The sequence below is a fragment of the Musca autumnalis genome, unplaced genomic scaffold, assembly GCF_047663935.1.
Source record: "Musca autumnalis isolate F117 unplaced genomic scaffold, ASM4766393v1 scaffold_5, whole genome shotgun sequence".
Taxonomy (NCBI): Eukaryota; Metazoa; Arthropoda; class Insecta; order Diptera; family Muscidae; genus Musca; species Musca autumnalis.
This window is the reverse complement of record NW_027412088.1, coordinates 86,135,933-86,208,021: the sequence shown is the minus strand read 5'-3', so window position 1 is coordinate 86,208,021 and position 72,089 is coordinate 86,135,933. Positions and strand designations below refer to the sequence as shown.

The following is a 72,089-nucleotide window of genomic DNA, read 5'->3' as shown; positions in this document are numbered from 1 at the left end:
GTTAGACTTTTTCCTATGAGAATATGTAAAGTCAAAATTGTATGCGGATAAATCCGCTTCGAACCCGGTCTTGGGAGAAAACATTCGCCAGTTACCAGTCGAAAAGCTTGAAGGAGTCATTGAAAATTGGACTCAACGGATGGACCGTCTGAGACATAGCCTCGGCCAATATTTGTTACACATAATATGCAAAAAATTAATTTCATCAAATGTTCTTTCAAATGATAATAAACATTCAATTTGACTTGTCTGTGTTTTTTTCCTTTAAAGAAAGTAGGAACCTCTAAATGGATCACCCTTTATATTTAGTTATCCTAATACGAGAAATTTTCTGTATAGCGCCACCTAAGAAGAAAAAGAACTTTGGGCCCGTAGGTTATCGTAATGTACATCAATATAAAACCTGAAATTCTAATTGTCGTACGAACGATGACGGCGCTAGGGTTGGGGAACTTACTCTTGAAATCAACAGGCTAGTAGGCGAACATGATTGAAAAAAATGGATATACCATCTGAAGCAATGTCATGTTAGTACAGAAGTAAGTAGATTGTGGGCAACGGCTAAATCGCTCTCGAATCCGGGGATAAAGGACAATAGAACGGCTGTTACTTTCAACTGGGCGACAATGACAAATCCACGGGTAGCTCCGCGTCTCATCACTGCTACAACAGCTCGCTACATACCAGATGGTCGAAAATCCGAAATCAGACCAAAATTCCCAGCGGAGGCGACGGGACTAGCAAATGAGCGTGATGAGCGTCGGCGTACGAAATCTGAAGACCCAAGAGTGGGCGAAGTTACTCTTGAAAGCAATGCCAGATTGGTACAGTATTAAGTACATAGTGTAAATTACATCGCTCTCGAATCTGGGAAAGAAGGATGATAGAACGGCTCTTACTTTCAACTGCGTGACACTGACAGATCCGAAGAGGTGCTAGTGTTATTTTAGCAGGCGGTTTATAGAGTACACCGAGAATGATAGGGCGAGGAAGAGTGTGCTACGTCGTATAAGAAAAGCCCTCCCAGCCGAGGAGTTGCAGACGTCAGCCGACACTCGATATCATTCAAAGCGTTGGGCCACATGGAATCTCAATGGTAATGCTGAAGCAACTGGAGGAACTCGGGACTGAACATTTAGCAAGAGTTCTCCATCTGCCGTTTGCCACCCATATTTTACCAGAAGCCTGAAAAATTGGCTTCTGAAGCCTGACAAGGATGCCAGCAAAGGTGAATCATACAGGCCGTCTTCACTCCTGTCGCCAGAAGAAAAAACCGTAGAGGCACTACTAATCCCCATTATGAGAAGTAGTTTCCCAGTTGCCCAACAACAGCATGGATTCCGGAAAATGCACAACACCACAACATCATTACACGCCATATCATGTTGGCTCTTGACCTATCGAAGGTCTCCGAAACCGTCAACCATGCCAATACTAGAGCAAATAGAGAAGAATACTCTCCAGCCGTTTTTATAACCTACACCAGCGTCAGGCGAGAGAGCGCCCACGTGCGCTAATTTAACGTTGCTCTCTCCACACACACAATTCAACCCATTGAAAAAGCATGCACTCACACAATGAAACACCGTAAAGTATGCAATAGAAAAGTATGGTGGCTGACGCTGCCCTACACCACTCTGTAATAAGGGTATTTTGTCTTTGTGCATTTGTATGTAACATGCAGGAATCTATACAGACCCATAGTTCCTTTTAGGGATATACATAAAATCACTTTCTAAGTTGATTTATGCATATCCGTCCGTTCGTCTGTCCATGTATTTTTATTTGCAACGTACAGGTCGCATTTATTTCCAGATTCAGCTGAAAATTGGGGAATATAATTTTTTTAGCCATAGGAAGAACGCTATTGGTTTTGGTAAAAATCGGTTAAGATTTCGATATACCTCCCATATATATTTTTAGCCGATTTCACGTATTTGGTGCACCAAACACCCTACATACGTACGATTTTGATGAAATTTCGAGTGTGGGACTCGATCTAGAAATAAATGTGCCAAATTATATCGAAATCGGTTCAGATTTGGATATAGCTCCTATATATATTTTCGGCCGATTTCACGTATTTGCTGCACCAAACACGCTATATTTGTTTGATTTCAATGATATATGGTATGTGTGCCTGACTTCGGTCTAGAGATAAATGTGCCAAATTATATTAAAATCGGTTCAGATTTGGATATGTAGCTCCCATATATATTTTCGGCCTATTTCACGCATTTGCTGCACCAAACACGCTATATATGTCCGATTTTTTATGAAATTCGGAATGTGTGAATTCGGTCTAGAGATAAATGTGCCAAATTTTATCAAAATCGGTTAAATTTTTTATATAGCTCGTATCTTGTATTTGATTTACCAAACAAGCTATATGTGTATGATTTCGATGAAATTTGGAATGAGTTACGAAATTTGGTCTAGTAATAAGTGTACCATAATAATAATAATTGTTCCACAAACATCCCAGATGGGACAAGGGAGACTTCTCTCACATCAATGAGTGCACGCCGATTCATATTGGCTCAATGATATGGGACCTACTTTTTATTGGCGAGTCCGAACGGCGTGTCTTTCGACACCACTTGTACACGCAGAAAAATTTATGTTAGAAATATGTTTGGATCCAAACAAATATATGTTTGGGACCGGTTGCAAACAAATATATGTTTGGATCCAAACATAATATGTTTGGGTCAAAACAAATATATGTTTGGGTCCAAACAAATATAGGTTTGTAACATTTTGTAACATATCTCAATTTGATATGTTTGGGTAAAATATATTTTTTATGTTAGAACATTTTTTTTCATGGGTGGAGAGAGGATAAACATCAACGAGAGTAATAACAGTGCTCTCGCGGCTGTGGAATGCTGTTTTATAATAAAGAGTTCTGTGTATTGTATAATAGAAGACGTACAAGCGAAGAAGGGGGCTTTGGTGGCATGTATGCGTCAAACTCGCGTGTTTCTTGTTTTGTTGTTGTTAACCAACTTAGCAGGAGAATAAGAAAAGAAGAAATGATATGAATTACATTTTTTTTCTCTCTTCAGTGTTTTGGATGCGTTTGTAGAGTCAAGACGGTAAAGTGAGTGAATAAATCAGTGTTTTGTGTTCTCTTAAAGAAATTGTGCTCTTTAGTAAATTAAATGCCCAATTCATTTTATAATTGAATCGGAAAGTTGAATGGAATTATTTTATTGGACAAGGAAGAAATCGCATTTAATATTGGTAATAACATACATACTTATGTATATTTGAAATATGGCATATCCATATTTATTTATTACATTACATAATCATTTGATTCTAGATGCCGATTCCCCGCTGATGATTTCAACTATAAGGACAATTTGTTTTATTTCACATCTAAGGAGAACCGTTCAACTACGTTTCTATATATTTTTCTTTTTAAAATTGTGACTATTTACAAATTATTTCAATCAGTTTTTCTTTTATTTAAGTGTGTTATTTATTTCTTTGGAATTTTGTATGTACCTATGTGTTTGTTGTTCTTTTGCCTTTAAATAAGCAACCTCAACATTTGTGTGTATACTATAGAGATATCCAGTGAGTTCTTACTGAGAGCAAGTGAGCACACATTTCAAATTGTTTTACATCAGCCAAGATCATCCATATACGTTAACGTGACTACAACAACAACATATTTTCTCCTTATTCTCATCTGTCGTGGTTTAGCAAAGGAAAGACTCGCTCAGAGAGACTAATGCACAAAATATTTTGAACACCACCGTTTTACATTGAACTTTACGCTCCCTTGCTCTCAGTAAGCGCCCACTGGTGCATGTGTTTGTTTTTTTATGCCTTTTGGGTTTGTATTTATTTGCACCCAAACATATAAAATGTTTGCACCCAAACATAAAATTGTTTCCACCCAAACATATCTTTGTTTGCACCCAAACATAAATATCTTTGCACCCAAACATATATATGTTTGCACCCAAACATATATTTGTTTCCACCCAAACATATATTTGTTTGCAGACCCAAACATATATTATGTTTGGGACTGTTGCAAACATATATAGGTTTGCTGCAAAATATGTTTGGGACATATGTTAGAGAGGCCGTTTTTTTTTGCGTGTAGAGGAGTTTTTCATGGCTTAAATACTCAGGAAATGTCGCCAGCATTACTGAGGGGAAATTTTGCCACCGTTGAAAATTTGATGCTGCTTGGCCAGGGATTCGAACCGCAGACCTTCTGAGTGCAAGGCGAACGTGCTAACCATTGCACCACGGTGTCCCCCCAATAGTCAAACAAGTAGTCTTGAAATCTGAAATCTTAAAGTTGAAATACAATAAGTGTACCATATTGTATCGAAATCAGTTAAGATTTATATATGGTAAATTTAAAATTTCTTTTGCAATTCCATTGCAATTTTTGGAACATAGATTAAGAAAAAAGTCGTAGTTTCAAATCTGTTCGCGTTCACAAAATTGGATGCTGCGCTCCAAAGTTATGGGGGGTTTTATTCCCTTAAAAAGAACAAATATTTAAAAATTCCATTTTTTTTTTTTTTTTTTTTTTTAATTTTTATTTTTTTTATTCAAAGAAAGTTTATTACAATTCAATATATGAAGCCCCAGCGCCACATGGACATTTTTGGGGCAAATTGACTAATTTTTTAAACAATTCCAAAGTTTTATTAAAGTGATTTATAAATAAAAATAAAAGCGTTTACGAAAGTGCATTTAGTCTACATTAGAAGCATATCGACGTTATTCATAAGATATAATTTCAAACTGTTTTTATAAGTGGAGATTCTGGCAACATTTTTTATGTTTTGAGGAAGACGATTATATTCAAAACAACCGGCATATTCAATACACTGCTTGGTAGTTTCTATTCGGCACCGCTTTACGTGTAGATTTGTACTATTTCTGGTATCAATATAAGTTTGATTTTGTGAAAAGGTTATGACATGATAACCAATTTTGTTTAATGACTTAAACATATAGGTTAACAACTGCATTTTATAAAGACCGTATATTGGCAAAATAGTCTTAGATACATTCCGGAATAGTGGGAGTGTTGAATACATATGTGGAAGGTTGTATACAATGCGTAACGCTTTGTTTTGCGATCGTTGCAGGGATTTAAAATCACAGTTTTTTTGATAACCGTAAATCATAGGTAAATAGTTATAGTGACTATGAATTAGAGCGTTATATAACAATAACTTCGTCTTTACGTCAAACTTGTTTTTAAATTTATAAAGCAGTCCAATTGCTGGAGCAACCTTTGACTTTATATATTTCAAATGTGCATTCCATAACAAATTACTTTGAAAGTTAATACCCAAGTACTTTAAACAACTGCTAGCTTCAACATTATTTCCACAAATAGAAACATTAAATTCATCTCTTCCACTTGCAGCATGGGGTCGAAAACGTACAAGTTTTGTTTTTTCCGAATTTAAGACTAGTCCATTTATTCGAGTAAACTCATGAAGTGCATTTGCATCGTGTTCGATCTGAGCTCTCAAAATGATATCGTGGCTGTATGGATAAAAAATGCTCATATCATCTGCAAACATAATCAATTTGCCATGCAATTTCATGTTTGCTATATCATTTACATATAGTGTAAACAGTAATGGACCCAACACACTGCCCTGAGGCACACCATACTGAACATTCTCCATATTACTACAACATTTATCCATCTGAACAAATTGCTTTCTATTCTGGAGATAGCTTTCTATGAGTTTACGTGCATTCCCAGAAACGCCATAATACGGAAGCTTATTTAGTAATATTTTATGTTCTACCAAGTCAAATGCTTTCGACAAGTCATAAAAAACGCCTGCAACACCACCATACCCTTTATCAAAATAATCGCATATTGTATTTACCACATTGACTATAGCTTCCTGTGTTCCACTGCCCTTTTTAAAACCAAACTGTAAATTATATAACAGATTATAATGTTCCAGGTATTCGCTTAATTGTTTATGTAATATTTTTTCTAAAATTTTGTCAAATATCGAAAGTAATGCAATAGGTCTAAAACTCTGTACATCACTTGCATCTTTAATCTTTGGAATCGGTACGATTTTTGAAACCTTCAACTTTTCTGGATATATGGATTTATCAATAATTGTGTTATATACCTTTACCAGTTTTGGTACAACAACAGTTTCACACACTTTCAACATCTTCACACTAACATTGTCAGGGCCAGGACTCTTATTTGCTTGTAATTTTGAGATTATCTCTCTAACTTCATCGCAATTTGTTCTAATAAAATTAAATGTATGTGGAACAGGTGACAATGTGTTGAACATATTGAAACTGTCTGAAGGGGATTGCTGTATTTGATTTTTCAAAGTATTGGGTATATTTACAAAGAAATCATTGAAAGCATCACACATCTGAGCGTCTGTTAAATTTTCGCCACTAACGTCCTTTAATTGTACTTTTGAATTCGTTCGTTTACCTAGATGTTCATTTAAAAACTTCCAACACTTTTTCGGGTTCTGTTGCAGATTTGCCAGATTTGTCTGATAAAATAAATTCATACATATTTTGGATGCTTTTTTTATTATCTTACTTATATTTTTGATTGTGGTTCTTAGACTGGAATTTGTTCCTTGTTTCCTTCTCTTTAATAGCAACTTTTTCTTGAATTGTATAAGAGCCAACAAACGTTCATTTATCCATGGTGTAATTATATATCTTGTGTTAATAATTTCTTCCTTTTCAGTGGTAGACCTACTTACACAATCAGAGAAAGTATTTATCAGCTGTGTCATGTCTTCGCTTGCATCTCCACACAATTGTAAATTTTCAAAATGTTCCCTGACTTCCTCTATTAACAGGTTATAATTACAATGTCTTTGAATCCTACGACTATTTTCATTATTTACAAAATCGCAAATTACTTTACACGATAAGATGTTGTGATCAGTTAACGTACATTCTATAGAATCTATTATGATTGTGTTCTCTATATTACTGAAAATATTATCGATCGATTTTCCACTAGTTGGTCGAGTTATTAGTGAATGACAACTTTCATAGCAAAAATTATGTATTATATTTGAAAGATCAGATGACGAAGAGTTATCCAGGAGATCTATGTTCGAATCGCCCATAATGATGCTGGGAGAAGTACCAATGATTTCTAAAATGTTTTCGAAGAAACTATAGAATGTATCTAAGCCACATTTTTGGGATCGATAGTAACTGGTAATTCTCAAAGGATTACCTTTGACTTTAAAATTATTTATTGAAATACTTATTGCCTCAATGTAATGCGCACTTTCACAGTATTCAATAGTGTATGTAAAGTTGTTCCTGATAAAAATTGATGTGCCACCGTGTGCATCACTTCTACAGCAGTGTACTGGATTGTAGCCTGAAATAGTGTAAATTTGCTTAAAATTATCATGGAACCATGTTTCCTGCACAGCGATAATATCTGGCAATATCTTAAACTGGGAAATTAAATCTTTAAATTCATTAAATTTGTTAACTGACGATATGCTTCGCATGTTTACAGACATTATGTTCAAGAACTTCCTGTTCAAATTCATCAAATGACTATTAAAACTCATTAAATTCAAAAAGTAATTATTATTTGAAATCATCATGATAATTAAATATAATAATTCTGATAATCAACAATTTTTTCAATTAGCAGTTAAAGGTGAATTAAATTCCGTTTGATCTTCATCTTCTCCTGACCCATCTTCTTCAGAATCACTTGGTGGTTGTACTGGTCTCTGCGACTGTCTTCTACCGCGAGATTTGCTTGTTGTAGCTTCCAAAAGCATAGCATCAACATCTTCCTCTGATTTAATTAATTTTGGCTTAGTAATTTCATTCCTTTTAACAAAAATTCTTCCGGAGTGTGAATAGACATATTCATACCCAACTGATTTCAGTGATCTTGAATAATTTAAAAGATGAATTGATTCCTTACTCAGAAAATCATTTACATAAATTGATTTTGTATCATCATTGGTTTTTAATTTTGATTTGGCAGCCATTAGTTTTTCTTTTGTAGACTTTGATGTGAATTTAACCACTAAACTTGTTTTCGGATTATTTTGATTTTTCCTTTTCAAGTAATACGCATCATCGATGGATTCTTTTGATATATCAACACCGACAGTTTTTGATAAGTCGACTACACTCTGAGCCGCATCAACATCACTTTTGTATGTAATACCACTAATAATACAGTCATTTTTGACTCTTTGATCGTTTAAAATTTTCATTGAATCTTTTAATGTTTTAACCTCCATTTTTAACTTTTGGTTTTCTCTTTCTACGCGTTCAATTCTCTTTGTATTTTCTGATATTCCTCTTATAACTTGATCAAATTTTGTTGAAACAAAGTTCATTGATTCTTGCAAGTCATCAAGTTTATTAAGCTTGGCTTTTATCTCTTTTAGTTCTTCTTTCAATGAACCGGAAACTGCACTACCATCATCACATATATGACAAATATATTCTTCATCTCTATTTTTTACAAGATGGTCATATTGACTCTTGTTTAACTTAGTACACGTAAAATGAAACAGTTTCAAACATTTGTCGCATTCAATGCAGTCTTCTTTGTCCTCGTTCACCACCTTGCGACATTGACCACATAAAACTTTCTTAGGTTTGATACTTCGACGACTCGTACTAGGCATTTTCGAATGTTTCACTTTTAAACAAAAAATATATTGTTAAGTATTTAATTCCGAATGATATTTTTTTCCAACAGGGGTTTTCGCTTATTGTTCAATTTTTTATTTCAGACTAAAAATGTAGCATATTTTAAGGTGCAAATGTATGTATTGTTATTTGATTTATTAAGTTTTTTAATATTTTACAGCATACTTTAGGGGATATAATAAATTCACAAAAAGCTTTTTGTTAAAATTAAATTAACATTTTCCGGACATTTTCTCTTTTTAGAACAATTTAATTTGTGTTTTACACTCAGTAAACGTCAAAAATGATTTTATTGCTCTCATTTATTTTGTTTTTTATTTATGCACCCACTTTCTGCATCTCATTTATTTTCACAGTGCAAATAATATTTTTTATTTAAATCACTGTTTTTTTCACCGAAAAAATGTAACCAGTGTGGTAAAACACTTCTAAATCGGTTATAAAATGAATGTTTCACTTTTTTTGAAATAAAAGCACTTTTGTCCTTTAAAAAATCACTTTTTAATCGGAGCTTTGAAAAACACGTCCGTCTGGTTTGACTTTCTCTCTTTTCTGTAATAAGAAAATGTATATATAAAGCGTTAACAGCATTTAATATCCATCCGTAGATGCCTAAATATTTACTAAATGTATTTCTATTTTCGCGGAAAATCAAGAAATACTGAAATTTAATTTATTCTAATTTAGAGTCCAAATAAAACTCGAAAAAAATAAATTAAAAATACGTACAGATTCTAGACAACGCATAGAAAAATATGAGACCAACATTTTAACTATAGGATTTAAAACTGCCATATTACAGCAACAACAAAAGACGAAAACTTATTGTTGGAATATTAGTTCAAAAATATATTTTTTTGTTTAATACGAAAAATAGAAAAAACATTTTTGGGAGTTATTCTACTATTTCGCTAAATTTCGATGCAAGGACTGACGGACATTGATGAAACTTCTTCAGGGAAAATGGGATGACAAACCCGAAAGTGTATTTGCTTACTTTGATAAACAATAGGATTATGAAATAGAAAGTAATATTGCAATTACAACCAAAGAAAAAACATAAAAGTTAAAAAACGTATAATTCGCGAATTCGTTAAAATCAGTTAAGGCGCATGCGCTTTTCAGATACAGCGAGTGCATCTCTATCAATATGTATCGATTTTTCCACTTTTCATTTAGCGGCCAAAGTGTGCCGTCAGCTACATCTTACTGTTCAAAAAACCTTTATGTGGGTAAAAATTGCGCGATGTACATAAGATTATAAGACGCATCCGATTTCAGTGACCGCCTATAAAAAATACGTCATTATAACAAATTTTAAACAAATTCGTCAAGAACCGCGGATGTGCTACCAAATTCTATTTTATACGAAATACGAATATTACTCCAGAATCTCGGTAATTTATTCCACACGGTTTTGGAAAATAATATAATCGCGTATGAAGGATTCCATTTATGTAAAAACAACCAAAGAAAATCTTGGTTCAATGCGCGGAATCATCAAAATATAATTTTGCAGAATTTCCTACTTTCAAGGTATCTATAACCGCCGTTTTAGTAGATGGATTTGAACACTGAAGGGTTTATTAGATCCGGCGCGTAAAAAAAACTAAAATCACGCGGGGTTCAAGGGTACCTGAGTCACAGTTGTAAATTTTGAAGCCAAAAAATAGGTTTTTAAAGAAAATTTACACACCAAAATTTCGACTTTGGACTCCTATTACTAGGGAGCTGTATGAAGCACACTCATGAGATATACATCAAACGACGTGGAATCACGAGTTCTACAATCCAATATATAGTTTGGGTAATTATCTGGTTGCGCCCTCCAATTATAAGAAAAATTCAAAAAACCCAGATTTCAAAACTTCAAAATGTCAGCGTCGATTTTAGGGGGATGCAGTGTATATATCGAAAAGTCATACATTAGAACCATGTTGCCCAAGGGGTATTCTTCAATTCTTTCTTTGAGCTCAGCTCTAAATTTTCCGTGGTTTGACCAGATATCAAGAAAGAACACAAAAAAACTTGTAAACTTCAACACATTTTTACCCATTTTTTAATATTACCACCAACACAGATTCTACATAAATTATTTGTTATGTTTCATTTTATGCGAATCCGGCTAAAACACTTCAATTAATATAAATATATTCATATTGTATAAAATATATTGACAGTTCGCGACTTATTAAATGGTGAACCCCAACTTCAACGATTGTAAAACATTTTTGAATATTACCATATATCTTCCATATATTTTACATATTCACAGTTTTGTAGGGTATCATATAGTCGGCCCCGTCCGGCTTTGACGTTGGCTTTAAACGTTGGTTAATCAACTGCGGACCTCAGTCGTTTGTGGAATTCAGAAACAAGTCCAAAATACGTAGAGTGAAAGAGTTATTTCCTCAAGTAGGGGTGATATCTCCGGAACTGTTTAACCTCTATCTTTCTGAAATTCCTCAACCTCCAGACGGCATAGAGATTGTAATGTATGCGGATGATAGTACGATATTGGTGTCGGGTCCTATCGTCGATGACATATGTGATAGGGTTAAATGTTAGCGCTACGCAGTGTAAGAATGTTCAAATCCGCCAGAATGCTGTATTAAGGACTGCAACGGAGTGCCTCCTCATGACACTATTGCAGGAGCAGAATATCTTACCTGATAATACTCCATTTAAAATACCTCATATTGAGCGAGTAAGTTTTCTATCTTCTGGGAGCAAAAAATCAATTAACAACCAATTCGGTAGAAAAATGTTACTTAAATCTTGAAAAAAAGTAAAAGTATTGCGTATAGGGTTTACCGCTCTATCGGCGCTATATGGAGACGTGGACCTATGCCGAGAAATTCCTTGTCAAAAGTTGTATACCCCAAACCATATTTCAGCCATATTTCGGGGTGATTTTGGATCCAAAACATTCAAAATTCCGATAATTCTCTTATATAATACTTTATGTTCCCATTGGGAAAATAAATACCAAATTTCAGCCATTTGGGTGGGATATTGAGGCCACAGCCTTCAAAATACCGAAAATCGGGAGGGACCGTTCTATGGGAGCTACGAAAACGTCGATATATACCGATAAATTTCTGGTGGAAAGTTGAATATCCCCATCGAAGTCTAAATACCACATTTCAGCCATTTCGGTTCAAAATACCGAAAATCCGGAGGTACACTTTTGTGGGGACTATATGAAAACAAGGACCTATACTGATATTTCCCTTCCGAAAATCGGGAAGTACTATTCTATGGGGGCTGTATGAAAACGTTTACTTCTACCGACAAATTTCAGGTGGAAAGACTTAATGCCAAATTTCAGCCATTCGGGTTGCATATTGTGATCACAACATTGAAAATACACAAAAAATCGGGAGGTACCCTACTATGGTCGCCATATGAAGACATGGACATATACTAATAATTATCTTCAGGGATGTTTATACCCTTAACATTTATGCTAACGAGAAGAAATGGTTTTATAACCCAAGTATGTTTGGACGAAATGTATTGCAGATGGTTTGGAGTCGATGTAACAATGTCCGTCCGTCTTTCTGTCTAGTTGGTGCGCACGATAAATCTCGAACGAAGGAACCGATCGGGTTTAAGTTCGAAGATGGGCCATATCGGTCCACTCCTTCGGGTACCTCCCCCACAAAGATCAACATTTTTCGCTAAAATTGTTCGCACAACAACTCTCAAAGGGATTAACCGAATCGGACATAACTTTGTAGATCGTAATATTTCTACGAGACATAGATCAAATTAGAATATGGACTATATTGGTTCACTCCTTCAGATACTTCTCACACCAAATTTCGGAAAGGTGCAGGTTAGGACCTCCTCTCTAATCGTTTTAATTTTTCTTGCAACAGGTTGCAACAAACACCTATTACGATGGTACAAGTTTTTTCAGTGTCCATACTTCTTGGGCAAATGACCCGGCATGTGTAGTGACTCGTGCGCACGACAACTCCAGAACCGAATACTGCGTTGGTCCACATGTTGCATATCGTAACATTTCTTAGAATATTAGATGAAATTCGATGCTTATAGCTCCACTCTTGTCGGTACCTCCCCCACAAAAGTCCGAAAATATTCGCTTAAATGGTAAGCGTAATATCTCATAAACGGAGCAACCTATTTGATCCAACTTTGGGTGAAATTCGAACATGGTGCTTATAAGTTCACTCCTCTCAGAAAATGGTAAGCGTTATATCTCGTAAACGAAGCATTTTCTACTTTGGATGTGGAAATATTTGGCCCGAAATTAGTTTACGTTCAAAAGTGGGCCCTATCGGTCCATTTCTTAGGATGCCATACACAAAAATGATCAAAAATTTTTTTAAGTGCGGTTGAAATTTTTACCGAAGATACTCCTAGCAGCCTTGTTTACAGCGATATGATGTTTTTCGTGGGCAAGTCCATGTTTTCTGAGGAATATAATTGTCCTATCCTAACGAGAGGAATATAATTGTCCTATCCTAGAAGTAATAGAAACTACTGTACCAAATTAAAAATATTGCTATCTAGAATATATAGTTTATTGGGTCTCCGACAAATATTTCGAAGTGTTACAAATGACACATTTAATTATACCCTGGTGGAAGTTATAAAAAGTAATATTTAAAATTAGAAAAGAAAAACAACAAATATGGTTCGGTTTATAGGAGCAATGTTCTGTAGGGACCTAAGAAGAAATTTCACGATACGATTTCTCCAAAATGTGGTTTATGGTATAACAATTAAAGCTTTTTTGGGCAAAATAAATTAATCTGGAGAGGTATGTTAATTACGTGATATACAATGTAGAAGGCTTAAATTGCAATAACTCTTTCTTCAGCATATGTTTTACCAAAATGGTGCCACCAATGTTGTAAATCTATTGTCTATTGTCGTTATTGAACCACTGTGGTGCAAAACTCGACAAAAGCAACAGCAACAGGAGCAATAACGACGCTCATATTTAGGCAAAATATTTCATATAGCCACTATACAGGCTGCTAAGCAATTTAATCTGCCCCTTCGCCTTTGTTATAACTATGTTATGTTCTCTATTTGTATATAAAAATAACTAACAAATCAATAACCCAGGTTACTTTATGTGAAGGCGACATTTTTGGTGTTGCAAAACATGTACATCGTCGAGTTAAATATTTCGCAACATGCAATTGCATGCTCATTTTAATGAACCAATAACTAAGTCTTGCCTTAAGTTGGGTAAATGTGGCTAAACTATCTTACCATATGAATGCTGTATTTAATAGTCTTATACCATTGTGTACGGCTATTTGATAGACGCATTTTATTGAGTGGTAGAAATGAGTTTCACAGTTGCACTTCCATACTGACTATCAGGATTTCAATCCTTCACTTTTATCAAAATTAATCTTTTGTGTGCACATTATGCTTATCGTCTTTGTTCGATGTCATAAAACGATAACTGTAAAAACAAACTAATAAAAAAACAGCTTGAAATGTTACTTTGATTTATCCATCAAAACTGTCAAAAATTTTCCAACCACAATGTATTTTCACAAACTAGAATTTAAACTGTTCCAAAGTTAGGCGATAACAAGCTTAAAGGGGAAGAATCCTACATGCTAAATGTGTTAAGAAGAAGTAAAAAGTTGTACCGCTAGAAATGCCTCACAATGCAATAAAAGCAAAAGAGGAATATAATGGTCCTATCCTAGAAGTAATAGAAACTTCTGTACCAAATTTCTTCAGCATACATATGCATGTGTATGTACCTGCCCTAATAGGAACTATATTGATGCAACTATGAAATCTGGCACATACAAGGTCCGTTAATATTTGTAAACTAGTGAAAGTGAATTAGATATTTAATTGAAAGTTGCATTGCTGCTATTCCTCCTACGTGAATTGATAAATTAAGCACATATCAGTCTACGCAGATTGAAAAGAAAAGTATTTACCTCTTCCTTCTTGGTTATCATTCCCCAAATGCATCTTTGCAATCTTTATGCGAATACCATTTTGCATTTCCTGGAAATTTCATAAACCTTGTACATATGCGTATGTAGGTGTGTAAGGTGTCCTATGCACAAACAATCGTACACGTATATGTGTACGTAAGAGGTAGAATGCAGAGGTATGCATGTATTTTTATGGTAATGAATTGTGAGTTGAAATGAATATTTCTGATGTTGAATTGCACGCCATCCATGTTCAGCCAAGTGTAATCATAGAATAATAACCATAAAAATGTTTAACAACAAAAAGAAGAGAAGAAATGAAATGTAAATAAATAGTAAAGGGAGGAGTTTGAAAATAAATGATGAAAACTTAAAAAAGTTTAGAAATGCACACATATCGTATATTTGTACATCAAACCGAAAATGATGCTATTATAAATATGGTTGCCTAGTTTTAGGCAAACTATCTGCGAAAGTAAAAATGTAAAACTTTCTAAGCATGTTTTTTAAAATTGTTGAAAAAATGCAAATCAAAATATTTCATTACATTAAATTGACTGAATATGGAGTTTTGGATGAAATTGCTGAGCATTAACAATTAAAAAATGTGTTAAGTTTGGCCGGAAATATTCTGAAATTGTATGAAGTATTGAATTTTCACAATTGTGTGTGGAGATTTTTTTGAGCACTGGGAACCGCAAATACCTATTTTATCTAATTCGGTTAGGTAAAATCTGGCGGTACCGTTATATGGGGGATATACCACAACGCCAATGCACAAGGGGCCAATGACAGTTTTTTGCGGCAAAAAGTCATTTTTTCAAGTCAGTGTTTGAAATCAAATAATAACGGAATTATATTCTTAACACTTCTAAACCTCCAAAACCAAAAAATTACAATGTGGCAACGGCCTATGGCGACATGCCAAGCTGTCAAAGAGGTCATAATTTCCATTCCGTTTATTTTTGGCATTCAGTCGTAATTAAACAAGTATTTTGGCGCCAAAACCTGATCTGTTGATATTATATTTTTTTTAATGGAAAATACGGGTAATTTTATGTAAATTAAGATTAATTTGTTGTGTCAGTAAGTGATGTTTTTCTATGTAGTCTGTGGTATCGTCCATGTGTTCTTTGGAGTAAAACATTCGGTATCGGGGCGTATTCACGTAAATATATATATTTGGTGAGAGGTGACGATATCAGCTAACAGTTTTTGAACAAAAATTTTGCGTATACTTGCGAATTAAAAAGAAATCAATTTCCAGATTTCGTAAAATTTAAAATTCTGGATATTTTTAATTTTTGGCTGGAAAACCAGCGAAAACCTAAACATGTTATAGACTGGATTTCTGCGAAATTTAATAGAGGTGACAAAGACAAGTACATGACGGGAGTTAAACAACAAATTAAAAACATTTGTGCACGCCTTAACCAAATAAAATACTTCTGTGCGCAGAAAAAGACCAAAGTCAGACGGGGCCGACTATGTGATATCTTATCAACTTAACATTAAATAGGATAAAAATATATAAGGGGGCTATAGTTAGTTTTGAACTGAATATAGCAAAAATTAACCGAAATCTTGGCTAATTTCGGCCAGAAGTACCGAATTTAATCCGGATCGGACTTATTTTACGAATTTACTGTACAATAAACATAAAAAAAAATTATATGGGAGATATATTGAAATCTGAACCAATTTAGATATAACTTCGCAAACTTATGTATTGTCCGAATTCCGCGATATTTCCCAATTTGCATCAAATTTAGACATAGTTTGCGTATTTGGTGCACCGAATACCTCAAATCGGGCGAGTATATATGGGAGCTATATCCAATTCTGAACCGATTTCAATATAACTTGGTAAACATATTTATAGTCAGAATTCGGTACATATGTACATATATATGAGAGCTATATTTATATATGAACCGATATCAACCAAATTTGGCAGATACGTTTCTAGGCCGATTATAAACATCTGCACGAATTTTTGAAGGTCTACTTGACCCAGTGATTTTTTGCCTCAAAACCCTGACTTTGGCCCCACAGTGCAATATTCACGATTACGATGGCGAAGTTTTTAACCACCGGGCCCCATATATTCTAAAGGAAATTCAAGTTTACCCGATAATATAGATAACCAGTAAGAAACAAGTAAAAAAGTATCAGTCGGCTTTGCCGACAGAGATATACCCTCAGCCTGTGCAAAATGAAACACTTTTTTCACAAAAAACTTATGTTATTAGGGGTTTTCAAAATTTTGGTCGTATGAACCGACAAAAATGTTAATTAGGATTAAAGTTCAAAAATTTTGTTGAAAAGGTTCTTAAAGGAATGAACCGACATAGACCATGGGGGTTCCATAGGGGGTTTTTACACCCTTCGGGCTGTTTTCTCAAGAAGTATGGACTTGCGCCTGAAACAACTTTTACCGTCGTAATTGAGGCAGCGAATGTAAGTTGCTTCAACAAAAATCAAAGTGATTCCATAGCAGGTCTTAAAGTGAACTTATCCAAAATTTTGTGTGGGAGGTACGGGATGGTTTGGACAAATATAGTCTATATTCGAACCTGATCTATATTTGGTATATATTATGAGAATGTGTAAAGTATGGACCAAATCGGTCACTCCCATCAAGAGTTATCGTGCGCACAATTTTTCCGAATATTTGTGAACTTTTGTGGGGTAGGTACCTGAAGGAGTGGACCGATATGGCTTATCTACGAACTTAAAGTAAGTTTGGAAACAATATTACGAAGGCCAAATTTTGGCCGGAATCGGCATATCCGTTCGAGAATTATCTTGCGGTTCCACCCATAAACATGGTGTCATAGGGTTTGTTTTTCAACTTTCAGGCTATTTTTTCAGGAAGTATGGACTTGCCCCTGAGGAAACTTGTACCTTCGTATAGGGGACAGTGAATACAAGATGTTACAACAAAAACCAAGGCGATTCGAGAGCAGGTCCTAAACTGTACTTTTCCGAAATTTTGTGTGGGAGGTACCAGAAGGAGTTTACCGATTGAGTCCATATTGGAACCTCATCTAAGTCTGGTAGAAATTTCATAATGTGCAGAGTATGGACCAAATCGGTTACTCCCTTCAAGAGTTATCGTACAGCACAAATTTTCCGAACATTTTCGAACTTTTGTGGGGGAGGTACCGGAAGGAGTGGACCGATATAATCCATCTTTGAACTTGAACTAAGTTTGGACAAAATATTACGAAAGCCAAATTTTGGACCGAATCGGCATATCCGTTCCAGAGTTATCTTGCGCTCCAACCACTACACACGGTGTCATAGGGTTTTTTGTAACTTTCAGGCTATTTTCTCAGGAAGTATGGACTTGCCCTTAATGAAACTTACAGCGTCGAATAGAGGACAGCGAATACAACTTGCGTAAACAAAAATCAAGGCGATTCGAGACCAGTTCCTAAACTGAACTTTTTCGAAATTTTGTGTGGGAGGTACCCGAAGGAGTGGACCGATTGAGTCCATATTGGAACCTCATCTAAGTTTGGTAGAAATTACACGATGTGCAAAGTATGGACCAAATCGGTTATTCCCTACAAGAGTTATCGTGCGCACAAATTTTGCGACAATTTTTGAAAATTTGTGGGGGAGGTACCTGAAGGAGTGGACCTATATGGCACATCTTCGAACTTAAATCGAATCTGGACAAAATATATATATATATACCCAAAATTTGAACCGAATCGATTGATCCGTTCGAGAGTTATCGTGCGCACCAGCCTGCCAGACAGACAGACGGACAGACAGACAGACGGACGGACATTGCTAGATCTACTCAAAATTGTCTGAAACGGATATCGTACAAACATACTTGGGGTCTAAAACCATTATTTCGATGAGGCACATTTTTGGTCGTATCAAAGTGTAAATACCCTCTTTAGCCTAAAGGCTGAGGGTATAAAGATCAAAGTCATGCGAGGCCATATAATCGGTCCTACACCACTGTGGATATGTAAAATATATATGGGAGATATATAAAAATCTAAACTGATTTCGATAAAATATGGTAAACTTATTACTAGACCAAATTCCGTCACATATTCCAAGTTTCATAAAAATGGACAGATAGAGGGTGTTTGGTGTAGAAAATACGTGAAATCGGTTGAAAAATATATGAGAGCTATATCTAAATCTGCATCGATTTCGATATAATTTGGCACATTTATTTCTAGACCGAATTCAGTCACATATTCCAAATTTTCGAAATCGGACATATATAGCGTGTTTGGTGCAGCAAATACGTGAAATCGGCCGAAAATATATACAGGAGCTATATCCAAATCTGAACGGATTTCGATGGCTAAAAAAATCATATTCCCCAATTTTCAGCTGAATTGGACAACAAATGTGACCTGTACGTTGCGAACGGTTACCGCATGCTGAAAATGGGTCTAAAGTTTGTGTACCACCTTTGGTAAAAAGCAATGCAATACCTAGAAATATTAGTATTTATATTCCTCAGCCTTTAGGCTAACGATGGTTTATACACTTTGATTCAACCAAATATGTGCCTAATCGAAATAATGGTTTTAAACTTCAAGTATGTATGGCGGAAATTTGTTTCAGACAATTTGAAGTCGATTTACTCCTGTCTGTCGGTCTGTCTGACTGGTGCAATCAAGTTTTGAAGTTCGTAATATTTTTCCCGAAATTAGTTTAATTTCAAAAATTGGCCATATCGACCCATTCCTTCTTCCCACACAAAAGTTCAAAAATTTTTCTGTAAAATGGTGCGGACCATAACTCTTGAAGGAAGCAATCGATTTGGTCCCAAATTTGCACATCATATTATTCCTTCTAGACATACATCGGGTCCGAATATGGACTATATCGTTCCACACCTTCGGGTACCTTTCACACAAAATTCGGAGAAAATGAAGTTTAAGAGCTCCTCTTGGATTATTTTGATTCTTTTCAGCAGGTTGTCCTTGCGGCCTCCTTTACGACCGTACAAGTTAAGGCCATACTTCCTGAGATAATGGCCTAAAAGCATCAGGTTTCTTGACGACACCAACTAAAATTACAAATTCGCAAGATAACTCTCGCAGGGAGTTTTTAATTTGTGCAAACTTTGCACATTGTACTATTTTACCCAGTCGTGCATCAGTTTGGAATATGGACTACATCGGTCCCGATCTGCGGGTACCTCTCACAAAAAATTTGGAAAAAGTGCAATGTGAGGACTCGTCTCAGATCTATTAAAATTTGTATGCACAAGGTTGTTTTCACGCTTCCTATTACAACGATACAATTTTTTCTGGAGTAAGTCCATACTTCGTGAAATAGCCGAAAGCTCAAATAAACCATGCTTTCTCAAACTTTTTTTTAAAAAATTACATCCAAACTTAGTTTAACGTAATTTAGTATTTAGAGTTCTCTACGAATTAGAAGTTTGCTTACTACAAATTTTTGGTTCACCTCAGATTCAGAGAATTGCTTTAAAAAGTCACTATTTAACCATGTTTAGATGGGGCCATAAAATTCAAGCTGGATTTGACACAAAAACCCCAACTAGGGCTTTTGTTGTTTAAGTCTGTACTTTCAAAAAATCCTCAGTTCAAATTGTTTGCACAATATTACATTAAAAATGTTGCACAGTGTTATACCCTCCACCGCACGATGGAGCCAATGGCTGGTTTTTGAGGCAAAAAGTCATTTTTTCACTTCACTTCCACTTTCAAACCTCCAAAACCAAAATATTACAATCTGCAAACGGCCCCGGCGATATGCCAAGCTGTCAAAATATTATAATTTTTATTCCGTTTATTTCTGACATTCAGTCGTAATTAAACAATTTAAGTATTTTGGCGCCAAACCCTGATCTGTTGATACTATATATTTTTTAAAATTGTAAAATACGGGTAATAATATGTAAATTAAGAGTATTATTAAGAATGTAAATGTAATATTAGATGTGGTCAATAATTTGTTGTGTCAGTAAGTGATGTTTTTTTGATGTCTGTGGTATCGTCCATGTGTTCTTTGGAGTAGAACTTACGGTATCGGGGTGTATTCTCGTAAAAATATGTATCTGGTGTAAGGTCACAATGCCGGCTAACAGATTTTGGAAAGAAATTTTGCGTACATTTGCAAATAAAAAAGTTATCAATTTCCAGATTTCGTAAAACTTAAAAATTTGGATATTTTTAATTTTTGATTGGAAAATCAGCGTAAACCTAAACACGTTATAGACTGGATTTCTGCTAAATTTAATCGAGGTGTTAAAGGCAACTTCGTGACGGGAGTTAAAAAAACAAGTTTATAACATTTGTGCACGCCTTAACCAAAAATGGATTAAAAATTGGAGGTCAAAAAATCGTGTATTACAATTTGAAAGCTTATGGTTACCTAGCGACATAGTATATACGCTAGAACAAGGTAATGATACAAAGAAGAGAGGGCGCCCTAATGTGGATAATAGTGAAGGAAGAAAACTTGCTTCGGAAGTCTCCTATGAACAGGGCAACAATACCAAGCTTTTGATTCATGCCGCCACTGTTTAGGCCAATTTGTTAAAAGAAAAAATAAAATAAACTATGTTCTCAAGGAAGTTCGGTTTCAACCAAGAGAGATAATTTATGAACGATATATCCAAATATGATGTCTCAATAATGTTTTCCAAACCAAATTTCGTCAGACTCTTAAATTTTATAACAATTGGACATATATAGCGTTATTGATGCACGAAATACCTAAAATCGGGTGAAAATATATATAGGAGCTATATCCAAATCTGAACCGATTTCGATATAATTTGGCATACTTTTTTCTAGACCTAATTCTGTCACACATTTTAAATTTCACCGAAATTGGACAGAATTTGCGCGTTTGTTGCACAAAATACCTCAAATCGGGCGAAAATATATATGGGAGCTATACCCAAATCTGAACCGATTTCAAAATAACTTGGCAAACTTATTTTCAGTCCGAATTCCGCCATATATTCCAAATATCATCATAATTGGACAGAATTTTCGTGTTTGGTCCATCAATTACTCGCAATCGGGCGAACATATATATGAGAGCTATATCTATATATGAACTGATATCAACCAAATTTGGCAGATTAGTTTCAAGGCCGATTATAAACATCTGCACGAAATTTTGAAGGTCTAGCTTGCCCATGTGATTTTTTGCCTCAAAAACCTGTAATCGGCCCCATCGTGACCGTAATATGGAAGGTATAATTAAATTTGTCATTCCGTTTATAACAAATCTAAAGTATAGATATCCTTCATTATAAAATTCTATGTCGAAATATCCAGGTCCGTCTGTCCGCCTGTTAAAATCAAAATACAGCTCATAATTTTTAAAGTAACCTTAGAATGTTAGGTATTGAAAATTAGCTATATCGGTCCACGTTTCAGTTACTCAAAGAAATGCATAGATAAAATTTCAGGTCGCTCCATACCGTTCGTAACATTCTCAACATATTTCTGATTTCAATTTAAGACAGAAATTTATTATACCTCTGTTGCCATGACCATAAATTATTGTTGAAATATGGAATTATAAATTCTAAAATAAAAATTATATTCGTAATGAAAACACCTAAAATAACATGTTCTATAACAACGGTTACAGTTGTTACCATGACAGGGCATTTGCATAGACTCTGTATTTTCCTTCCTTATAGCAGTTTCTTTTACAATGAAAAAGAAATGTCAACCAAATAAGTGTGGGCGATGTGGCAATAAAACTGACTAAACATTTTAATTAAATTGTGGGCCCTTAAAAAAACTCTTGTGACAATGAGTCCCAATGCTCTTCTCCGGCAATTGAGTTGAAGTATTTGCTTAGGCATGTTGTCCTTCGTTGTAAGTAGCTTACCCCTCCTCCGCCTCCTACTTTCATGTTCTCTTTGTTTGGCCCATTTTTTCTATATGATAATTTTAGCACCTTAATGATTCTTACAGCCATTGAAAAGAAGAAGACGAAAACTAAACAAACAGATTTATTTAACAATTCAATGACCATTTATTTAAATAGTCGTTGAGATTTTAAATGGTTGGAGAGATAAAAGGGAGTTGTAGTGGTAAAAACGAGGGAGGTGTGAACATAAAACGAAGCTGATTATGTGGGTCTGACAGTAGGTGAAAAAAGACTAAATTAGTTTTATCAGTTCCGACAGTGGCTTTATATACCTTGGAAAAAACTATCTATGTCTTTGAGAGAAAATTTGTCCGCAAAATCTTTGGGTTAATCTGAGCAGACGGAGACGATATTGATACCTAATGAACGCGTGATATGTGTGATTGGAACGATTTGAAAAATATTTGTGTCTTTCGAAATAGTGGAGAATGATACAAAAAAAAAAAAAAAAAAAAATAGAAATATATTCTAAAACATTTTTGCAAATGTTATCTAAATTATTATTCCACACACATACAAATGTATGTATTATATTTTTTTTAAAGAAACCAACCAACACCCTGAAAGCTAAGACACAAAATGGTGTGACAACATCTTAAGAAAATATCTTTCAAGTATACTTCAATTATACAATTTAGTGGGAAAATGAACAAGCAAGAGCAGGCGCAGCATCATCAACACACAAACAGGACACAAAAACACCAGCATTACAGGAACACTCAACGCTCTGGCCGTGGGCAAATGAATGAATAATAAAATAAAATCTCCAGTTGTTGTTGAGCATAACAACAACCTGGCACAGAGGTAACCAAAGTAAAGCAGCTGCTGCTACAACATCAACACAAGGTACCACTTAAACATGCTCGGAAGGCATAGAGCGGCACAAAAGTCACAACAACCAACCGACCAACCATCATCATCAGTGTTCACTATAAAAACATTCAGCGGAAATTAGGGTCTAAACGTTTGTCAACAAAGTTTTGTCAGTTTTCCATTGCCGCCAACAAACAAAAGGGTGCGCTGCGTTGAGTCGAATAAAAGTCATAGAAAAAAATGAAAATGAACAGAAAGAGAAAGGAGTTTATCTCTATGCAAAACATGGTGGGCCAACAGCTTAAGCCTATGATGTTGTCTCTAAGGTAAATGATTAGTTTTTTTGCAGAAGACAAAGAAGGTCTAATAAAGAGCAAAGATTAAAAATGTTCAGATTCTTTTGTCTTTGCACGGAGCTTTCTTCAAAATTAATGGAGCATTTAGCTATGGGCAAAATAGAAAAGCTGTTAGAACTTAGTTAGGCAAGGGTGGGTAGGAAATTGAATTATTTTTGAAGACTTGTTACTCTGGTGTTTGATGGAAACCAAGGAAAATGTTTAAATCCGTTTCGTTTTAAAATTTAATCGAATAATGAAATAATTGAAAATTTAAATTCAAAATAACAAACACCATGAGGATAAACTGAACAATAGAACTTTTACTTGGAAGTAATGAAATATGTTAATGAATAGGTAATGGGTCGTATATTTAATAAACTAATCTGTATTAAGTACCCGCCCAAATGACACTATGAAATAAGAATATTTTGCTGGTTATAGGGCAATAAATGGCTAAATGTGTCAGAAATAATAACAAAAAATAAATAATATATACCTGATTTTTGTTGACAACTAAATAATTGCAATATCTCCGCAAGTAAGGATTTTTATGACTTTTATGGTATGTGGAGATGTATAGTTATAACTCTTAGTCATCAATAAAACAAAAACTATATGTTCAGAAAAAGGTAATGCCAGATAAACGCCTTTAGGAAAATATAATACAATATTCCAATTATAATAAGAAGACAAAGAAGGTCCACAAAAAAAAATGCTGAGATCGCCTCTATTAAACTGATAACATCATACAACGCGCAGGGAGAGAAGTAAAGAGAAGAAGAGAGAGAAGAAGAAGATATTCCATTTGGGAAGTGGGCCTTATTTTGGGAGTCATTCTTTCGATAGATATCGCGTTCACTAATCACTTCAGTTGGTTATCGTATGAATAATATCCAAAGGAATGGACACACCTGAAGGAATGGGCACAAATATTCCATTTTGGAAGTGGACCTGATTTTGGGAGTCATTCTTTCTATCTTTCGCGTTCAGTCAGTTGGTCATCGTATAAATAATATCGAAAAACAAGTAAGAACGGCGTTAACTTCGGCCCGTCCGATCTTGTTATACGAGTTTTATTGAAGTAAGACTGAACAATTAGTTTCCTTTCGTTTATAAAGAAGACTTAATATCAAATTCAAGCAATTTTGGTAAACCAATGTGGCTAACGTTAAAAATACCGAAATTCGAGAGGTACCATTCTATGGTACGAAGACTAAATATTAAATCTTAGGTATTTTGGTGAAATATTGAAGCCACAACCTTTAAAATACCGAAAATCGGGAGGCACAGTTCAATGGGGCAATACGAAGGCGTAAACCTATACTAACAAATCTCAGGTGGAAAGTTCTCCACCCCCAACGAATGCTAAATACCAAATTTCAGGCATTTCGGTGGAGTATTGTTGCCATAACCTTGAAAATACCGAAAATTGGGAGGTACCGTTCTATGGGGGCTGTATTAAGGCGTGGACGTGTACGGAAACATTTCTGAGGGAAAGTTTTATGCCACCAACGAAGACTATATAACAAATTTCAGCCATTTGGGTGGAATATTGAGGCCACAACCTTCAAAATACCGCAAATCAGGACGTGCCGTTTTATGGGGCCTATATGAAGTCGTGGGCCTATACCGACAAAGTTCTTATGGAGAGTTGTATATAAATTTCAGCCATTTCGGAGGCCACAACCTCCAAAATACCGCAAATCGGGAGGTACCGTTTTATGGGGGCTATATGAAGGCGTGGGCCTATACCGACAAATTTCTGTTGGAAAATTTTTCTACACCCAACGAAGACCAGATACAAAATTTCAGCCATTTCGGTGTTATATTGAGGCAGCAATCTTCTTCTAGGAGTAATAGAAATTTCTATGCCAAATTATAAAGCTCTATCTTAAAACACAACCGCCGCACGAATAAAACGTAGTGATCCTACATGACATAAAGTGTGAGAGAACTGAAAATAAAACAAGTAAGAAAGTATCAGTCAGCTGTTGAGCTGACGGAAAAATACCCTCAGCCACTGACCAAAGAACAAAAACCAAACCAAACACAATAATAATGCCGTATATGAAATATATTGATTTTGTATCACGAGTTTGATTTAAAATCTGTAGGTACCGTAATGTGGGGTTATACCATTTTAGTATATGTCGACAGGGTTTTGGAGCTTTTGGGCCATTATTTCAGGAAGTATTGGTTTACTCCGGAAAAACTTTTACCGTTGTAAATGAGGCAAGAACAACCTAGGGAAAAAAGAATCAAAACGATGCGGGAGGAGCTCTTAAACATCACTTTTTTCTGAATTTTGTGTGGGAGGTACCCAAAGGAGTGGACCAATATAGTCAATATCCGACCTGATACATGACTGGATTAAATAATATGATGTGCAAACTTTAGACAAATCGGAAACTCCCTGCGAGAATTATCTTGCGGATTTGCCACCTTAGTACGTGCCGGCAGGGTGTTTTGGAGCTTTTGGGCCAATATCTCAAGAAGTATGGACTTACTGCGGAACTAATTTTAGCGTCGTAAAGGGACAACCTGCTGAACAAAATTCAAAATGATCCAAGAGGAGATCTTAAACTTCACTTTTCCCGAATTTTGTGTGGGAGGTACCCGAAGGAGTGGACCGATATAGTCCATATTCGAATAGAATCTATAGCTGGAAAGAAAAATAGACCAACCCGAAGGAGTGGACCGATATAGTCCATATTCGAATAGAATCTATAGCTGGAAAGAAAAATAGACCAATCGGAAACTCCCTGCGAGAATTATCTTGCGGATTTGCCACCTTAGCAGGTGCCGGCAGGGTGTTTTGGAGCTTTTGGGCCATTATCTCAAGAAGTATGGACTTACTGCGGAAATAATTTTAGCGTCGTAAAGGGACAACCTGCTAAACAAAATTCAAAACGATCCAAGAGGAGATCTTAAACTTCACTTTTCCCGAATTTTGTGTGGGAGGTACCCGAAGGAGTGGACCGATATAGTCCATATTCGAATAGAATCTATAGCTGGAAAGAAAAATACGATGTGCAAAGTTTGGACCAAATCGATTGCTCCCTCCGAGTGATATCGTTTACACCATTTCGAACTTAAACTAAGTTTGGAAAAAATATTACGATACCCAACATTTGAACCGAATCGGTCGATGGCTAAATCGACTCCAAATTGTCTGAAACAGTCCACACATATTTGGAGTCTAAAGCCATTATTTCGATGAGACACATCAGCCTAAATAAAGGCTGAGGATATAAATATTTATATCGCCTGCTACGCATGAAAAGGTCCATTAGAGCGAGACGGCAACTTTTCTCTCCAGAGTTGTCATCATTGCAAGCAAGTGTTCTAAAGCAGGGGAATGACAATATACTACTGAAGCTAGGCAGGGATGCCAGAAAAGGTGAAACGAACAGGCCGATTTCGTTTTTGTCGCCCGTAGCAAGGACCTTTGAAGCCTTTGTTCTTCCCAGCGCCAGAAATAACTATTCAGTTGCGATCATCAGCATAGTTCCCTTAAACAGCACAGCACGACAACAGCATTGCACGCTATCCCCACACATATTTGTCGAGGACTCAGAGAAAGCCGTTTGATAGAACAGTGATGGAGGAGCTTGACTTATCAAAAGCCTTTGATACTGTTAAGCACTCCACGCTGTTTGAGGATACTGTGCAGACAAACCTCCGACCAAGCTTGAAACGTTGGATAATCAATTATATGTGTGGACGACAGTCGTACTTGGAATTCCGGATCAAGAAGTCCAAGCCCCGTATAGTGGAACAGGGAGTTCCCCAATATGGGGTGATATCCCCGGAACTGTTTAACCTCTACCTCTCCAAACGGCATTGAGATCGTCACGTATGCGGACAATTGTACGCTCTTGCCGTCATGTAGCTTCCCTGATGACATTTGTGAAAGGCTAAACTCCTATTTGATCGATCTTACCACATTTTTCCACGCAAGGAATATGCAAATATCACTCTGTTAACCACATGGACGACGCAGGTGAGAAGAGAGTTGAATGTCGTGATCGATGTTAGCAGAATTGCGATCACAAACTACACCAAAATTCTAGGAGTCACATTCGACAGCATGTTCTCGTCGTTCGCACATGCCACAGCTGTCTGCGGCAAGCTGAAATGGAACTAGGTCCTCAAGTCCCTAGCTGGTAAAACTTGGGGTGCAGATAAAGAAACCTTGTTGACTACATATAACGCGATAGGACGGTCTGTGGTAAGCAATGGCGCCAGTTTGGTCAGAGAATCTAAGTATTATCTTCCCAAGCAGGGACGCATGGACTGAGTGCATATCTCCTCTGGACGGTCTAGCAATATACACAGACGGGTCCAAGATGTAAGAAGGTACTGCCGCCAGCGCCTACTGCGAGAATCCATTAATTAAAACTCACACAAGTTCAACGATAACTGTAGTGTTTTTCAGGCGGAAAGTCTTGCTATCAGGAAAGGGCTTGAAGGTGAAAAGGCTTGAAGGTAGTCATACAGGACCGGTGACTATATTTGTCGATAGTCATGCGGCCCTTAAGATTCTCAAGTCATGGACAATTATATTGGGTTCCGGGTCACAGTAACATTATGGGAAACGAGGCAGCAGATGAACTAGATCGAGGTGGCTCTAAGTATATCGACTTATCACTTGAAGAAACCGTCCGGCCACCGGTGTGTTACTACATCGCAAGCTTCGTGAGATCTTCAATGAGAGGGCACATCAAAGATCGCTATTGGAATCTGGTTGTAGGGTATCCACGGCAACCTGACCTGTGGTCTCTCGTCGAAGAACGGCGTCCGACCTCTCACTTGATAAGATAGGGATGAAAATCGCGGTGGGACTTATAACAGGTCACTGCAGAGTGAGATCTCTAACCTGTTGTACTCAACTTTGCCGAACATCTGTCATGGCTTGGCAAGGGTCCATCACTACTAAATACTTAAAAATTCCTTCTATTTTCCAGTACAAAATCATCTCTACTCCAGCATCATAACTTCTCATCTTGACATCCTTACCTCATCATCATCTTTTTATATCTACCCTATCACCCTCATATTATTTCACCACATCAACATCCTTACATCTTTAAATCATTTTTTGCAACTTTAACCTACACAGGATGAACACAATGGACCAGCGGTCTCCGAATGATGCAGTCACCTATACTATTGGATGGCTGCGCATCCTTAAATCTAACTTTCCTTTCTAAGTGGCACGCGATGGAAAAATATTCAAACTAGGGCAAGAATAGACGACACTGTTCAAAACACCTGCCCAGCGTGCGGCACAGGCCCGCACAACGCACTGAACCTTTTCAACTGACTCGCCAAAACTACTTTTTTCGGTGGGGAAAAAATCATCGAAAGACTCTGGCTACCTGATTTGCCAGGAGTACGAGACTTTAACACGCTAAAATAACCTCATTTCATCGTTCCACAATCCCTACGGTACCACCGTTTGAAAGCATTTCCACCATTAACTGTTTTCTTCACTTACTGTACATCCAATTTGCCACTCCAAGTTCATTCTTTCCTAATTAAATCTAGGACACACAAATAAGACATGTTCGGGATCCTCTATATCTTCTGCACAGTTCGGACAGAAGGGCGAGCTATCGAGTCCAAAGCGAAATGGATATGACTTGAAACATCCGTGGCCACTTAAGAATTGGGTTAAGTAGAAGTTTAAATCACCATGTTTCCTGTTGCACCAAGTTTCAACATTTGGAATTAGTTTTTGTGCCCACCTGCCTTTTGTTGATGTCGACCACCTCGTCTGCCACTCCACCATGGTTTGACTTGTGACTGCCTCCATGTCACTTTCATTGACCGTTGATCCACGTAATTCGAACGTTCGTTCCGCCTGTTTTGCCAACAGATCGATCGGCGTCATTGCTGCAATAACAAATGCAGCATCATCGGATACGGTTCTGTACGCACAACACACACGAAGTGCCAGAAGCCTATAAACCCAACTTATCTTCTCTCGGTACGATTTGTGTCTCAAAGATTTTGCCCAAAAAAGTTCTGCATATAGTATAATACTTTTTATTATTCCTGCTAACATCTTTCTCCTAAGATATTTAGGTCCCCTCGTATTTGGCATTATACGACATAGTGCTGCACACGTTTTACTCGACTTCAGCTTTATATAGTCGAAATGTTGCTTGAACGATAGACGGTTATCTATCATGACTCCTAAGTATTTTAAACTTTCTGCTGTTCTTATTATGCAGTTACCAATTTGTATTTCCATGTACTCCACATATTACCGGCTTGTTATGAGGATGGCTTCGGTTTTATGTTTTGCTAATTTCAGTCCAGATGAGTTACACCATGGCTTAACTACTTGAATGGTGGCTTCTGACACTATTTTCGCCTCTTCTATGGTCTTTGCAACTATCACCATAGCTATATCATCAGCAAAACCGATAATATTTGACCTTTTTGGTAGGTTTATTCTCAAAACTCCATCATATATAATGTTCCACAACAGCTGTCCCAGAACCGATCCCTGTGGTACTCCTCCTGTGACTTTGTGTACTTTGACTCCTTCGTCAGTATCGTATATTAAAGTCCTTTTTCGAAAATAGTCTTTTATTACAGCTACTAGGTAGGGAGGGACATTGAGGCGAATGAGGGGCTTCACAATGTTTTCCCAGTTTGCTGTATTGAACGCATTTTTGACTTCGAGAGTTACAACCATGCAGTATTCCTTTGTACCCTTCTTCCAACTTTTAACATCTATTGAGGCTCTTGCAATATCAACGACGGTTTTCATAGCCTCCACCGTTGATCTTTTCTTCCTGAACACACATTGTCTTTCTGATAAGCCATCCGTAGCTTCAACATGGTCTCGTAGTCTATTTTGTATAACGCTCTCCAAAAGTTTTCCAAATGTATCGATCATACATAAGGGCCGATATGATGATGGTGTATCAAGTGGTTTGCCTTCTTTAGGTAATAGCACTAACCTTTGCCTTTTCCATATTGATGAGGAAGGAGTTGAACAGCTGTAGCAGTTGATCACCAGAGTTTTGTGTAGACCGTCATGTCGTACGGACGTACTGTGAATGCCGGTGACAAAATTGCATTTTTTTTGTGCTTTCAGATAGAGACTCTTGCAAAATTATAATATAAACCTATTTGTGCTTAAAGAATTTATATTATAGACTAAATCAAAAAACTAAGTTCACTATTTTTTTGTAATATGAGCGGGAGCACAGCTCCCTCTAATACAATAAATAAAAAACCATGTGAATCAATTAAGATCAGAAAAAGTGTTGATATTATGGAGAACAACAACAAAATATTAAGAGGCAATTACTACGCTTCGCTCTGTATTGATGATGACTTCGAATGTGATTCATCATCACTAGCTAAATTCAAAGAACACGTGTTGAAGAACACTAACAATGTACGTGAAACAACTGACGATTCTACGTCACAGCATAACAACAACGGTATAACATCACTAGATGACTCAATAAATGGAGAGAGCCCTACTTCAATTTCCAAAAACAAATCTAATAGTAATGATCCAAACATAAGCAACGATCAAAATGTAAACAATAATCAAAACAAAAAGGAAAAAATTCCGCCAATGAATATATTTGATATTGAAACCGATGAGATTATAGAATTCGTTAAGAATGGTCTAAAGATTTCTGATTTCAAAATTAAACAATATCCTAATAAGAACAAAAATACACTATTTGTAAAATCCTTGAAAAGCTTTGTACGTGTTACAACTTATCTTACAAAAACCAAAACCAAGTGCTATACATATACACCAAAAGGTGTTAAAAATAAAACTTCTGTATTAAAAAATATTGAACAAAAAATAAATCCCGAAGATATACTTGAAGAACTCCGTAGGTTCGAAAATGAAAAACTTACATTTGTCAAAGTCAGTCCCTTTCATACTAATAAATCTAAAAGGGAGGGTTAACCTCTACCAATGTTCCTGGTTCAAATAAAACCTGAGGGAAATCTAAGAGATTTGAAATCAATTACTGAAATCTTTTTCAGAATGGTCAAGTGGGAACCTTTGAGAAAGGATGATATTCCACAATGCCGCAGATGCCAAGGTTTCTTCCACAGTGCATCCAATTGTTATCTAGAACCCAAATGTGTGAAATGCAGTAAATCTCATGCCATCGGAGAATGTAATACGCCAACTGTTGAGGCAAATGAAAGAGAAAAACTATATTGTGTACTTTGCAAAAAGTACGGTCACCCCGCTTCATATAAAGGCTGTGAAGCATACAAAAAGCTCAAACAAAAGATTATGGAAAGAAAAACAAATAAACTTCCAAATAGAAACAACCAGTTTTTAGGTGTAAATAAAAACTTAAGCTATGCAAAAGCAGTAAGAAACGATGTAATATATGAAAATAATATAATGGAAATATAGCAAACCAAATCTCTAACCTACAAAAACAATTGCAAAACCAAGCATCTAGAATAGATGCTTTGTACTCTGCTTTAGAAATAAATTAATGGTTCCTAATAATTCTGTAATAAACAATAATAAATTAACTATAATACATGTAAATGTAAATTCTTTAATAAGACTGAACAGAAGATATGATCTTCAACTTTTCTTGAATAAACACAAACCAGATATTATGTTACTTAATGAAACAAAACTATGTAGTAAAAATAAAATATTATTCCAAGGATATAATTTGGTAAGAATGGATAGAGATACTGGAACTAGAGGAGGGGGTACAGGAATTTTAATAAAAAATAATTTAAAGCACCAATTTTTTTCAACACCAAAATTTCAAACCCTTGAGGCATGTGTAATAAAAATTCCTTTATCGAGTAATAGTCACGTTTATATAATATCAGCATATTACCCGGCTGGAAATAATAATTCGAATTTCAAAAATGACCTAACAAAATTATTCGAGATCCTCGAACTAGACAATTTAAACAACTATTATATACTTGGAGGGGATCTAAATTGCAAGCACAGCATGTGGGGTAATTCAGTTGTCAACGACAAAGGAACATCGTTGCATGATTGGTTATTAGACAACGAAATATTATACAGATGTAAGCTCTATGCCTCCACCTTACCATCGTTTCCGCGCAGTCATTCATTTTTGGACATATTTATTGTCGACGCTAGGCTATATGTTCAAACAACATCAAATAGTACTAATTGTTTAGAAACATTATACTACGATAGTGACCATAGTGCTTTAAGAATGATCGTATTTAAGAATGCTCAATTAGATCCATTTGATTCTTTTTCAATCGAGTCCAAATGCTGTACTAAATTATAAAAGAACTAACTGGAGAGAATTTGAAAAGCGTATTACTAATGAATTGAATAATGAGTGCTTCATTCCAAACAACAGAAACTTGTCAAACGATGAAATACTGTTGCATTTAGAACGTCTGAACAAAATAGTAATCAACGCTATAGACAAAAGTGTACCAGACTTTAAAGAAACAGATCAATTAAAACCGTATCTTAACCCAGTTATAAAAAGTTTACAAAAAGAAAAAAGTAGTATTTTAACAATAATAAAAAAAACATAACAGATTTTTGAATATTCTCAATCCCGATGAAATACAATATTACAAAAATAGACTAAAGTTGATACGAAAACTACTTCAGGACAATTTTGTAATATCTATGAACAAACAATTTGAACATAAATTGTCCAAAATTAATTCCTCTAACCAGGCCAATAAATTCTTTGAAATTAAAAAAATCCTAAAAAAACATAATGCCAACAGCATTGATGTATTAAAAATTCCCACTACTGACGTGTGCGTATTACGTCGCGCAGAAATTGACCATCATAAACTGGAAATTGAAAATGAAACCAACAAATATGTTATTAGAAATGAAGGGGAAATATTGAACTGCATTGGATCCTACTTAGAAACTGTGTATGCCCCAAAAATCACAGACGACACAAACATAATACATGATCAAGTCTTCAACTCTTTTTTAAGCCAGAAAGAGAGATACGAAGACCGATTAACCAGAATAACAGAATTTAGTGATACCAACTTGGCAAATAATATCAATGATTCTTCTACATTAGGCTATTTTACATCCCGAGAAGAAATTTTGTATATATTCGCCAACCTGAAAGGTAAATTGTCGTATGGTGTAGATAACATACCAAATATAATTCTAACGAAAATACCGGCTACACTTATAATTGAATACCTCACATTATTCAATAATATGATCAACAACGCCTTCTTTCCAAATACCTGGAAAATCGCCAAAGTTGTGATCCTCCCCAAAAAAAGAAAAGGACACATCTAATCCGAAAAACCTAAGGCCAATAAGTTTACTTCCCAATATTAGCAAAATATTCGAAATGTGCACAAATAATATAATAAATAAATATTGTAGATATCTAAATATAATACGTGATAAACAATTTGGCTTTAAACATAGGCATTCTACAATTCATGCAACAAACACGTTAATTTCAAATATACAGTGGAACTGGAATAAAAAAATGTGTACGGGGGCCTGTTTAATAGACTTCGAAAAAGCATTTGATAATATCTGGATACATACATTAATATATAAAATGATCAAATATGACTTTCCTTTTCATCTTTTAGTCTTAATATATAATATGATACATGAGAAAAGATTTGTTGTCGGAAAAGGTAGTAGCATTAGTTCAAATATTTTTAATATGTCAAATGTCTTGCAACAAGGGACAGTAAATGCCCCAATTCTTTTCAATATTTACATCCACGATTTGTTGAACAAAATTGAAAACATTATTGGATTTGCTGACGATATAATTATATATGAACAGGGCGACAAAATTGTCAACATAAACAGTAAGCTACAAACATCGTTTAACATCGTAGAACAATACAGCATAGACTGGATTATGAATATAAATATAAATAAGTGTGAAGCTATTCTCTTCCGACCCCCAGTCGATAAATGCAGTTGGAATATTAGGAAAAACTGGAAAGAATTCAAAGTTAAATCAATGAAAAGAAACATCGACATTCCAATAAAAGAAGAAGTAAAATATCTTGAAATACATCTAGATAAATTTCTATATTTCAATTCGCATATAAATAAGCAACTTATTAAAGCCAAAAATGCATTTTTCGCATATAAATCTATATTCTTTTCGAATAAAATAAATAAGGAGATTAAAATTCTTGTATACAAGACAATTGTAAGATCAATTTTATGCTATGGTGCTCCAATCTGGTTCAACGTTTCCCCATCCTACATGGAAAAACTCAGAAAATTCAAAAGAAAATGTTTACGTTCTTGTACCTCTCTTTATAGATCTTCATGTAGTGGATATATGAAATATGTATCTAATAAAAAACTATATGAAGCATCAAATGTAAATAGAATAAACAACTTTATTATAAAACTAATAAGAAACCATATATGGAAGTGTACTGAAAATGAAACAAATAACTTCATAATGGCACCATATAACGTCGACGATTTATACGTTGAAAAATGCCTGGAATCGGGGTTTGTTCCCCCCGAAGCCTTTCTTTATTTAGACAAAAATAAATGTATACAAAACAACGTGGGAATTCCATTATTTTTCCACAAATACAGAAGAACCAACGTTAAAGCTTTTGATATAAACTCTGGAGATAATGATATACGATTTGATACCACCATTACTCAAAAAGATAAAAAAGATTTTTTAAATGTTGGAAAATATTGGTGGCATATTCCATAATCTTTCTGTTTTTATTTCCTGACACACTTTTGAACCCAAAAATTGCATTCTTGGAGTAATGTTTTTTTAATATTTTTCATTACGATATATTATATTAATATATATTTATATATGTATTCAAAAAAGATATGTAACATAAAATTATTTATTTAATTAGATTACTAGAGTATCCCCTTTTGGGACGGTGTAATGTTACCATAGTGTTTAATTATCTATTTGTTTATTAATAGAAATGTACTTGTTAACTATTTGAACTCAATAAACATTAAAAAAAAGCAGTTGATCACCACAACATTCAACAACTTCTTTAACTGCAGCGTTAGGAATGCAGTCTAAACTAGGAGCCTTAGAGTCCTCAAATTTTGAAATGGCTATCCTTATCTCCGTTAGTGTAACAGATGGGTATGTGAAGCATCCACCGGGGTCGAATATTTCCCAGGATGTTACCTTTTGGCGTGGAAAAAGATGATATACTATACCTTTCAACGTTGCAGCTTCTGTTGGTGTGTGGTTTTTGAACATTTTTAGCTTTTTTGTCACTAGTTTATAAGCTAAACCTAGGGCTGGTTTTCAAGCTCGTCACAAATGCGCCAAAAACAGTTCCGTTTGCTACGGCGTATTGCAGCTTTGAGTTTCTTTTTATTCTCCTTGAGGATGTGGTAATGTATAACATTTTCAGCTCTATTGCGGGTTCTTACGAATCGTCTTCTGGCTCGGATACAGACTTTGCGTAGCTCGGCTATTTCATCATTCCACCAATACACTGGGGATTTATTTGAACCTCGTTTTCTCTTTTTCATCGACGCGTTGCACGATTGGGTTATTTGCGAGATAAGTTGTGGTGCCATTTTCTCTTGGGAGCCATTTAATTCGATACTTTCCATTGACCGTTTAAATATCTCTCTATTAAAGGTGGTTCTCTTCCAACCCGTTGGATTTTGTTCGCGAGTACTTGTCGGTGCAGATTCACTTAGACTCATTAGTATTGCACAGTGGTCGCTGTGTGTGTATGCTTCTGAAACTTGCCAAGAAAGGCGACTATATGTATTTGTACTGGCAAAAGCAACATCAATTACTGAACTTCCACCATTTCGACTAAATGTCGTTCTAGGACACCCCCATTCCGTTGACCATGCATTGAAGTCGCCAGCTATAAGAATTTTATTCCATTTTGAAGCATCATTGGTTAGTTTATCCAATATTCTGCCATACTGCTCTATATCATACCTCGGTGGGATGTAGCAGCTGTATATTGCCACACCTGCTACCGTAAAACGAAAAAAACCTGTCTCTCTTAGTATATTTTGCATTGGATTCTTTAAAGACCAAATTGCAGATGTTCCAGTGGTATCGCTTGACCTACTCAACTTACTCCAGTGGGTCTGTGGTTACAACCCATCTAAGCAGCCACATTCCTGGAACTGGAGATTGACCCGGAGCCAGATTAAGCAGAAGAACGAATATACAAATACATATATACAAATATATACGAATACATATATATTAAACAAGTCAGAACGGCGGTAAGTTCGGCCGGGCCGAACTTGTTATACCCCCTACCACGAGTTGTATTGGAGTAAAATGTAACAATTTATGAAGAATACTAAATACCAAATTTCAGCAAATCGGGAGGTACCGTTCTATAGGGAAAATTTTTAGACTAAAAGAAGAAAATGAATGCGTAAGAAATACTGCCAAATTCGTATGTGTTTTTCAAATTTGTAAAAGCAGAGGAAATAATATTTCGAAAACTAAAGTTTGGGTGTGTTTTACTCGCATACATTTTCGTATCGACATACATAAACAGGTCTATACCGAGGAAAGGTTTTTACCTCCAACGTAGACTAAATACCAAATTTCAGCCACTTCGGTGGCTGCTTTTCGGTTTGTGGCAACAACCTTCAAAATACCGAAAATCGGGATGTAGCGTTCTTTAAGGGCAATATGAAGGCGTGGGTCTATATCTAAAAATTTCATATGGAAAATTGTATACCCCCAGTGACAACTAAGTACCAAATTTTTGTCATTTCGTTGGAATATTGAGGCCACAACCTTCAAAATATCGAAAATTGGATGTACCGTTCTATGGGGGCTATATGTAGGCGACAAAATTCTGGTGCAAAATTTTTATACCTGCAACTAAGCCTAAGTATCAAATTTCAACCATTTCTTAGGAAAATTGATGCCACAACCTTCAAAATGCCGAAAATCGGTAGGTATTGTTCTATGGAAAGTTTTATACCCCAAATAAAGATTAAATACCAAATTGCAACAATTTCGGTGGAATATTGATGCCATAAATTTAAAAATACCGGAAATCCGGAGGTACTGTTCTATGGGGGCTATATGATGGCGTGAACCTGTGATAATGAAGCTAAAACCTTCAAAACATTGAAAATCGAGTGGTACCGTTCTATGGGGGCTATATCAAAACGTGCACCGATATAGTCCATTCGCAATACCAAACATCCTAGGGATAATAGAAACTTCTATACCAAATTACAAAGCTCTATCTTAAAAATTGCGAGCTGTATCACGGACGGACATGGTTATATGGAGTTAGAATTTTGCTCTGATCAAGAATATACATACTTTATAGGGTCCCCGATGAATATTTCGATATGTTACAAACGGAATGAAAAATTTAATTATACCATCCATATTATGGTGGAGAGTATAAAAAACACTGTTACAAATACAGATACATGATAAATCGTAAAATATGATGTTATATGGGTCAGAGCCCTGGGTATTTGAAAAACGATATGTGATAGAACTTGAAGATTTTAAGTGAAAAATTGTTCGAGTGATCTATGGCGCATTTTGTGTTAAAAATAGATACATAAAAATAATTCTTAGTTTGTTCATTAAGCTTATACTTTTAGTTGATATTAAGACACACTTCGTCCACAATCGTAAACGTAGATAGGTCATTTTTTTCTTTTCATCTTACATTCCAGGAGACATTTCAGTTGACACAAATATTTTGCTAACATGCACATGAAGAAGTAGTGAAAACCGATGCTTTAGATGGAGACTAATAATGGAATAGATTAGATGTCAAATTCCTACTTCCTTCCTTCTTTATTTTAAAGTATATCCCATTCCTTCATTTTGTATAACACCTGTTCATGATATCCTCTTTGTTTGTTATTCTACTTGTACCTTGTTATCATCGTTACAATGACATTATAAGTTGTCATAAATTTTCATTGTAATGTTCCCATTACGTTTTGTTCCATATTGTGTTTGTTGTTGTAACTAAATGTTGCGAACGTTTGAAATCGGAAAATGTTTTCACTTTTTGCTGGAACGACGCTGAAGTTGTGTATAACAGCTACATGGTACACATAAATGGGCTAATGTTAGCAACATCTGTTGTCAAAGTCTTCAGTAAAATATAACTCTGTCAGTTGCCTTTAAGAAAATCGTATATATTTAATAGTGAAAAGAAGGTAATTACCTCTTTTTGGATGGTAACATTGTAAAATGAAACGTATAAACCTTTCTCATTCCGTTTTTTACCTTACCAATTATTAATTTTATATTAAATTAACTGGATATGTGTGTCTATATTAAACATGTTAAGACTTGTTGTTGGTACACGTTTTGACACGCCCATAAAGCAGAACCTCCAAATTTTAAATCTTTTCGATTTTAATTTGAAATTACAAGTCAAATTATGTACCTCATGATAGAAAAAAGTGAAACAGTCTCTAGGTTTGTCATTACAAATACAAACAGACTAAATCGCTCGCCCTAATGTAGCATTAATTTGTAACTGTTTAATTACACTTTGGTCTGAATTGTTAAAGCCAGTAGACGACTAATGAGAAATTAAAAGGCTTGACACAAATGTTGCCGCCGTTGTCATCGCCCTCATTATCATTGGAATGCTAAATGCATGGAATAAATTCTGATATGCCAAAGGAAAGCCTTTGAAATCTTTGTGGAACAAAAGGAAATGAAATTTCTTGCAAAGGATAGGGTATAGAAAATGAAGAAAAAAATCATTTGGTTTACGCTAAGCGGACATGTGGAGTTTCCGTCGAAATGTGTGTTCAAAAATATACGATTCCATAATGTACAGAGATATGTTTTGAAATGAAATCGAGAGCGCATTTGTAGAAATACATATACATTTACTTTAATATAATTATATACTTTTTTTGTTATTTCAGTAATAATTAAATTAAAGGTCTGAGTACTCAAGAAACCTGACTTTTTAGTGACTTTTCTTTAACTAACTGGCCACACCAAATTAAAATTTTGGTTTTTGTCATGGAATGTGCTTGGGTGCTAAGTTTAAAAATTACGTTTCTAATATCTATTTCTTTCTTGCTAAAGTACAATACGAAATTCAAAGTGCAATATTGAATTGAAGTGACTTGTATCTAACTTGGAAATACCAGCGGAAGGCTGAAGTTAAGCCAGAAAATCAGTAGACTCTGACCACACCTTACGCAGAACATGAATTGCAATCATGAGTTGCGAGCTCAGAATTTAAGTTCAAAACGATATTTTTCGCCTAGCTAAATCAAAGGATGTAAAAATGTGCGATTGCCAAGAATAACATTTATAGCTGACAAGGTGACGTCATATTTTCCAGATCATATCGACGCCTCCAAACAATAGTATGCTAAGTCGACTTAGCATGTTTTCAAGTTCTTTACATTTTTATATTTAACGTCCTTTAACTTAAATTCTGTCAAATTTTGGTAATGATCGGACAATCCGAACAGACGTTATAAACAAATATTTACTTAGCATAGTACTGAAGGTCAAAGAAATTTCCAAACTTTTAGAGCTTGTCCTGCAAAACTCGCTTTTCAGAATTAGCAAACTATTATTTGGAGGTGTCGAACGTCCTTTAACTTAAATTCTGTCTAATTTTGTTAATGATCGGTCAATCCGAACAGAAGTTATAAACAAATATTGACTTAGCATAGTACTGAAGTTCAAAAAAATGTCCAAACTTTGAGAGCTTCTCCTGCAAAACTCACTTTTTAGACTTAGCATACTATTATTTGGAGGTGTCGATATGGGATGAACAGAAACGTAATGTTAAAAAGAAATATTATTTTTAAAGGTGGCAAACATTGGAATTTTTGGCAGAGATGGAGAATAAAATTATACCCTTGTAATAGATACCAAAAAGGCTATCTGCAGGAAAAACTTGGACTTAACTACATAAAGATATTTTTTTGAAAAATATTTTTTTAATTTTTGTGCGGGAGTTTTGCCTCTTAATATTTAACTGTCATATTGGCATAGTCAGTACAGTGTGCGTTTAAGGGGAAATGGCGAAAATTATCATTCGGTAAACATTTTTAGCTAAAACCCTCAAAATACCGAACATCGGAAGGTACCATTACATATGGTCTATACCAAAACTCTTTGGACCTATACTCTCTGACTTTTTTTGCATGAGATGTTTCGTACCTATTATAATGATTTGTACCCCTAGCGAAGATTAAATATCAAATTTCAGACATTTCGGTTGAATAATATGGCTGAAACTTTCAGACTACCCAAGTCCGAGAAATTTTGTGGAAGAAAGTTTTGTAACTTCAACGAAGGCTAGATACCAAATTTCAGTCATTTCGGTTTAATAACGAGGCTAAAACTTTGAAAATACTGGATAGGAGGGTATTTTTCTATGGGATGTATGAAAAGGTGAACCTAAATATTGAGTTCTCCTCTGGAATGTTTTATATCCCAACGAATATTCTTATCAAATTTGGGCCATTTCGGTGGGGTATTATGGTCACAATCTTCAAATTACGGAAAATCGGGAGGGGACTATAAAAAAACGTGGACCGATATAGCCTATTTTCAGTACCAAACTTCTATGCAAAATTATAAAGCTCTATTTTTGAAATGCGACTTGTACCTTGATTTCAAATTTAGAATTTTATGCTGATCAAAAATATATGGTAAAAACTAAAAATGTTTTACAATCGATGAATCCGAGTTTCACCCATTCAGAATTCGCGAACTGTTAAAATATTCTATATAGTATGACTGAAATTCTTCAATATGAAGTGTTTTAGCAGGGATCCCATAATGTCGACCATAAAAATTCATTTTCGTGGAAGCTGTGTTGGAATCAATGTAGAAAAATGGGTAAAAATGGGTTGAAGCTAACAAGTTTTTTTATGTTCCCTCCCGATATCTGGCTTACCTCACATTTTATAGACCTATGCCCAAACAAAGAATGGCAGAATACTCCATGGGCATCATGATACTAGTGTGTGACTTTTCGATATATCCACTGCATAACACTGTGCAACATTTTGAAGGTGATCTTGTGCAAACAATTCGAACTGAGGATTTTTTGAAAGTACAGACCCAAACGACAAGAAACCCTAGTTGAGTTTTGTTGTGTCAGATCCAGCTCGGATTTTATGGCCCCATCTAAACATGGTTAAATATTGAGTTTTTGAAGAAATTCGGGGTTCGACTTCTGAAGCAAATTTGTAGATAAGGACAGTAATACAATATTTGGAGAAATAATGAACTCGAAAAACTACATTTATTGCCTCAAATAGCAAAATATATGCAAAAATACCACAATTTTTATACAATTCGCACCGTATATCCAAACCCTTTAATTTTTTCTGAATGTTTTCTTTTGGAAAAATATTCCCTGGAATGTAATACACAACTCTTAAGAACATGTCATTGTTGTAAAATGCCTCTATCCCGTTGTTTTCAGTACATTTTTCAACGACGATTTAATAAAAATGTCAATAATGTAGTGGAATCCGAAATGCGAGAATAATCTGTAAAAGATATGATGCAAAGTATCGCTAAAACAACATGAAGTAAACATTTTAGAGTTTCAGAATGTTCTAAAGAATTGTTGAGAACTTTATTTGGAAGATTTTTGCAAAAGGTTACTTGGTTCAACTGCCAATAGTTTAGCCGATACTGACCAGAATTTCAGCAATTATGTATAGTTTTCTAAATTTTATAGATTTTGATTCCCTAGATTGAGTTTTTCTTATGTGCTTTCTTCAACAGATAAGTTTAAGACTACAATATTGCTAAAGACAGCAAGGCCAAATTCCTATTCGTTTCTGAGATAAAGGCCTGATAAATGCAAAAAAGTGTAGATTTAGCCCGGTTTAGATGAGTCCATAAAATCCGAACTAGATCTGTTAGGACAAAACCCAATTAGGGTTTTTGTAGTCTAAATATGTTCTTTCAAAAAATCCATACTAGAAGTTGTTTGCATTTTCATTGTTGCATAGTGTAATTAATGCTGACATTTCGAAGCCGGGATTTCGGGATTTTTTGCATTTTTCTAACAATCCGGACGCGCAAAAAATAATACTCCAACCTTATAATAGGATTATAGAACGCGTGATTTTACTTTGTTTAATGTATATATCATAAGTGTGCTCCTTACAGCATCCTAGTAATTGGAATCTAAAGGCCAAAATTTGATGTGTGAATTTTCTAGAAATCTATTTTTTGCGTTTAAAATTTACAAGTGTCATTCAATTTTCTTTGAACCCCGTGTGAATTTGTTTTTTTTTACGCGACGGATCTAATAAGCCCTTCTGCGATCGAATCCATCACTAAAACCGCAAATATAGATACCTTGGAAATAGAAAAATCAGCAAAAATATATTTTGTCAAATCCGCGTACTAAACCGTGATTTTTATTAAAAAATTGTATATAAATGGAATCCTTTATACACGATTATAAAATTTGCGAAAACGCCTGTTATAAATTACAGAGATACGCGAGTAATATGGTTTTTTACCAAAAATAAAATGCGGAGGCACATCCGCGTTTCTCGAAGAATCTGTTTGAAATATGCGTATATAGACGTATTTTTGATGGGTGCTACTGAAACCGGATGCGCATCAAAATCGTATGCGAATTGCGCGACTTTTACCCACTTTAATGTTTTTTGCATTGTGTGATGCAACTGGCGGCACACTTTGACCGCAGAGTAAAACATCGAAATATGCATTGATATTGAAAGAGATTGATTCGCTGTATCCAAAAACGGATGCGCATCAACTGATTTTAACTAATTCGCTTTTTAATTTCCACATTTTTGAATGATTGTAATTTCAATATTACTCTTAATTTCCTATCCTTATAAGTTATCACAGTAAGCAAATAAGCTTTCACGATGGTAAAGTTTCGTAAGTTTTAGCAGTACACATTAATTATTGTATGGGATTTTAGCGAAATAGTTGGAGAACTCCCAAATATTTTTTCTAATTTTTCGAATTAAACCAAAAAATATATTTGCAACAATATTTTCCAACAATAAATTTTTCTCTTTTGTTGTTGCTATAATATGCAATTTATGTACCTAATCTCTATAAATTTGGTATCCTATTTTTCTACGCATTGTCTAGATTTCGCATATATTTTTTAATTTATTTTTTAAGGGTTTGTACGGACTCTGGGACAGGATAATTTGGATTTTCTTAAAATTTTTTGTATTATTTGTTGATTTTCCGCGACAATAATAATAAATTTAATAACTATTTAAACATCTACGAATAGATATGAAATGCTGTTAAGGATTTATACATACATTTTCTCATAACAACAAATAAAATATTTTTAAATATTTTTTCTTTATATGAGAACTAGGGGACCCGGCGAACTTCGTCTCGCAGTTTGTTAGGTACAGAACTTTATGGCTTTGGTTCAAACCTATAATACTATTATTGCTATCACCTTGTTCAATGGCAAATATTTCTTTGTTTTGAACTGTTTAGGACGATCTTTGAAGCAGATGCACATTAGACAATTGTACTTTCGACAATTGTCAGTTTGACGAAGAGAGAAGGTACTGAGAGGCAAAGTGTTTCTATTTTCCTCGACTCTCTCTTCTATTAACTGACAATAGCCGCGAAAAAATTAGGTAACTCAAAATCGGGACTAAGTTATATTTTTTAAGCGAATAACACGTTTGGGATGTAAATAAAAATATTTGGTAGCGCAGTTGAAGTAAAATAATATCATAACGCCCTACTCGTTTCACAATCGATGGTTTTCTGCAATTCTTGTTTCCACCACTGAACACGATATTTCACTAAAGCAATTGAATATGAATTTGAATTTAGTCCTCAATATAGTGCTTATTTAAATTTGCGTTTTAATCAATTAAACCATTTTAACCTATTTACCCATTTTGATCCGATCGTTATCAGGTAACCACCTTCGTCTGTTTTTATACCCTCCACCATAGTATAGAGGGTATATTTAGTTTGTTTTTCTGTTTGTAACACATCGAACTAATCATTTGCACATATATTCTTGATCAGGATAAAATTCTAAGACGATCTAGCCATGACCGTCTGTCTGTCTGTCCGTCTGTTGTAATCACTCTAGCGTTCGCAATAATTGAGCTAGAGCGCTATACTGTTGCACCCGAGCGTCTTTTTTTCAATAGGCAGGGCAAGTTCGAAGATGGGTTATATCGGAACACTTTTTGGTATAGCCCTCATATAACGCTACCTCCCGATTTTAGGTATTTTGGGGATTTTAACTACATTTTTTGATCGAACTACCTGTAATTTCACGTTTGGGGTTCCCAGTGGTCACAAAACATCTCTACCAAAAACCGTCAACATAGGTCCATGTTTTGGTATAGCCTCCATATAACGGTACCTCCCGATTATCGGTATTTTGAGGATATTAGCTAAAATTTTTAACCGAACTATCTGTAATTTGACAGCTGAGGTTCCTAGTAATCACAAAACATCTCCACCAAAAACTGTCAACATAGGTCCATGTTTTGGTAGGGCCCCTATATAACGGTACCTCCCGATTTTCTGTATTTTGTGGATGTTAATTACATTTCTTGACCGAACTATCTGTAATTTCAGGTTTGGGGTTCCCAGTGGTTCCCAAAGTATATCCACTAAAAACAGTCAAGGTCCATGTTTTGGTATAGCCCCCATATAGCGGTACCTCCCGATTTTAGGTATTTTGAGTATTTTAGCTAAAATTTTTGATCGAACTACCTGTAATTTGACCGTTGAGGTTTCTGTTAATCACAAAATATATCCACCAAAAACTGTCAACATAGGTCCATTTTTAGGTATAGCCCCCTATATACCTCTACCTCAAGATTTTCACTTTGATATAGCCCCATATAAGGTTCCTTACCGATTGAATACATTTTTTATATTTTTTTTTATCTTATTTAGGTATCAGAGGTCACAAAATATCTTTGTCTAAAATTGTGGACAGGAAAGAATATACATAATTATTCCGTTTTAGTTTAGAATATTTTATGGTGGAGGGTATAAAAAGTTCGGCCCGGCCGAACTTAACGCTTTTTTACTTATTTTTTCTGACTTCTCTATTTAATGTGATCTCCCGAATTCTACTTGCACTGCAAATTCGGTATTAGATGCAATGGCTCTGGTAACATGGACAGAGCTATTCTATTAGTTGCCGTTCTTTGTGTGTTTCGGATGCTTGAAGTCTTGTCACACTAACACGTGACTGTTGTCGATTACTTGGTCACCCTATATTTAATTTCGACGTAAATAACATTGTCAAATTAATATCACAAACTAATTAACGATTAATAAGTATTTACCTACTTATGTCGCCGATAAAGAATATTTGTCAGATAATTCGACCAAAAAAACTCCAGTACCTCCGATTTCTTGTTTTTTCCAATTTTGAATATCATCCTTTTTTCGAATGACATACATACAGTGTACCAACAGTACCAATGTACATACACATAGCCCAGAAAGTCTGCGTTCACATTACTACTTTTCAAAAATGATGCTAAAACTTTAATAAATAGGTAAATGAGATCAGTTTTTCTTTCATAAATATGTTATTGACACTCTTTAGTACCAGAATAAAAAGAAAAATTCCAGAAAATATATTATTATTGCGAAGATAACGGTAGAAAAGTGTTACAACTGCTAAATTAGAGCCCCAAAAAGTCTGCGTTCACTTTGTATGTTGCAATAATACCGTTAGTTTTTTTGAATTTTTTTGAAGTTTTTTCCCATTTTTAATCAATATTGTCACAACTGGTCATTCTGTGAGGTCGCTTGCATACTTAACTTAAAAAAGTAAGTTATTTCAAGAATGGAAAACAAGGGCAAAGAAATTGGCATCGATAAAAGGAAAATTCTAGGTAAATTATGGAAAAAGCTATCGAAATATTGGCGAAACTGTAGGTAGAACATATTAGTCCATACATAGAGTGATAATTAACTATAAACAAACCAGAATTTTTACGTCAAACCCCAGATCTGGGCATTATATAGGAGCCAAAACCTTAAAATCTCAACAGTATGCTTTGAAACGTTATGTTGTTGCAACCAAAATTTCGCAGTTCTTCTGCATTTTGGTTCAAATTGCGCTTCATGATGTTTAGGTAACCATACTTGTCCATTGTCGATTCAATAAATACAAGTTGGCCCACTCCAGAAGCTGCTACACACCCCAACCCAAAACAGCACCCTCGCCATTTTTTACAGTGTAAAACAAGATTTTGTTTTTCAAGCGCTGTTCGAGCTTTCTCCAAACAGTTTAAAGTCCTTTCATTGCAAACATATAGAACATGCTTTCGGCCGAAAATATGACTTGATTCCGGAATACTTGGAGGGTTGTATATGTATTCATAAGCAAATTCAATATGCTTCTGCCTGTTCACTAGTGACATGTACGGCTTTCGCCGTGCCACTATACCATGATATCCAGCTTTATGCAGTATTTTTCTGGCGGTTTGTGCACAAATACTTTTTTTGGATGCCATTTTCACTTTTTCAACAATTTTTAAAGTAATTTTCAGACTGTTTGTTTTAACTATGTTAGTTATGTTACGCTCCTCCCGTTCTGATAATATTTTTGACCATCCAAAACTGAGCGTTGACCGTCCAGATCTGGGCATTGACTTCAAAATTCCGATTTTTTTTATAGTTAATTATCACTCTATGTATAGACTAATATGTTCTACCTACAGTTTCGCCTGTATTTTGATAGCTTTTTCCATTATTTACTAGAATTTTCCTTTTATCGATGCCAATTTCTTTGTCCTTGTTTTCCATTCTTGAAATATTTTACTTTTTTAAGTTAAGTGAGCAAACGACCTCACAGAATGACCAGTTGTCACAATATTGATTAAAAATGGGAGAAAACTGCAAAAAAAATCAAAAAAAACTAACGGTATTATTGCAACGTACAAAGTGGGGCTCTAATTTAGCAGTTGTAACACTTTTTATACCCTCCACCATAGGATGGGGGTATATTAAGTTTGTCACTACGTTTGTAACTACTCGAAATAATCATTGTAGACCCCACAAAGTATATATATTCTTGATCAGCGTGCAATTCTACATCGATATAGCCATGTACGTCCGTCTGTCCGTCTGTCCGTCTGTGGAAATCAATCTAGCGTCCGAACGGATCGACGTAGGTTGATGAAATTTTGGGAAAATATGTTATATTTACGTAGGACTTTTGGTATTGAAAGCGGGCTATGTAGGTCCACGCTTTCGAATAGCCCCCATACAAAATGACGCGTGACGTGTCGTCATTTTAAGGAATTTTTAAGATATTTGGGCCATTTTACCACCGAATTGGTTGTAATTTGGTACTCTGTGTCTCCAGAGGCCAAAAAATATTCCTACCAAAGTTGGGTTATATAGGTCCACGTTTTGGCATAGCCCCCATATAAGGCCCCATATAAAGTACGCGTCATTTTAATATATTTTGAATGTATTAGACCCATTTGACTACAGAAATGGTTGTAATTTGGTATTTTGTGTCTTTAGAGGCCAGAAAACATTCCTACCAAAGTTGGGTTATATAGGTCCACGTTTTGGTATAGCCCCCACATAAGGCCCCTTATAAAGTACGCGTCATTTTAATATATTTTGAATGTATTAGACCCATTTGGCCAAAGAATCGGTTGTAACTTTGTATTTTGTGTTTCCAGAGGCTAAGAAACATTTCTACCATAAAATGTTTATATAGGTCCACGTGTTGATATAGCCCCCATAATACAATATCTCCCGATTTTCGATATTTTGAACGTTTTAGCCTCATTATCACACCGAGATGGCTGAAATTTGGTATTTAGTCTTCTTTAGGCGTATAAAACTTTCCCCCAGAAATTTGTAGGTATAGGTCCACGCCATCATATAGCCCCCATAGAACGGTACCTTCCGAATTTCGGTATTTTGAAGGTTGTGGCCACATTAATCCACCGAAATGTCTGAAATTTGTGGTGGAGGGTATAAAAAGTTCGGCCCGACCGAACTTAACGCTTTTCTTACTTGTTTACCGTTATCTTCGTAATAATATATATTTTCAGGAATTTTTCTTTTTATTCTGGTACTAAAGATTGCCAATAACATTTTTATAAAAGAAAAACTGATCTCATTTACCTATTTATTAAAGTTTTAGCATCGTTTTTGAAAAGTAGTAAGGTGAACGCAGACTTTCTGGGCTATGTGTATGTATGTTTGTATGTATGTATTTGGCCGTTAGTAATTGCCTTTTTTATATCATGACCGAATCTAAACAGTATCAAAATATATCTGGTACAGCTTAAATATTATACCGCATACATCGGAAGTTTATCTTTCGAAGGTGTTTTTACCAACGGTTTAAAAGTATACATATATGCCACAACTTCACCTCCAATGAAATTACCTCGGAGCTCTTGATGTTACAATTAACCCACCAATTTTGTGGATTTGTACCTTTTTCCTCAAAACTGTGGAAACCACTTTTGGTATTATCATCTTAGTCTTTTCAATCGGTATCTGACCGAACCCACCACTAATCTTTACAAACTCTAAACTAAGCCATTTTAACCATTTTTCGCTGTTAATTTCCTAAAAAGACGCTTGAAAATAAATGAAAATCGATTTGATTGTGAATAAAAAATTCTATACAACTTTCAAAAATTGACAAAACAGATGCTTACAATGGACCCTCACAGTAGGTGCAAATACATTTTTCGCCAAAAACTGTCCAAATAAGTGCCAAGATTTACTCCAAACGCGAAGCTCGATAGAAATTTGTGGAAAATTGACTTTATTGAAAAAATATTTTTGCAAATTTTTCGCAAATTTTTTTAGGTTTTGTCCTTTTCTGCCATGAGACCATTCCGAATTGGTGCGAATTGTCAAAATCTGTTCAGCCGTTCTTGAGTTATAAGCGTAGTAACTAACATCATCCTTTTTTATATATATATAGATAAAAACCACTATAACTTTTGCGCGCATCGTCCAATTTTGTGAACGCGAACAGATTTGAAACCAGAATGTTTTCTTAACCTCTATGCAAAAATTGTAGATGTGCTCGCAAAATTTTTATTACTTTTTTTCAAATGGAATTGCAAAGGATTTTTGGTTTTCGCCATATACACTTTCATACAGGCAAAACGTGCCTCATCGAAATAATGGTATTTGGGGTCTACCTCAAGTATGTTTGGACGAAATGTGTTTAAGACAATTTGGAGTCGATTTAGCAATGTTCGTCCGTCTGTCTGGCTGGTGCGCAAGATAACTCTCGAACGGATGAGCCGATTTGGTCCAAAATTTGGCTTTCGTAATATTTTGTCCAAACTTAGTTTAAGTTCGAAGATGGACCATATCGGCCAACTCCGTCAGGTACCTCCCCCACAACAGTTTGAAAATCTTGGGAAAATTTATGCGCACGATAACTCTTGAAGGGAGTAACCTATTTGGTGAAATTTCTACCAGGCATAGATACGTTTCCAATATGGACTCTATCGGTCCACTCCTTCGGGTATCTCTCACACAAAATTTCGGAAAAGTTCAGTTTAGGACCTGCTCTCAGATAGTTTTGGTTTTTGTATTAATACAGATGAGAGACCAAAGTTATTATGAATCGGGAAGCTGTTAATGAGTGCTTTCATAATATTTACAAAAAGAACGATAACATTTGTAAAATTAGCGTAATAATATCAATGTTTTTATATATATAAAAAATTATTTTTTACAAATATTTTTTAAATATACTTAAACTTTAAAAAAAAATGTCCAAATATGTCCACCTCAAAATCGAATTTGAAAGATAGCAGGGGGTCTGTACTAACAAATTCAGAAGTAAAATCGTGCTCAAATTTGCCACAGTTAAAATATCGTGGATTTTTCTATTTTAAGATGGGAGAATTTTTTTGTAAATACCTGTTGTGACTGTACTTAGTATCCAATTGAAATAGAACGGTAATACCCACATCTATCAACCGATTTCCCTTAAAATTCATATTTTAGGGTTTCAGAGCGTAGAAAACAAATATGTATAATTTTTTTGAAAATAGGTCCATTTTTTGTCATAGCCCCCACATAAAAGTACCGTCCGATTTTAGGTTTTTTGTGAATTTTAGCGACACTTTATGGCCGATTCGGCTGAAATTTGGTATTTTGACCTCTTGGAAGATATGAATCCTTCATACCAAAAATTATTAACATAGGTCAATGTTTTGGTTTAGACCCCACACAACGGGACCACCCTGTTCAACAAATTTTGGCAGTTTTTGGTCATTTTGGTCGATAAAACGTAAGAATTGCTGTTTGTACACATTTATTATAAATAATAATTAATTTCAATACAAAATGGACGTTGAAATAGTTTTGGCCAGAAAATTTGGATTTGGAACCATTGTGCTTTGCCACAAAAGTTCGAAAATATTCGGAAAATTTGTGCCCACGATAACTCCTGAAGGCAATAACGGATTTGGTCCATACTTTGCACATCGTAATATTTCTTCGAGACATAGGTCAGGCTTAAATATGGACTATATATGTCAATTCATTCAGGTACCTCCCACACACAATTTCGGAAAAATACAGTTTAAGTCCTGCTTTCGAATCGCCTTTATCTTTGCTGTAACTTTGTTGTAACAACTGTTCGAAGAACCTTTGAAAATTGTACCGATGCTTCTCTTTGTGGTCCTGTTTAAGCGATTTTCTGTTTTTCGTGGAAAAGTCCATGCTTCCTGACATCGTGCTCCAAAACATCTAAGTTATACGGTGACCAACTGAAATGACTGGTGGCCACAAAATTTTTCAAAAGGAATGAATACCAAAATAAGATGCACTTCCGAAATTGACTATGTCGGTCCATTCCTTAAAGTACATCCTCCACAACACTTTAGAGCTCCAAACCAAATATATTTGTTGTTGGCAAATTTCAAAAAAGGCTACAAAATCCATAATCCGTAGTTTCGATATTGTCAATATATGGACGTTTCAATTCATACAGACTGAGCGTATATCTCTCTGCAAAGCCGATTGATACTTTTTTACTTGTTATAATATTTTTCCTTATAATCAGAATTGAAACGGCCATAACTTTTACGCGCAATAACCAAAATTATTATCTCGAACAGATTTGAGAAGGGGAATTTTTTCTCAATCCATGTAACAAAAATCGTTCATGTCGCTTCAATGTCGATGTGTTACAAACGGATTTACAATTTTAATTATACCCTCCATATTATGGTGGAGGGTATAATTGCATGGACCTAAATATGTTACCTTAAAATTTAACTTAAGTCTATTTACAAATTTTCCATGTAGCAAGTGGTCACTTGGACTATATTCTTGCATTGTTACCAATTTGGTAAATATAACTAAAAACTGTGGGAAACGTGGACGAATTTTTTTAAAGTAGTTTCACTATTTCTAAATGAAAAGATATTACGGAAATATATAAGCATGTGTATGTGCGCCCTCATCACTTCGTTTTAGAAAGGGCGCTACCGTGGGTTTTTAAGTTTTTCTCAGGGTGGATTATCTTTACTCATTCCTTAACAAATCTCCACCTTCTATTAGTGCTTACAGCTTGATTCTGAATAAACTCCCTGCATAGCATATAATCGTAGTCATGCCGGCAACGTAGACAAAAATAAACAAACGTTTCCACTTAACTCCTGAAGCGTCATTTCATCGAATTGTTTATAGCAACCGTTGTCTTGGTCTTTATAAATGTTTGGCTACTGAAAAATCGATGAATGGAATAAACCATTTTATGCAAGTGCCACGATTTAATAGTAGTGTCATCGGACAAAAAACTTTTACGGAAAAAATGGACACTGATAAAGTTGATATCAATCAGAAAATTGCTGAAATTAAGAAACGTATTTTACTGGCAGGTATGTTTCACTTTATTTGCTTATTTGAACTCTTCTTAAAATAACATGCGTATGTAATTATCGGACAGAGGGTCAAAAGACCGCCAATCTGGCTGAGTGGCAGAAACAAAATCGCATCAATTGTGACACAATCTCTACTCTCAAGAAGGAAATCAAAGAATTAACAATAAAATGTGGTCGTCTACGCAATCCTTTGCAACGTTCCTTCATAATGAAAGAAACTCCAGCAACCACTGCTGTGGCAGTGCCAGGAGAAAAAGTGAGGAAAACTAGTTCAGCATTACCCACAATTGTTGTGGGTAAAGTTAGTTATCCAATTGGTGCAAAAAATGTTGATGATGCCATTTTCTTAACGGATTTGAAAATCACGGAAAATCGTAAACAATTGGATTTGTTGAGGCATCGTTTTAAATGTCGCAAGCAACATTTTGCCAAATTAATGGAACAGTATCGTGAGCTGGTGGCCAACAAAGAGGCCCAGGAACAAAATTTGGGTGAAAAACCGCCTGAGACATTGGAGGAAGATAATAATCGTAAGGTAAGTCGAAAGTCGTTGATGAAAGGGAAATCCACGGGTTTATATAAGGTTTGAAGTGGCTGGGGTATATTTATATATACTTTATTCCGACACAGTAAAAATTCCATTACAAATTTAGACTCCAACCCTTGAACAGATAAAAAAGTCGGCTATGCTTTCAAAATCATCTTTGCTTTATGAAATATTTAAGGGCAGAGGGATGAAACAGACAACTGGATTTTGATTGGGGCCAATGTCTAATTTTTGGGAGCGATGTCAGATTTCAAGGAAGGACATATGTAAGTCCAAAATCATTTTGGCAGTTATGTCCGGGCCCACTTTTTATACCCTCAGCATTATGCTAACTTTCATGAGGGCAAAATAGGCCTCATAGAAATAATAGTTTAAGACCCCAAGTACTTTTGGACGAAATCAGTTTGAGACAATTTGGAGTCGATTTAGCAATGTCCGTCCGTCTGTCTGGCTGACTGAAGCGCGCGATAACTCTCGATCGGATTGGTCCAATATTTGGCCTACGTAATGTTTTGTCAAAACTTAGCTTAAATTCGTAGACGAGCCGTATCGGTCCACTCCTTCAGGTACCCTCCATCCAAATATTCAAAGATGTTCGGAAAAATTGTGCACATAACATGCCCCCATTACGGCGATACACGGTTTTTTAGCGGCAAATCCACACTTCCTAAGAAAACAGATCGAAGGCTGAAACAACTCATGTGTCTCCAACAGATCAGTCGATTCGGTCCAAAATTTGGCCTTCGTGATATTTTGTCCAAACTTAGTATAAGTATGTAGATGGCCAATATCGGCCCACATCTTCCGATACCTCCCCCATATAAGTTAAAAATTTGTTGCTAAAATGGTGCGCACAATAACTCTCGAAGGCAGTAACCGAGTTGGTCCATACTTTGCGCTTTAAAATATTTCTGTGAATCTTCTATATAAATTTCGAATATGGACTATATCGGTTCACTCCTTCGGGTACCTCCCACACAAAATTTCGGAAAAGTGTCGTTTAGGAGCTGCTCCAAAATCGCATTGTTGTATCCACTTGTTAAGTCTATACATCCTGAGAAAATAGCCAAAAAGTTGTGAAAAGCACCTATGGAACCATGTGTAGGGGCTGGAGCGCGCGATAACTCTCGAATGGATCAGCCCATTCGGTCCATAATTTGGCTTTCGTAATAATTTGATCAAACTTAGTATAAGTTCGAAGATGAGCCATTTCAGTCCACTCCTTGGTGTACCTTTCCCACAAAAATTCCAAACTTTTGACTAAAATGGTACGTGCTATATCGGTTGAACGGAGCAACCGATTTGGTCCAAACATGGAATGTCCTAATATTATGTCCAAATGTAGTTTAACTTTGAAAATGGTCCAAATGGTCGATCTTGTCCTTAGGGTACCTCCCTCACAAAACTTCAACATTTATGTTTAAGTGCCGTTCACGGTCTGTTCGATTATCCTCTTGCAATTTATTCCGATGCTACTCCAGGGCCACAAGGATATTATGTTTTTCATGGGCAAGTCCATGCTTCCTTACGTAGTGGTCCAAATCCTCTAAGATGTACGTTGATTAGCTAAAGTGACTGGAGGGCGCGCTATCTATCGAAAAAATGACTCCCAAAATAAGATCCATATAGATCATGCCGATGCATTCCTTCAGGTACCTTCTACGCAACACTTTTGATCTTTAATCCAAATATATATTTTGTCGGCATGTCGTACGTCTAAAATGGGCCACAAAATCGGAAAACCTCCGAAATACACAATTATTGATTGTGTAACCGGCAGTGGATCTGCCCATAGATGTAAGTTTCAATTCACACAGGCTAAGGGCAAAGCCGACTGATACTTTTTTCCTAGTTTATGTTAGCTTTTGCTTTACTTTCCCTTTTTCACATTTCAGTTGGTCTGTCAATTGGAAAATCAAATTCATCGTACCAATGTCCAGTGGATGGAAGCAGAACACATTCGCAAAAAGTATCGTTCCATTGAAGCCTCCCTAATGAATGATGCTGAGCGCTTTGAAAAGAGCCTACGAGAATTGGAAGTTGCCTTGAGCGAGCAGCAACAGGAAATCAATCGTCTGCAGGTATTACAGAGACCATAAAATAGTTTCTGCCGAAATTATATTTCAAATCTCCTAATAGGAAATCCACAATGAAGCCATTGAAATGCGTGATTCAGCCAAGGTAATACTTCAACGTCAAGAACATCAGGCAAATATCTCACAAAAGACACGCGAACGACAAGCCATGGAGTTTCGTAAATTGGTGGAGCAACGTAAACTGGAATTGGAACGTATTGGGCGTAAATTGTTCTTTGAAGGTAAGACGGTACATCATCAGGACAGTATTGGTTCGGGTTCAGGAGAACAGCACACGGGCAAAACTGAGACTGAAGAAGATGAAAATTCTCAGCTGAAGAATGTAACTGGTGGTATGGAGGAACTTTTCAAGAATCTAATGGAAGTCTCAGGAGCCACATCACCACATGAGGTATTTGAACGTTTCTCTTCGCAGAAAGAGTCGGCTTTGCGTTTAAATTACCTAAGAGCTGCTGCCGAGGCAGAGAAGAACAGCTTGGAACAGTTGAGGGAAAGTCTGACCAAAGAATTGGAGTCATCCAAGTTTTCAGATGTAAAAGAGAAAGAAGTGTGAGTCCTACATATTGCATGTGAAGAAAGCTTAATAATTTGCTTTGCAATTTTTAGTAATCAAGAAGTCATTGAAAATATCAAGAGTCAAATAGCCGATTATGAAATTGAACGTGAGAAAAATTTGGAATCGGCCGAGAAAACTATGGATGTTTTGAAATTCATCAAGGATCGATTGTGTGAAATGATTTATAAGCTACAAGAGGTAAATGAAACGAAAGTGGAACTTAAAGACAAAGATGTCAGCATTCAAGTGCAAGAGTTGCCAGATTTCTTGGTACACAAGGCAGAGGATAGAGATTTGATACAGGTTATTTGAAACATAGACAAAATGTGAAAAGTATTTAATTAAAAGATGAATCAATTTCTTTAAGATTTTAAAATATAAATTAGAGAAATGCCAAGAATTGAATAAATTGCCCCAAGAATTATCAGCTGACAAATTAGATTTGGACATAAGTGTAAGTTTTGGAAGAGTTCACACACTTCTCTTCTTATAATTATTAAAATGATATTTCTTTTCATGTCTTAGGAGGAAGAATTCATGATGGCCCTGCAGCCACCCAAAAGCCCCTCAGTACATGAAAATGAAAAGCCAGCCGCCATGCCAATGTGTTACTATAATTTATTGGCCGGTAGAACTCAAAGGGCTACTGGAACTTTATCATCATCCCCCGAACAAGCACCAGTTGCGGGTAAGCATTACAAAGACTGAAACGCTCATAATTTGTTACAATATTTTATTATTGTTCTCCCTTTCATTTCAAGCTGCTGTTGGTAATGAAGAAGAAAGTGAGGTGCCATCCCGCAACTTCTTAAAACGTCAATCGGTATTAATAGTCGATGCCAAGTCAAGGCGTAAACCGTTTAGAGCTGCACCCGCTGCAAGAAGGAAGTAATAATGGAAATTGCGAAAATACAATTTTTAGTTTCATGAGAAATGAAGGAAAATAATAAATGATTTATAAAGGATGTTCTGAAAAATCTATTAGGGATCTTCGTTTACTGAGCTTTAGATATATCATAGGTTGATAGCCTTTACTTGCTTAGTGTAGGCAGAGAACTGCAAGAAACGGAAGTTGGTGTAGTAGGTTTTTCTTGTATTTGTGCATAATGTCTGCTAATATGACTCGGCCTCTAACAACAAGTTCAGGAAAGATGCCACTTTAATAGGATTTGTCCTTAAGGAAGTGGGAGTTTACTAGTTCGATAGGCAGGACATACTTTCAAATTAGTTTATAATTCTATAATAAAAAAAGACCAAAACGACACCTCCATTGGGAAGCTATGAGACGTCAAATTTTAAAATCATAGTCGGAGTGTTATACGTAATATTTTCGAATACGGAATACATTTGAAATGCAAGGATTAAAGGTATATTGTGTAGAATATATGCCAGAAATTCAAAAGGGCGAAAATTGGCTCCCTATTTATGTTATGCCCAGACGTAAACTTTCAGAATACCTGCACATGAATCTCCTTTTCTGCTACTCTTTTATAATCGCTTCGATATTTGTGTAATTTTGGTAAAAAAAAGTAAAAACTGCATGAATCTCAGCCAGGCCGAACTTTTTATACCTTTCACAACGAATTGTATTGAAGTAAAATGGAATAGTTAGTTTTCATTCAATTATGAACTTACAAGTCACTCCGCCTTTTTACGAAGAGTAGAATATGTTATACGGACATCGATGTTTTTTACCCAATGAAAATCCCAAATAGCAAACTATAGGTGCTCTACAGTAAAACCTTCGAAATAAGTCGGTGAAGACGCCACATCCAATCTCGGAGTATAGTAGGTTGCTCGAAAACAAATCCTAACCTAATGAGTTCTCACAAGCCTCCAGCTTGTCCGGTTGGGGCGACACATCTCTGTTAGGCAGAAATTAATAAAAAATTAAATAAATAAATAAATTTCCTCACTCCTGTCAGTGACAAAAATGAATGTCTCGGACGAACTGTCTGGCCACCGTGAGATAACCTCGAAGTAAGTGCAATGGTAGAAGAACACCGAAGGATATTCGGACAATTTCTTCGAGAAGACTATGGCACAAAAGAGCTGAACGTTGCTTCGTTATCAGGATATGATATCAGATCCAGAGATTTTTTAATACCCTCAGCATTTATGCTAACGGGGGTATATACACTTTCATACGGGCAAAATGTGCCTCTTCGAAATAATGGTTTTAGACCCCAAGTATGTTTGGACGAAATGTTTTTCAGACAATTTGGAGTCGATTGAGCAATGTCCGTCCGTCTGTCTGTCTGTCTGGCTGGCTGGAGCGCACGATAACTCTCGAACGGATAAACCGATTCGGTTCAAATTTTCGCTTTCGTAATATTTTACCCAAACTTAGTTATTTAGGCTATATCAGTACACTCCTTCCGGTACCTCCCCCACAAAAGTTCGAAAATGTTCGGAAAATTTGTGCGCACGATAACTCTTGAAGGGAGTAACAGATTTGGTCCATGCTTTGCCCATCATGAAATGCGTACCAGACTTAGATAAGGTTTCAATATGGACTCATTCGGCCCACACCTTCGGGTACCTCCCACACAAAATTTTGGAAATGTTCAGTTTAGGGCCATCTCTCGAATCGCTTTGATTTTTGTTTTAGAAACTTGTATTCACTGCCCTCCATACGACGGTATAAGTTTCATCAGGGGCAAGTTCATACTTCCTGAGAAAATAGCCTGAAAGTTGAAAAAAAAACCCTATGATACCGTGTGAGGTGGTTGGAGCGCAAGATAACTCTCGAACGGATCTGCCGATTCGGTCCAAAATTTGGCCTTAGTAATATTGTGTCCAAACATAATTTAAGTTTGAAGATAAACCATATCGGTCCACTCCTTCAGGTACCTACCCCACAAAAATTCAAAAATTATCGGAAAAATTGTGCGAACGATAACTCTTGAAGATAGTAACCGATTTGGTCCAAAGTTTGCACATCGTGAAATTTCTACCAAACATAGATGAGGTTCCAATATGGACTCAATCGGTCCACGACTTCGGGTACCTCCCACACAAAATTTCGGATAAGTTCACTTTAAGAACTGATATCGAATCACATTAATTTTTGTTGAAGCAACTTGCATTCGCTGCCTAAATTACGATGGTAAACGTTTTTTAGGGGCAAGTCCATACTTCTTGAGCAAACAGCCCGAAGAGTGTAAAAACCCCCTATGGCACCATATGTTGTGGCTGGATATCCACTTCCATAACGGGCAATGTCGATCCATTCCTTTTAGTATCTTTATCTTTATCTTAATCTTTAATCCTAATCAACATTTTTGTCGGTTCAAACGCCCAAAATTTTGAAACCCCCCTAAATACATACGTATTTTGTGAAAAAATTGTTTCAATATACACAGGCTGAGGGTATATCTCTGTCAGCAAAGCTGATACTTTTTTACTTGTTCCTTTCATTGCGTTACTTCAAGTATATGAAAGACTCGCAAGCGGCGCCAGGCGTTTTTTGGTTGATGACTACTCCAGAGAACCAATACAATCAGAACAACATCAGTGCATCGTCACCACCTGTAGCTGGAAGGGGGGTGGAAGGGCCATGAACCCCCATTGCATGGTTATGATCGACGATTGGCCATTTAAATAGAGTTATGCTGCAACCTGACGATGTAGGAAATTATAGATGGCACGTCGTTTACGCTCGCTGGGAAAAAACCCGACAATTGCAAATTAGACCCCGACGCATCCGCATCCATGATGACATCGTTGTCTTTGGGGGAACTCTGCCAAAGGGAATAATTAAGCTGGAAGGAACAATTTTGCTACCTGGAAGGAGTATTTGGCCATCGTGTGGGGAATTAGGAAGATGCCCCAATATTTAGAAGGATATGAGTTTCAAGCCCTGATGGACCACTAAACCCTCAAACGCTTGAACTCGTTCGATAAAAAACAGGAAAATTGAATGTCGCCACAGACGCGATAACTAGACAACCCGTGGAATCCTTGCAAAGGGCGGTGGCAGAATCAGGAGAAGAGTGTCCATGTCCGCCATCTCTGGAGTAGCACGATTGTAGTGCAACTAAATAAAAAAAAGAGGAGCTAGCTACTATGTAAGCATTAAATTACATCAGAGATCAGACCAGAGAGAGAGATCAGACTTCCTCCCAACGCGTTACTTCGAGTATTTGAAAGGTGAGATTCGTAAGCGGCCATGAGAATGTTCCGTGAGTACCCGTGCATTATGTAAAAAGTTATGAGACGTAGCAACTACTTCGAGGAGCGGAATATGGAGCGTACATTAATGCTTTACCGGGGTACCTCCCATCGATGGCCGAGGAATTAGAAAAGACAGGGAACAACATCGGCGCTTCGATTCCACCGAAATTCCGCCGACCCTGTTCCACCCACAACCCTGGGACAGAATGACGTCGTTTTGATCATGATGGAAATTTCGCCGCAGGCTGTCGAAACTTACTTACTTGCTTACTTCTGCTGGGAGTGAGTACCAAGAGGTACGTACCATAGACCTAAAAATGTGAACTTTGACCGCGATTTTTTTAAAACTCCCTCGATTTTTTCTTGTTTTTGGATTTTCTCATATTGTTGTTTCAGAATCCGAAAAAACTTCCGAGGTGTAAGCGGTTTTTTTTTTATTTTTTTTATTTTTGCCTTATTAAGGCGAAGGCCATTTATAGTGATATTTAATTAATTCTCTTTCGAGTTGAGCTATTAGGCCTTTAGAGATAAATTGAAAAATTAGGAGTCTACCGAAGTCCCACGCATCCAACCATTACACTACGTTTCACGGGTGGTAAAGCCGATCTTCAGGTGTATTAGGATGTTGTTGTTGTGGCAGCGAAGGCAAAGCTTGGAAACTAGTATATGGTAACATGGGGCGGCTTCACCACTGGGGCGCCTTCGCCAGCGCCGATTTTCTTGATAACTATAACTGCTGGAGAAATGTCGTTGAAGGGAAAATTGTGAGTTTAACGAAGATCTTTCATCTCCCATAAATTGGCATTTCTATCAAATATATGATTGCTAATGCACACGGTTTCATGTTTTTGGGGTATTGCGAAAAATATTCATGGTAGGTATATTATGTGATATCTTGTATACCTTTTGTGATATCAAAATTATATTTTATACCGTTAATAGACAACTGCTGAAGAATATAAATCCAGAGCTGGATGGTGTTGCCCTAAAACTCTCATCGGAAGCCAAATACCTCGGTGTTATCCTGGACCAACGCTTAAATTGGAAAAGGAATACTGAGGAGAGGGTTAAGAGAGGTTTTATGGCACTCTATTCCTTTAAGAACTCCATTGGTAAAAGTTGGGGTCTCAAACCAAAGATCATGCACTGGTTGTATGATACCGTGGTTCTCCCAATTCTTACCTATGGAGGGCTTGTCTGATGGCATGCACTCGGGAACAGTGCACTTCTGTCCAAATTATTTAGTGTTCAAAGAGCCGCATCTCTGCTAATCTCTGGTGCCATTAGAAGTACACCTCAAGCCGCCCTGAATGTGATACTGGATCTCCAACCTCTGGACATCACTATCAACTTTCATGCGGCGAGAACGCCTTTCAGGCTTAGAGAGGCAGGTATGTGGCAGTGTTCACGATTTGGACATGGAAAGGTCCTCTTCCCCTTCACCGATCTACTTGAGTCCAGTGGACCCGATCACATCAGTGATTATATACCCACTGCACTCAATTTCAACCAAATTAACGTCATAATCCCAAGCAGAGATGCCTGGTCTAGTGGTAGCCCTCCTCTTGGCGGTCTGGCCATCTACAAAGATGGAGGATGGCACAGGTGCCGGGGTCTTCTGCGAAAACCTACAAATTAAGCAATCCTTCAAACTCAACGATAACTGCAGCGTCTTTCAGGCAGAGATTTTTGCAATTAGGAAAGCAGCGGAGATGATCAAAGAACTTGGGAGTGTTCTGAAAGGACCGGTGACTATTTTTGTCGATAGTCAAGCGGCCCTTAAGGCTCTCAAGTCATGGACCATAAACTCAAAAGCTATCCTCGATTGCAAAAACGCTCTGCTTGAAGTACGCGACTTCGTTGATCTTTGTTGGGTTCCAGGACACAGTGATATAAAGGGAAACGAAGAGGCGGATGAACTAGCACGGGGTGGCTCTCAGTCGACTGACTTACCAGTCGAGTCATCTATCAGACCACCAAAGTGCTATTACATCCGGAAACTTCGAGATTACTTCCTTGAGAAGGCGGGGCAAAGATGGCAAATGGAAACTGGCTGTAAGGTATCTAAGGCAATCTGGCCCAGCTATTCTCAGCATAGAACCAACTCTCTTTTCTCACTAAATAAGTTAGGGATAAAGATCACTGTAGGTCTCATTACCGGTCACAACATGGTCAGGTCCCTAACTTCTAGATGGGACAACAGTAGTGTAGACTACTGTAGGCTATGTCAAGATCCAGAAGAAACAGAGACGGTCGAACATCTACTATGTAGATGCCCCTCGTTACTCACAAGGAGACATCGATTCTTCGGTAGATATGAGATAAATACTCTGACTTTCTTCTCCGACATAGACCCCATCTACTTGTACCAATTTGCCAAAAACCCCACATGGCTGGCAAACAAAACTAATTAATCATTGTTTTTCTTTCTCCTTTACACAGGGGGATAGAAATCGGCTCAACACTGAACAACACCCTCAGCGGCAACACACCCACATCACATCCACTACATCATCATCTTTGTCACAATCACAGCAGCCGCGCATCCATATACATTACTCATCGCACCCATCACATCAAACCACTTTACATCAACAAACCGGAATAGACCAACCACCTCATATTACTTCAGAATAAACCAGTCACCACTTTCAACACCCATCTTATAAATCAGCATACATCATCCTCATATCCAACCCATCAAAACCGCTCTACAATCATAAACTTACATCCACCATCACAACCTCAGCAACAACCTATAAACTCACATCCATCATCACAGCATCACCTACATACTCAACTTCACAACAAATCCGCAATAGTCCAGCATCTATCATCATCACACATAACCCAACCACAACACACAATTTCTTTAAGGATGATCACAATGGACCTCAAGGTCTCCGAGTGAAGTAGCTGCCAACAACGGTAGCTGCGCGTCCTAAAACCAAACCAAACCATATAATCCAAATAATTTGCATGATAAAAGTAATTATAAATGTCAATATATTAATATTATGAACTATGTAGGGGGTGGGGCGGCTACGCCATGTTAAGGGTGTTGTGGGTTAATGTGAGGAATATGCCGGGTTTAACTTAAATTGTTTATGCTATTGATATACCGCACTATAATATGAAGTTATTGTTATGAAGTTAATAAAATATTGTGCTAAACCTATCTAATTTGGCAAAATTTTCGTTTTTATGCCTAAATTCAAGGTACCTACTTCAATTAGCGGCTAAAATATGTTTATTTTTGTAAATTTTAGAATCATTTTTGATTAATAAATAGAAAACATGTTCCTTTTATGCATAATGTTGATATTTGAGGAGGAAGTATGGTAAATGCCAGTTTTAGAGTCCGTTGATATATGTCCTATGTCGATGGCGGAGCTACCACAATGGTGGGGAGGCTTCTCCACTTTTTAGACATTTTGTAAATTCTCAAAAATAATAATTTAAAAACAAAATTATAATCATATATATATCAAAACTTATAGTCAAGAAATGCTAATATTCTTGCCAAAAATAATATTTGCAAAAACTTTAATGATGTCGATATGAGAACATTTTGAACAAAAACGTGGCGAAGGCGCCCCATGTTGCCATATATATCGCACTTTATTAGATAAATGTATATGCGAAATTATGTCAGTTAATTGAAACTATAAAACTTTTCCTATAGTCCTGCTTGGTAATCCCATTTTTCAATGTTCACAAAAACTATGGTAAGTTTTATTCCTACATCGTTAGTAATTGCTCTTCTATATCAGAAGATTTTTTATTTTAGATTTGATCAACAATTATTGACTACTAAAGTTTTGACAAGTTGATGGTGGCTTGGCACTCAGTTGTCGGAGACCTAGGTTCGAATCCCAGCCTGGCTCATGCTGAAAATATTTTTATACCCTCTACCATAGTATGGAGGGTATATTAAGTTTGTCATTCCGTTTGTAACACATCGAACTAATCATTTGCGACCCTATAAAGTATATATATTCTTGATCAGGATAAAATTCGATCTAGCCATGTCCGTCTGTCCGTCTGTTGTAATCACTCTAGCGTCCGCAATAATTGAGATAGAGCGCTGAAATTTTGCACCCGAGGGTCTTTTTTCCATAGGCAGGTCAAGTTCGAAGATGGGCTATATCGGTCCACTCTTTGGTATAGCCCCCATATAACGGTACCTCCGGATTTGAGGTATTTTGACGTTCTTCGCCACATTTGTAGACCGAATTAGCTATAATTTGACACTTAGAGTTCCTGGAGACCAAGAAACATATCTACAAAACATTATGTATATAGGTCCAAGTTTTGGTATAGCCCCCATATAACGGTACCTCCCGATTTGAGGTATTTTCACATTCTTCGCCACAATTGCAGACCGAATTAGCTATAATTTGGGATTTGGGGTTCCTGGGGGGCAAACAACATATCTACAAAAAATTATGTATATAGGTCCAAGTTTTGATATAGCCCCCATATAACGGTACCACCTGATTTGAGGTATTTTCACGTTTTTTGCCACATTTGCAGACCGAATAAGCTATAATTTGGCATTTAGGGTTCCTGGAGGCCAAGAAACATATCTACAAAAAAGTATGTATATAGGTCCACGTTTTGGTATAGCCCTCATATAACGGTTCCTCCCGATTTGAGGTATTTTGAGTTTTTACGCCATATTTGCAGATCGAATTAGATATAATTTGGCATTTAGGATACATGAAGATCAAAAAGCATATGTACAAAAAAATATGGATATAGGTCCAAGTTTTGGTATAGCCCTCATATAACGGTACCTCCCGATTTTCGGTATTTTGTGGATTTTAGCTACAATTTTTAACCGAACTAGCTGTAATTTGACATATGAGGTTCTCTGAAGCCACAAAACTTATTCACAAAACATCATCAATATCGGTCCATGTTTTGATATAGCCCCCATATATCGGTACCTCCCGATATTCGGTATTTTGTGGATTTTAACTACAATTTTTAAACTAAATACCTGTAATAACGTATGAGGTTATTTGTGGCCACGAAACTTAAGGTAGGGTCACATTAGGCAAATATTTGCCGAAAAATGACAAATATCTGTTTGCTTCAATCTGACCAGCAAATATTTTTCAAGGGCATACAAGAAAACAGCTGATTTTGGGGAAACAAAACCATTTGCCAGCAAACAAAAAATTTTCCAGTTTGCCCATAATGTGAACACTCTTGAGCAAATATTTTTCACTCTTTTGTGCAAATATTTATTTGGTCTTACAAAAGTTTTGTAAGAGCAAACAAGGGCAAATATGTGCTAAAACACATTGTTGTCACCTATTAAAAAAGGATATTATGAATATAAAAATTTAACATTACTTGTAAATTTATAATACGAAGCGAATATTCTCTGATACTGAATGATGCCCAAAATCAATTTTTCCGAATTTTTTGTACCAAATTTGATAACATTTTAGGTGTAGATTTGTTAGGTATAGGAATAGGCGAGCTTATGGAAAATAGAACAGGCAAAACGCGAAATGTTATTGTGGAATCTATCGTTGATGGATGTCTTGGAAGTAGAATACCGCTATCCAAACCTATTTTGGAAAACCTCATAATTAGAGAAAATATTTCTAAATTTAGTCAGTGGGACTGCAAAAATGCCATGAACATTGATTTCAATGCTTGCATTACAATTAAATAATTATTTTGGTTATTATTGTACTACTTCGTGGATTTATTCTTTAGTGTCTATTGTCTTCAAGAAGTCGGCCAATTTTTACAAAGAAAACTACATCTTTATCACTGTGCGCCTCAACCAAATTTAAATGGTAGGTGCTTACACCTGGGAAGTTTCGTGGATTCTGAAACGCGTTGCCGTTTAAAGTTCATATTTTTTGGGGGTTTTTAGGTGTTTTATTTTGCTTGGAAACAGCAAGTCCTATCGAAATGGGACTAAAGAAGGCGTTGAATGGAAATTCTCTTCAAGGATTTATCTTGAAGTCTTATAAAAATTGGACTAGAGATAATCTTATAGCTGTGAATATTCTCTACAACTTTTGAAATTTTTTTCTAGATTGTAATATTTCATGAGATATATAACTTTAAATTGTAACATTGCAGTCGGTGGAGTCAGTCCATTGTCCCAATTTGAACTTCTATATCTCAAACATTGTAAACAATAGGAAAAAGACATAATGGTCAATCGTGTATAGAATTTTCAATGCTACATTTACATTTGCGGTTTCTAAGCCAAATCTTGAACGCCTATAAAGACCCGAAAAATGTGAACTTTGACCGCGACATATTTAAATATCGCTTAGGCGATTTTTTGTGTTTTGATTTTTCATTGAACATTGTAGTCTCAAAATCCGAAAAAAACTTCCCAGGTGTAAGCACTTTCCATTCCAAATTGATTCAGGCGCACCGTGTTATCTGTCAATTTTAATAAATTAACACAAAAAATCCTTTTTTGTTTTGAAAACATTACATTGCAAACTAAAAATTAAAAGCTGTTAATAAAAATAATTTTCCAAAGCACAATGTCAATGTGCCATCATATACATATCAAGGCGAATTCTTAAGGTAGGGTCACATTAGGCAAATATTTGCCGAAAAATGACAAATATTTGTTTGCTTCAATCTGACCAGCAAATATTTTTCAAGGGCAAACAAGAAAACAGCTGATTTTGGGGAAACAAAACCATTTGCCAGCAAACAAAAAATTTTCCAGTTTGCCCATAGTGTGAACACTCTTGAGTAAATATTTTTCACTCTTTTGTGCAAATATTTATTTGGTCTTACAAAAGTTTTGTAAGAGCAAACAATGGCAAATATCTGCTGAAACACATTGTTGTCACCTATTAAAAAAGGATATTATGAATATAAAAAAGTTAACATTACTTGTAAATATATAATACAAAGCGAATATTTAATGAATAAACAAATAAACAATTGAAAGGTGAGGGATTTATATATGTATGTAGGTGTGTATTCTCTGATACTGAATGATGCCCAAAATCAATTTTTCCGAATTCTCTGGACCAAATTTGATAACATTTTAGGTGTATATTTGTTAGGTATAGGAATAGGCGAGCTGTTTTTATAACGGAAAATAGAAGAGGCAAAACGCGAAATTTTATTGTGGAATCTATCGTTGATGGATGTTTTGGAAGTAGAATACCGCTATCCAAACCTATTTTGGAAAACCTCATAATTAGAGAAAATATTTCTAAATTTAGTCAGTGGGACTGGGACTGCAAAAATGCCATGAACATTGATTTCAATGCTTGCATTACAATTAAATAATTATTTTGGTTATTATTGTACTACTTCGTGGATTTATTTTTTAGTGTCTATTGTCTTCAAGAAGTCGGCCAATTTTTACAAAAAAAAAACTTCATCTTTATCACGGTGCGCCTCAACCAAATTTAAATGGTAGGTGCTTACACCTGGGAAGTTTCATGGATTCTCAAACGCGTTGCAGTTCAAAGTTCATATTTTTTGGGGGGTTTTATTTTGCTTGGAAACAGAAAGTCCTATGGAAATGGGACTAAAGAAGGCGTTGAATGGAAATTCTCTTCAAGGATTTTGCTTGAAGTCTTATAGAAATTGGACTAGAGATAATCTTATAGCTGTGAATATTCTCTACAACTTTTGTAATTTTTTCCTAGATTGTAATATTTCTTGAGATATATAACTTTAAATTGTGACATTGCAGTCACATGCAGTTATAAGCAGTCGATGGAGTCAGTGCATTGTCCCAATTTGAACTTCTATATCTTAAACATTGTAAACAATAGGAAAAAGTCATAATGGTCGATCGTGTATAGAATTTTCAATGCTACATTTTCACTTGCGGTTTCCAAGCCATTAAGACCTATTAAGACCCGAAAAATGAGAACTTTGACCGCGACATATTTAAATATCGCTTAGGCGATTTTTTGTTTTTTGATTTTTCATTGATCATTGTAGTTTCAAAATCCGAAAAAACTTCCCAGGTGTAAGCACTTTCTATTCCAAATTGATTCAGGCGCAACGTGTTATCTGTCATTTTTAATAAATTAACACAAAAAATCCCTTTTTGGTTTTGAAAACATTACATTGCAAACTAAAAATTAAAAACTGTTTATAAAAATAATTTTCCAAAGCACAATGTCAATGTGCCATCATATACATATGTATGTATGTACATACATTCGCAACAATACGCAAATAAACTCATTCCGACAAGGCACTCATTGCCAAACAGATGGTTTTTTATTCTCATTCTCCACAAGAAACAATAAACGAACGCCATATTTTTTATTTCTCTCTTTCTATTTTTCTAGTCCAAATAAATTTGTGTTTGTCGACAGTTTGCTCAAACAGTTTTTGGGTGAAAATATTTTTTCAAATGTGAACACATGGCAAACATGTTTGCCTGTTGCGTTATTTGTCACTGTTTGAGCAAACAAAATAGGCCAAATATTTGCCTCTAATGTGAACGCAAACAAAAATTTGCATGAAATTCACATTTGTTTGGGCAAATATGAGGAAACAAATTTAGAGCAAATATTTGCCTAATGTGACCTTACCTTTACACCATGATACATATGTATGTATGTACATACATTCGCAACAATACGCAAATAAACTCATTCCGACAACGCACTCATTGCCAAACAGATGGTATTTTATTCTCATTCTCCACAACAAACAATAAACGAAACGCCATATTTTTTATTTCTCTCTTTCTATTTTTCTAGTCCAAATAAATTTATGTTTGTCGACAGTTTGCTCAAACAGTTTTTGGGTGAATATATTTTTTCAAATGTGAACACGTGGCAAACATGTTTGCCCGTTGCGTTATTTGTCACTGTTTGAGCAAACAAAATAGGCCAAATATTTGCCTCTAATGTGAACGCAAACAAAAATTTGCATGAAATTCAAATTTGTTTGGGCAAATATGAGAAAATAAATTTAGAGCAAACATTTGCCTAATGTGACCTTACCTTTATCCACAAAAAATCGTCAATATAGGTCCATGTTTTGGTATAACTCCCATATATTGGTACCTCCCGATTTTCGGTATTTTTAGGATTTTAGCTACAATTTTTAACCAAACTAGTTGTAATTTGATATTTGAGGTTATCAGTGGTCACGAAACTTATACACCAAATATCGTCAATATAAGTCCATATTTTGGAATAGCTCCCATATAACGGTACCTCCCGATTTTCCGTATTTTGAGATTTTTAGGTAGAATTTTTAACCGAACTAGATGTAATTTGACATATGAGGTTCTCTGTGGCCAAGAAACCTTTCGATCAAAAATCGTCAATATAGGTCCATGTTTTGGTATAGCCCACATATACGGTACGTCTCGACTTTCCGTATTTTGAGATTTTTAGCTAAACTTTTTAACCAATAGAGTTAATTGGAGATTTTATGTAAAGCTAAACGGTATTATATAGTAACATAATTTACTCCTTCTAGGAATATGCCTTGACGTGGCGGAGGATCTAAGTACTTGCGCAATGGAAAGCAAACCAATTATTCCATTTATGTTATTTTATGGTGGAGGGTATAAAAAGTTCGGCCCGGCCGAATTTAACACTTTTTTTGCTTGTTTATTTTTGCCTTATTAAGGCGAAGACCATTTATAGTGATATTTAATTAATTCTCTTTCGAGTTGAGCTGTTAGGCCTTTAGAGATACATTGAAAAATTAGGAGTCTACCGAAGTCCCACGCATCCAACCATTACACTACGTTTCACGGGTGGTAAAGCCGATCTTCAGGTGTATTAGGATGTTGTTGTTTTTATTTAATGTTAGTTAAGGCGCACCGTACCGTGTTGTATAAGGATGCGAAACAGTCAGTGCATTTTCCCAATTTGAACTTCTATATCTGAAAACCGGTAAAACCTACGATAATTTCGTAAAGGTCAATCTTGTAGAGAATTTTCTCTGCTACAACATTTTCTTGATACCATTTCGACAGGAATTGCGGTTTCCCAGCAACAAACAACAAAGGTGGCAAACCCGTTAGGATTGCCAAACACCAACGGAGCAAACGGATTTTGCGAGCGGACTCCGGAAGCGCCATAGGAAGCCGCAGTGGAACTGTCGCCAATCTAGCGAACATTTAACAGACGTTTAAGTCAATTCAGAATTTAATTGAGGAACGTTTGATTCATTCAGAAGCTTCCTGGCTATGCAAGTAAAAGTTTCCAACACTCCTCCAAATATAACACATACTAGCAAATGCCCGCTACTTCGTATGCGGAAAGAAAAAAATATATATAAACAATATTTAATACGGGAATGGTGAATACTGGAGATTCTGTTGTACTAAGACCTATTTTATTACCAATATTTTTTCGATTGTAGTCAGAATTTACAAAAAAAAAAAAAAAAGCCGTATCGCATCCATACACAACTACCATATTTTTTATATCGAATTTCCAAAACTACGTATCATATTGCAAATTTTAGATTTGACTCCAGGTTTTATCCCTTCACTAACACAGCATTCCCTTCCAGTACGAATTTCCAAACACTAAACTTTATTTCACCCCTTCACAACAACAATCCCGCACATTTCCAATGCAAGGTTCTAGCTTTAGCGGTTTCGCCCAGAACCCGAATAGGTCCGTTAAACTTTCGACATTCAAAATGGTCATGAAAATCCACGTTTTCGTATACCCCCATATAACGGTACCTCTCGACTTAGTGTATTTTAAAAGAAGAACAAATCTATATTGTCCAATTTTCTTTAAATTTGGACCTTGAATACTCAGAGGATATAAAAGTTTATTAGAAGAGATATTTTGAAGATTTAGAGTATTTTGAAGATCTTCGGCACATTTTCTAACTGAAATTCGGAATTTGTGGCATGAAAGGTTAGAAAAACTTTTTTACAAAAAATTTTACTTAATGTGCACGGGTATGTCCACCGTATATAACGGAAAATTTTTTGGAGGCATTTCAATTTAGGTTTTTTTATTATCAGGGGGTAAATAACTTCTAGTTAACAAAATTGTCGCATTGGATCACGTTTTCAAATTAACATACCAAAGCGGTCAGAACAAAAACATTTTTAAAAAGATACTTCACGTTTGACTTCTTAATTTCAGTACACTATTTAGAAACGCCTTGGCGTTAACATCAAATCAATGGAACAATATTCAGTACAATTTCTCAAACTCAGAACTTTGTCTCTAATTTTAGTGATCTTCATAAATATTTTTCCATTTCGTATTTTTTGTACAAATAGCATATTTCCAAATTATATAATCCCAGCTTTGTTCCTACACCCAACACCAAATTTAGTACCTTAACTGTTTACACAATGCCAAAATGGTTTTGGTACCAACATGTTACCCAACTTTTCGTACACATAGGTAAACGTTTCAAAAATTACTTCCTTATATTCAACTTATATCCTAACCCCAATTCACTTTTCCAGCTTTATCCGTTCCTCTGAAACCCATTATAGTACTATTTAGTACTTTTTGTATAAATAAGTACGAATTTTCAAAACCTCCTCCCTACCTCCACTCTAAACACCAATTGCTAATCTAATACCGAATTTCAAAATTCCAGTTCTACCCTTTACATAATCACAAATTGTGCAAAATTCTATACCATATAGCAAATACCAAAAGGTACCAAATTTTGTACCATTTAGCACTATTCGTACACGAATTTCCAAAATGTACTTTCATATCTCAGCTCTATCCGTTCACCTAAACCCAATTTATAGCCAATGTAGTTCCATTTAGCACTTTTCTATAAGTACGAATTTCCAAAACTACCTCAATCCTGCACTCCAACAGTAATCTGTTTACGCAAATACAAATTGTGCTTCGTGCACATTAGTACGATTTTCTAAAGCTACCTCCATATCTCAATTCTATATTCCAACAACAATCTTAATTCCAAATTTCAGGATTCCAGCTCTTCAAATCCAAATCCAAATCATACTAAACTCACTACCATTTAGGACTTTTCGACCTTTGGTACTTCTTTCTTACTCTTCATCAGTGACCCCCATTCCAAATTTCAGGATTCCGGCCCTATTCGTTAACCCATATCCAAATTGTACTATATTTAGTACTATTTAGTACTTTTCGTATACTTTTAATTCGAATTTC

General features: G+C 35.7%; 1 protein-coding gene across 1 annotated transcript; it reads left to right on the top strand.

Annotated features, from left to right (window-relative positions):
* The first annotated feature begins 52,409 nt into the window (after nucleotides 1-52,409).
* On the top strand, nucleotides 52,410-56,767 carry CCDC151 (Coiled-coil domain containing protein 151). Its single transcript, XM_073989457.1, has 8 exons — nucleotides 52,410-52,586; nucleotides 52,655-53,124; nucleotides 55,032-55,217; nucleotides 55,276-55,781; nucleotides 55,839-56,091; nucleotides 56,156-56,242; nucleotides 56,314-56,476; nucleotides 56,550-56,767. The coding sequence occupies exons 1-8, from the start codon at nucleotides 52,442-52,444 to the stop codon at nucleotides 56,678-56,680; spliced, it is 1,941 nt and encodes a 646-aa protein (XP_073845558.1). The 5' UTR covers nucleotides 52,410-52,441; the 3' UTR covers nucleotides 56,681-56,767.
* The last annotated feature ends 15,322 nt before the right edge of the window (nucleotides 56,768-72,089 follow it).

Coding starts and splice junctions, on each gene's coding strand:
- CCDC151 (XM_073989457.1), top strand. CDS start 52,442: ATGAATGGAATAAACCATTTTATGCAAGTGCCACGATTTAATAGTAGT. Junction 53,125..55,031: donor AGGAAGATAATAATCGTAAG/GTAAGTCGAAAG, acceptor TTCACATTTCAG/TTGGTCTGTCAATTGGAAAA. Junction 56,243..56,313: donor AATTAGATTTGGACATAAGT/GTAAGTTTTGGA, acceptor TTCATGTCTTAG/GAGGAAGAATTCATGATGGC.